The following is a 72089-nucleotide window of genomic DNA, read 5'->3' on the forward strand; positions in this document are numbered from 1 at the left end:
GATATCAAGAAGTATTTGTGGTAACTGTGAACCAAAGTATCAAGTTGTTAAGACACAGCTGTAATCACCTGCACATCTGGCTGCTGGGGAACAAACGCTGTTTATCTGTATAGACTGTTAACATTTTTTCTAATGAGGATGTAAAAGTAATGCAGAATTACCCTAAATAAATATTTATTGATAAAAAAAAACTACTTGTTTTTACATGAGATGAGCACATTAGGTGTAATGAAACAATAGAAATATAAGCCAAGATGTAGCAGAGCTGCTTTGTTTTTATGGACAAGTGTAAATGTGTGATTGGAGCTTTTTCAGATAAAAATTATACAACTTCATTGATGTGAGACAATAAAAACATCTCATACCACTATTTTGTCCACATAAACTGAACTGCACAGAATGGCACAGGCTGACTTGGATTCCATGGTTGCTACGGAGGTGCATCATTATTTAAAAACAAACAAAGTTTTCACTGATAAAACAGATTTTCTGAAAATTCCGTTTTTTCTCAACAAGTCCTTTATAAAGACAAGTTGGCAAGTTCATCTTGAGAGTCAAGAAGAAATTCAAATATGGAAAATGTAAGTTTTGAGCTTATTTAAATTCTGTAGGTCATAATTTAATACTTTTAACTTCCATTAATGAGGTATCAAAGTAGATTCAAGAGCGATTAAGTCTGGATTTAACTAATTGAGAGCAGAAAATGCGCATTTGAAAACTCTACTTTTAATATTTGGGCTGTAAGTATTAGAGTTTTGTACATTTCAAGAAAATAAATCATCTTAGAAGTGATTTGGTTTAAGAAACTGTAAGATAAGTTTAGGAAAATGTTAATGTTTTGCTTAAACCTCATATGTTTGATTAAAAACAGTTGTTGATGTATAAAACTCAGATTTTATTTGTTAGAATTTGTTTTAAAAAGTTATAAAATTATAGCTATGTCAAATCTATATAACAATCACAGCATCAAATTTGGAAAATGTAAAATCTGAGCTCATTTAAATTCTGTAGTTCATAATTTAAAACTTTTAACTCCACTAATAAGGTAACAAAGTAGATTCAAGAGTTTAAGTCTGGATTTAACTAATTTGGAGTGGAAAAATTTGCATTTGAAAACTGTAAACTCACTTAAAGTTTTATTATTTGGGCTGTTGGTATTAAACTTTTGTACATTTCAAGAAAAAACTGCTTATAAGTGATTTGTTTTAAGGGAACTGTAGGACAAGTTTAGGAAAATGTTGATGTATTCATTAAATACAAAAGCGTGGAGCTGTCACCCAAATAAAAAAAAAATCGGACCTTATCACGTTATAACGTGATACTTTATTGTAATAACGTGAAACGTATCACGTTATAACGTGATACTTTATTGTAATAACGTGAAACGTATCTCGTTATAACGTGATAAGTTTATTGTAATAACGTGAAACCTATCACATTATAACGTGATAAGTTTATTATAAGAACACAGCCTGTACTGTATGCAGATGTTGTTACGACCTATATTGGAGCAAAATACATTTTATGGAAAATATACTCATCAAGCAGAAACTTTTCAGTTCTTTTTGACAATGATTAATTGTTCTACTCTGGTTTATTGTTGTACAGAAATGTGGGACAGTTATGAGAAACACGTAGGTCACCTGCCTGCGCACAGTGAGACGGTGCGTGCCTGTGTGTCTGAATTGCCACAGAGCAGGCATCCCCAACTTGGGACCTCTTGAGCCAGTGTCCTGCAGGTTTTCAGTGTGGTTTATTATTTCCAGAGAAATTCCTAATTTACTACATGGGATTAAGTTTTACTTCATTGGAGATATTTGATGAAGCTCGGAGGACACTTGTTGACGTTGCATCCTTTAAGTAGACAGGACCACGTCTTTGTGTCGGCAACTTATTTCTCCCAGTCTCAGCGGTGCATATAGCCTTTATAAGTTTCATTTTTATTGTCAGGAGACAACATATTATTAACTGAAAGCAGCGCACACACTCTATTGCCACTCAGACACATGCACGCACCGTCTCACTGTGTACAGGCAGGTGACGCACCGTGTTGCTTATAACGGTCTTGTGTGCAATAATAAACCAGGTCTGCACCAGCCTCTTAACGACCCATTATTTGAGTCAGTTGTGCTGCAGTATGGACATACTGAAAACCTGCAGGACACTGGCTCAAGAGGTCCCAAGTTGGGGATGCCTGTTCTGTGGCAATTCAGACACACACGCACGCACCGTCTCACTGTGCGCAGGCAGGTGACCTACGTGTGTCTCATAACTGTCCCACATTTCTGTACAACAATAAATCAGAGTAGAACAATTAATCATTGTCAAAAAGAACTGAAATGTTTCTGCTTGATGAGTATATTTTCCATAAAATGTATTTTGCTCCAATATAGGTCGTAACAACATCTGCATACTACGGAAGCGTGGAGCTGTCACCCAAATAAAAAAAAAATCGGACCTTATCACGTTATAACGCAGGCCCGGACTGGCCATAGGGAGAACCGGGAGTATTCCCGGAGCGCCGGTCTAGGATTGGCCTGCTGGCCTGCGTCTCTTTTTTTTTTTTTCCTTTTCTTTCTCTTCCCGCCCAGGAGACAGGCCAGGCCAATCAGAGGCCACTCAGGCCAGTAGAATGTAAGGAGGGCAAGACGATTGGTTTATTACAATTAACACCCGCCCTAATAGTCCGTAGCAACCACACAGACAGCGCGTGTCGAGGGATGAGACGTGTGTCTGGTGCTACGGTGTGGGGGTGTAGCTACTGCTAGAAAACGACGGGATGGACTCCTCCCAACGAGGAAAAAGGAAAGGCGGCGCCGAGAGGGAGAGAGAGAGAAAAAGAAAGGCGCTGGAGGATGATGCGGCGAAATGCCTTAAAGTCACAGACTTATTCAGGCTCCCCATACCATTAAAAAAAAAGATGCGTCTACAAGTAAGTTATTTAAAAAAAACACACAAAACTTTGATACAAAATACTCTTTTAAACACAGTATGAGGTCCAAGGACCCAAGGGTCCTTGAGGCTGTACACTTTCAGGCTTCACAGTGTAAATATGTAGCCTGTGTAGCCCTTGCCTTGAAATGAAGATAAATAAGACATAGGTTAAACCAGGGGTTCTTAACCTTTCATGCACTGGGGCCCAACTTTTCCAGTACAAACTGGTCCGGGGCCCATTCGAACACCGTACTGGTTTAATTGGTCTCATTTTTGGTATAATTTATTTTGAATAACTAAACCAGATCTGCTTCCAGTTTAACAGCTAAAACCTTTTAAAGTATGACATGATGCAATGACACCACCACAATGATACATATATCATTGTATATATGTGTTATATATATGATTGTATGTGACACTTCACATAAAACAAGAGGCCTGATATGTTGATAATTCATAGAATGTAATCAAATCAACTCCTACAAGAACACATTTAAAGGCTCAAGTCAGGCTGACAGACACAATATATGTAGTAGATTTAACTACAGCAAAAAAAGGGACTTGGAAAAATATGCTAATTTGATCAATAAAATGGTGAAGTGATTAAATATATTCGAACAATACTAGGTTTCGAATTAAATACATAAAAGTAAATTAATTTATCAAATATTTAAATGCATATAAAATATTTAATGACACTGATTTATGTATTTCATAAACTTTTCTTACAATTTTAAGTTTTAAGAGACTTACAATTGAAAGTTGATAACCATGACAGATGTTTTTTGCTCTCTAATTTTGATTCTTCTCTTTTTTTTTTGTTTGTTTGTTAAAACTTTGGGGTCCAGACCTATAAGTGGGTCAGAGCAGGGGACAAAGTCATATATTTACAGCAGTTTATTTTTGTTATTATAATTTGTTAAGTTGTTGTTTCAATCTAAAAAAGAAATAAAGAGATTGTCTTGTCTACATTATTATTTTATTCGTTTTGAATCAACCAAAAACGTGTGTGTGTGTGTGTGTGTGTGTGTGTGTGTGTGTGCGCGCGCACATGCATGTGTTTTGTTTGTGCCCATGCATTTAGGTGTGGGTGTGTGAACATGCGTGTGTGGTCAAGACCAGGGTGGCCTGATGCATGAATGACTCTTGGCCTGAAAAAGTTTCCCAGTCCGGCCCTGTTATAACGTGATATGTTTCACGTTATTACAATAAAGTATCACGTTATAACGTGATACGTTTCACGTTATTACAATAAAGTATCACGTTTTAACGTGATACGTTTCACGTTATTACAATAAAGTATCACGTTATAACGTGATACGTTTCACGTTTTTACAATAAAGTATCACGTTATAACGTGATACGTTTCACGTTATTACAATAAAGTATCACGTTATAACGTGATACGTTTCACGTTATTACAATAAAGTATCACGTTATAACGTGATACGTTTCACGTTTTTACAATAAAGTATCACGTTATAACGTGATACGTTTCACGTTATTACAATAAAGTATCACGTTATAACGTGATACGTTTTACGTTTTTACAATAAACATATCACGTTATAACGTGATAAGGTCCGATTTCTTTTTTATTTGGGTGACAGCTCCACGCTTCCGTAATTAAACCTGTTCTGTTCTATTAAAAATGTGTTTTGGATGTCCAAAACTTTGATTTTTATCTCTAAATGTAAGAAAATTGTATGGACATGTCTAAAACAAAAGGTTATACTGCATTATTTTGCATTTTAAATAACTAAAAGTATGATAAACGAAATTATGTCGAAATTCTTCATCTGCTTCAACTACAATTGAAAAACCTGTTCACCCACCGGTGTCAAGACTGCAAAAGAAATGCGCATGCGCCAGCCGCTGGCTGGACGCACGCGTTCACCCCTTTGCGTCCAGACTGCAAATCAATTGCGCATGTGCAAAGTCTCCGCTAGCTTGTTTGCTGTTATTTAAAATCGAAATTATCAGAGTCAGAAAACTTTACTAATCCCCGAAGGCGATTTGAGTCATCATAGCAACAACGCGTTCAAAGTGCAACAAAAAAAGTACTTAGCAGCAACTTGTTCAAGGTGGTATTCTTAAAGAGCTGTAAGTATGAGAACATGAAATAAGTAATGAATGCCGATTTATGCGAAAGCCGATTTAAAGGCAACAAGTGATTAAGGTACATGTAGCCTACATGTAAACATATATGGAATTTGAATCTGGTCTCTCATGTTGTTCTACAATACACAAAAAGGATGTGCAGAACCAGGACAAAAACAGCTGAACAATAATAATAAAACATATTATACTGATTGATACTGATTATTAATTGAACAAGAAGATGTAGAAGTTATTAAAACAAACAATAAATATTGGATATGAAGTGATTATCGGGGAAGAGAAGGAAGTTTGGGCTTCTCTGCTTGACCCAACCTGGAGATGAATGGATAGATGGATATTTTAGTTCATCTTATATGTTTCTACATTTTTAATGGTTAAATTGTTAAGCCAGAGCTTTCACTTTAAACAGTGATACCAAAAAAAGAAGTTTTTTAGAATGGAAAAAAAAGTTTTTAGAAGAAGGCTGTGGTTTTTTTTATAAAGAAAATATTCTGATACTAAAATACAACTAAATACTAAATTAAGTACTAAATATATGTAATTAATAAAAGGAATATGCTTTTAGACTTTCTACAGATTACACAGAGTAATTTAGATCAGAGAGAAAGTAGAAGTGAGTTTACTGAACACTGACAGAAATCAGGTGGTACATTTATTATATGTGTGTGTACTCTGCACTGTAGCCATCAGTACACTCTAACTTGGTCTACAATGCAAAGCAGGCTCATTTTTATACATTTTTATGCATTATAAAGCAATAAAAGACACTAACAGCGGACATGATAAATGTCTTAGGCTAAATAGTTTTTAACTATATGAATTTTACGTTCTTGTTTGCAGCTGGACTCGCAATCTTATTTTAAAAGAGATTATTTTAAATGCTGCCTTCTCATAAACTTAGACCAATTAAATGATTTCAGTGGAAAAGAATAAAACAGGTAATATTACTGGAAGTAAAATCCAACAATGGCAGCAGAACTTTGTGGGTTAAAAAGGTTTACAGGCTTCCTAAATTCACTTAGAAGGTCACTAATTTGCTTCAGGACAACAGGTCTTGTAAGACTGTGTGAATTTCCCATGTGTCAGATTTACAGTTTGTCTCTTACGTGTGTGTTTATTTGCAGAACTTGTGGTGTCCCTGTTGCTGTGGCGGTGGGAGCATCTGTTCACCCTGCAGCAAAGTTTAGCAAGGGTCCAGGGAAAGTAGTCTATCTATATAAGTCTGTTTTAGGCAACAATTTAAGGAATTATAAGTTTAATTCAATCAATAAATAAATTCCAAAAACCAACAATATGGTCACATAAACAGATGATTTCTTTCGAAAGATGAATGGCATGAAACACTTTTGATGATAAAAGCTGATCAGATTGATGAACGCAAACAGGTGAACATGTCTCCGTTCCCCAACTCTTTCCTATGATGGAAGAATGTGTTTTTGTATGTGTGAGCTGGTGGGCAGATGTCACCACAGCAGCTTGTTGTTTCACATCTGTTCTGTGTGTGTTTGCCATGTTTTCAGCTCCTTAATGGCCAGTTCTTGGTCCCTTTTGGATCCCAGTAAGTAAAAGACAAATCCTGATCAATGTTTAGCATCAGCAGCTGAGCTTCTGTTTGTATGTCCACACTGTCTTCCTGCTGTAAAATGTGTGTGTGTGTTCCTGCAGGATGCCAGCCCGTCCTGCTGCAGCCACCCTGAACCCCTGCCACTCACAGTAAGTTTTCTCTGGATGCTTTCATTCCAGATCTTCTCCTCACTCCTGATCTGTGTCAGTGGATTAAGTTTATGCCTTTTTGTCTCAATAATTCTCTTTAAAATACTTCTTTTTTAACCTGAGTTGCCATGGAAACAGGTCAGCTCTGCTCTGATTGATTTTGTTCTGTTTTGTGGCTGCAGGAGGAGGAAGCGTGATGACAACGACGGGCTGCCATGTGTCAAAAAGCCACGCAACGCCTGAAGCTAACGACGTAAGCCCCACGCCCTGGTGGATCCTGTTGGGTCCTCCACTTGTGCACCACCTTCAGCCCAGACAGACTCCCATCTATTCAGAATTTTAGGGAACTTTTTTGGCCCTAAAATCCTTATATTTGGTTGTTCAGTTAGTTCCTGTTAATAGCAGGAAGCTTGGAGTCATTCTTGACCAGGATTTGTCTTTTAGTGCTCACATCAAACACATCTCTAGAGTAGCTTCATTTCCATCATATCACCAACATAAGGAGCATCCTGTCCTGAAGTGATGCTGAACATCTGGTCCACACATTTTATCCCATCTGTGCTGGACTACTGTAACACCATCTTAAGTGGATCCCCAAACTACTCCCTTAAAATTCTTCAGCTGATCCAAAATGTTGCTGCCAGATTACTGACAAGAAAGAGCACATTTCTCCTGAGTTAGCCTCTCTACATTGGCTCTCTGTAAAAATTTATCTCAAATATCTGATTGTTTCTTATTTCCCATCGTTCCCAAAACATCGGAAAACTTGCGGTACCGAAAATTTCTGAAACTAAAATGGGTGGCAGGACTTTTAGTTTTAGGCAGTAGGCCCGTTCTCTGTCTGTCAGGGGATGAAAAGCTGACACACTGTTAGAAAACTAAAAGTTGACCTAATTTGAAAAAACCTTCTGAGTAATTTATTTATTATCATGATGTCATTCATGTGTCTTTTGTCTCTTGTAGGTGTCTAAGTGGCCGTCTTGAAGTGTGGTTCCAGAGGGTTGACCAGAAGTTCTGGGATCCCGCCTGAGATCACCACTTCACTAAGTTTTACATTTCAATGAAATGTTTAACTTTTGTATATAGTTCACTTTTCTTCTTTGATTTTCTGTTTTTTTTATTCATTTTACATGTAAATAGTTCTGAAATTTAAAATTTCAAAATTTGTTTCCTGTATATACTGTCCCTCTGCAGTGTCCACCATCTGCCTGCAGATCATCCACCTGCAGCCACCACCATCGTGTTGCAAAAAACCAGCCTCACGTCTCCACCTACAGCCACCACCATCGGCTTGCAAAACACCAACCTCCCGTCTCCACCTGCAGCCACCACCATCGGCTTGCAAAACGCCAGCCTCCCTTCTCCACCTGCAGCCACCACAATCGGCTTGCAAAACGCCAGCCTCCCCTCTCCACCTGCAGCTACCAACATCGGCTTGCAGAAGGCCAGCCTCCCGTCTCCACCTGCAGCCACCACCATCGGCATGCAAAACGCCAGCCTCCCCTCTCCGCCTGCAGCCACCAACATCGGCTTGCAGAAGGCCAGCCTCCCCTCTCCACCTGCAGCCACCACCATCGGCTTGCTGAACAACAGCCTCCCGTCTCCATCTGCAGTCACCACCATCGTGTTGCAAAACATTAGCCTCCCGTCTCCGCCTACAGCCACCACCATCGGCTTGCAAAAACCAGCCTCCCGTCTCCACCTGCAGCCACCACCATCGGCTTACAAAACACCAACCTCCCGTCTCCACCTGCAGCCACCACCATCGGCTTGCAATAACCAGCATCCCCTCTCCACCTGCAGCCACCAACATCGGCTTGCAGAAGGCCAGCCTCTCGTCTCCACCTGCAGCCACCACCATCGGCTTGCATAACCCCAGCCTCCCCTCTCCACCTGCAGCCACCACTATCGGCTTGTTGAACACCAGCCTCCCACCTGCAGCCACCACCATCGGCTTACAAAAGGCCAGCCTCCCGTCTCCACCTGCAGCCACGACCATCGGCTTGCAAAACACCAGCCTCTCATCTCCACCTGCAGCCACCACCATCGGCTTGCGGAAGGCCAGCCTCCGCTCTCCACCTGCAGCCACCACCACCGGCTTCCAATTGACCAGCCTCCCATGTCCACCTGCAGCCACCACCATCGGCTTGCAAAACACCAGCCTCTCATCTCCACCTGCAGCCACCACCATGGGCTTGCAGAAGGCCAGCCTCCCGTCTCCACCTTCAGCCACCACCATCGGCTTGCAAAGGGCCAGCCTCCCCTCTCCACCTGCAGCCACCACCATCGGCTTGTTGAACACCAGCCTCCCACCTGCAGCCACCACCACCGGCTTGCAAAAGGCCAGCCTCCCCTCTCCACCTGCAGCCACCACCATCAGCTTTTTACACACCAGCCTCCCGCCTGCAGCCACCACCATCGGCTTGCAAAACACCAGCCTCCCGTCTCCACCTACAGCCACCACCACCGGCTTGCAAAAGGCCAGCCTCCCCTCTCCACCTGCAGCCACCACCATCGGCTTGCAAAACCCCAGCCTCCCCTCTCCACGTGCAGCCACCACCATCGGCTTGCAAAACACCATCATCCCGTCTCCACCTGCAGGAACCACCATTGCCTTTTAAAACATCTGGAAGAAGATCTAACATCGCCTGCAGCCACCACCATGGACTTGCAGAAGGCCAGCCTCCCGTCTCCACCTACAGCCACCACCACTGGCTTGCAACAGGCCAGCCTCCTCTCTCCACCTGCAGCCACCACCATCGGCTTGCAAAACACCAGCCTCCCGTCTCCAGCCTCCCCTCTCCACCTGCAGCCACCACCATCGGCTTGCAAAACACCAGCCTCTCGTCTCCACCTGCAGCCACCACCGTCGGCTTGTAGAAGGCCAGTCTCCCCTCTCCACCTGCAACCACCACCACCGACTTGCAATTGGCCAGCCTCCCGTGTCCACCTGCAGCCACCACCATCGGCTTGCACAACACCAGCCTCTCATCTCCACCTGCAGCTGCCGCCATCGGCTTGCAACAGGCCAGCCTCCCGTCTCCACCTGCAGCCACCACCACCGGCTTGCAACGGGCCAACCTCCCCTCTCCGCCTGCAGCAACCACCACCGGCTTGTAAAAGGCCAGCCTCCTGTCTCCACCTGCAGCCACCACCATCGGCTTGCAAAACACCAGCCTCCCCTCTCCACCTGCAGCCACCACCATCGGCTTGCTGAACACCAGCCTCCCACCTGCGGCCACTACCATCGGCTTTATGTCCACCATCATCCCGTCTCCACTTGCAGGAACCACCATTGGCTTTTAAAACATCTGGAAGAAGATCTAGCATCGCCTGCAGGAACCACCATCATCTTCTTTCGACACACTGAACTTTCCAGCTCGGACCGTTAGAGTCTCCATCCACTGGGACAACGCCTGAGATCACCATCGAAGCCACTTCACTAAGTTTTACATTTAGTTTAACTTTTTTATACAATTCACCATTTTTCTTTAATATTTTCTTGTTTTCATCTTATGTGTAACTAGTTCTGAAACACGATAAGTGAGTTTTTTTCTTTTCTATTTATATTATCCCTCTGCAGTGTCCACCATCCACCTCCGATCTCCACCTGCAGGCACCACCATCGGCTTTCAGAAGGCCAGCCTACCGTCTCCACCTGCAGCCACCACCATCGGCTTCCAAAACACCAGCCTCCCTTCTCCACCTGCAGCCACCGCCGTCAGCTTGCAAAACACCAGCCTCCCCTCTCCACCTGCAGCCACCAATATCGGCTTGCGGAATGCCAGCCTCTCGTCTCCACCTGCAGCCACCACCATCGGCTTGCAAAACACCAGCCTCCCCTCTCCACCTGCAGCCCCCACCATCGGCTTACTGAACACCAGCCTCCCCTCTCCACCTGCAGCCACCACCATCGGCATAAAAAAACCAGCCTCCCCTCTCCACCTGCAGCCACCACCATCGGCTTGCAGAAGGCCAGCCTCTCGTCTCCACCTGCAGCCACCACCATCGGCTTGCAAAAGGCCAGCCTCCCCTCTCCACCTGCAGCCACCACCATCGGCTGGCTAAACACCAGCCTCCCCTCTCCACCTGCAGCCACCACGATCGGCTTACTGAACACCAGCCTCCCACGTGCAGCCACCACCATCGCCTTGCAACAGGCCAGCCTCCCCTCTCCACCTGCAGCCACCACCATCGGCTTGCAAACACCAGCCTCTCGTCTCCACCTGCAGCCACCACCGTCGGCTTGTAGAAGGCCAGTCTCCCCTCTCCACCTACAGCCACCACCACCGGCTTGCAATTGGCCAGGCTCCCGTGTCCACCTGCAGCCACCACCACCGGCTTGCAAAACACCAGCCTCCCCTCTCCACCTGCAGCCACCACCATCGGCTTGCTGAACACCAGCCTCCCACCTGCGGCCCCTACCATCGACTTTATGTCCACCATCATCCCGTCTCCACTTGCAGGAACCACCATTGGCTTTTAAAACATCTGGAAGAAGATCTAGCATCGCCTGCAGGAACCACCGTCATCTTCTTTCGACACACTGAGTGCATCCACTTTCCAGCTCGGACCGTTAGAGTCTCCATCCACTGGGACAACGCCTGAGATCACCATCGAAGCCACTTCACTAAGTTTTACATTTAGTTTAACTTTTTTATACAATTCACCATTTTTCTTTAATGTTTTCTTGTTTTCATCTTATGTGTAACTAGTTCTGAAACACGATAAGTGAGTTTTTTTCTTTTCTATTTATATTATCCCTCTGCAGTGTCCACCATCCACCTCCGATCTCCACCTGCAGGCACCACCATCAGCTTCCAAAACACCAGCCTCCCTTCTCCACCTGCAGCCACCGCCGTCGGCTTGCAAAACGCCAGCCTCCCCTCTCCACCTGCAGCCACCAACATCGGCTTGCGGAATGCCAGCCTCTCGTCTCCACCTGCAGCCACCACCATCGGCTTGCAAAACACCAGCCTCCCCTCTCCACCTGCAGCCCCCACCATCGGCTTACTGAACACCAGCCTCCCCTCTCCACCTGCAGCCACCACCATCGGCATACAAAAACCAGCCTCCCCTCTCCACCTGCAGCCACCACCATCGGCTTGCAGAAGGCCAGCCTCTCGTCTCCACCTGCAGCCACCACCATCGACTTGCAAAAGGCCAGCCTCCCCTCTCCACCTGCAGCCACCACCATCGGCTTGCTAAACACCTGACTCCCCTCTCCACCTGCAGCCACCACGATCGGCTTAGTGAACACCAGCCTCCCACCTGCAGCCACCACCATCGCCTTGCAACAGGCCAGCCTCCCCTCTCCACCTGCAGCCACCATCCTCGGCTTGCAAAACACCAGCCTCTCGTCTCCACCTGCAGCCACCACCATCGGCTTGTAGAGGGCCAGTCTCCCCTCTCCACCTACAGCCACCACCACCGGCTTGCAATTGGCCAGGCTCCCGTGTCCACCTGCAGCCACCACCACCGGCTTGCAAAAGGCCAGCCTCCTCTCTCCACCTGCAGCCACCACCATCGGCTTGCAAAACACCAGCCTCCCCTCTCCACCTGCAGCCACCACCATCGGCTTGCTGAACACCAGCCTCCCACCTGCGGCCACTCCCATCGGCTTTATGACCACCATCATCCCGTCTCCACCTGCAGGAACCATCATTGCCTTTTATAACATCTGGAAGAAGATCTAACATCGCCTGCAGGAACCACCATCATCTTCTTTCGACACACTGACTGCATCCAGTTTCCAGCTCGGACCGTTAGAGTCTCCATCCACTAAGAACAGCGCCTGAGATCACCATCGAAGCCACTTCACTAAGTTTTACATTTAGTTTAACTTTTTTATGCAATTCACCATTTTTCTTTAATCTTTTCTTGTTTTCATCTTATGTGTAACTAGTTCTGAAACACGATAAGTGAGTTTTTTTCTTTTCTATTTATATTATCCCTCTGCAGTGTCCACCATCAACCTCCGATCTCCACCTGCAGGCACCACCATCGGCTTTCAGAAGGCCAGCCTACCGTCTCCACCTGCAGCCACCACCATCGGCTTCCAAAACACCAGCCTCCCTTTTCCAACTGCAGCCACCGCCATCGGCTTGCAAAACACCAGCCTCCCCTCTCCACCTGCAGCCATCAACATCGGCTTGCGGAATGCCAGCCTCTCGTCTCCACCTGCAGCCACCACCATCGGCTTGCAAAACACCAGTCTCCCCTCTCCTCCTGCAGCCACCACCATCGGCTTGCTGAACACCAGCCTCCCACCTGCGGCTACTACCATCGGATTGATGACCACCATAATCCCGTCTCCACTTGCAGGAACCACCATTGGCTTTTAAAACATCTGGAAGAAGTTCTAACATCGCCTGCATGAACCACCATCATCTTCTTTCGACACACTGAGTGCATCCAGTTTCCAGCTCGGACCGTTAGAGTCTCCATCCACTGGGACAGCTCCTGAGATCACCATCGAAGCCACTTCACTAAGTTTTACATTTAGTTTAACTTTTTTATACTATTCACCATTTTTCTTTAATCTTTTCTTGTTTTCATCTTCTGTGTAACTAGTTCTGAAACACGATAAGTGAGTTTTATCCCTCTGCAGTGTCCACCATCCACCTCCGATCTCCACCTGCAGCCACCACCATCGGCTTTCAGAAGGCCAGCCTACCGTCTCCACCTGCAGCCACGGCCATCGGCTTGCAACACACCAGCCTCCCCTCTCAACCTGCAGCCACCAACATCGGCTTGCAAAACACCAGCCTCCCCTCTCCACCTGCAGCCACCAACATCGGCTTGCGGAATGCCAGCCTCTCGTCTCCACCTGCAGCCACCACCATCGGCTTGCAAAACACCAGCCTCCCCTCTCCACCTGCAGCCACCACCATCGGCTTGCTAAACACCTGCGTCCCACCTGCGGCCACCACCATCGGCTTGATGACCACCAGCATCCCGTCTCCACCTGCAGGAACCAACATTGCCTTTTAAAACATCTGGAAGAAGATCTAACATCGCCTGCAGGAACCACCATCATCTTCTTTCGACACACTGAGTGCATCCAGTTTCCAGCTCAGACCGTTAGAGTCTCCATCCACTAAGAACAGCGCCTGAGATCACCATCGAAGCCACTTCACTAAGTTTTACATTAAGTTTAACTTTTTTATACAATTCACCATTTTTCTTTCATCTTTTCTTGTTTTCATCTTATGGGTAACTAGTTCTGAAACACGACAAGTGAGTTTTTTTCTTTTCTATTTATATTTTCCCTCTGCAGTGTCCACCATCCACCTCCGATCTCCACCTGCAGCCACCACCATCGGCTTGCTAAAATCCAGCCTCCGATCTCCACCTGCAGGCAACACCATCGGCTTTCAAAAAGCAGCCTCCCCTCTCCACCTGTAGCCAGCACCACCGTCTTGCAAAAGGCCAGCTTCCCGTCTCCACCTACAGCCACCACCACTGGCTTGCAACAGGCCTGCCTCCCGTCTCCACCTGCAGCCACCACCATCGGCTTGCAAAAGGCCAGCCTCCCCTCTCCACCTGCAGCCACCACCATCAGCTTTTTATACACCAGCCTCCCACCTGCAGCCACCACCATCGGCTTGCAAAACACCAGCCTCCCCTCTCCACCTGCAGCCACCACCATCGGCTTGCTGAACGCCAGCCTCCCACCTGCGGCCACTGCCATCGGCTTGATGACCACCATCATCCCGTCTCCACTTGCAGGAACCACCATTGGCTTTTAAAACATCTGGAAGAAGATCTAACATCGCCTGCAGGAACCACCATCATCTTCTTTCGACACACTGAGTGCATCCAGTTTCCAGCTCGGACCGTTAGAGTCTCCATCCACTAAGAACAGCGCCTGACATCACCATCGAAGCCACTTCACTAAGTTTTACATTTAGTTTAACTTTTTTATACAATTCACCATTTTTCTTTCATCTTTTCTTGTTTTCATCTTATGGGTAACTAGTTCTGAAACACGACAAGTGAGTTTTTTTCTTTTCTATTTATATTTTCCCTCTGCAGTGTCCACCATCCACCTCCGATCTCCACCTGCAGCCACCACCATCGGCTTGCTAAAATCAAGCCTCCGATCTCCACCTGCAGGCACCACCATCGGCTTTCAAAAAGCAGCCTCCCCTCTCTACCTGCAGCCACCACCACCGTCTTGCAAAAGGCCAGCCTCCCGTCTCCACCTACAGCCACCACCACTGGCATGCAACAGGCCTGCCTCCCGTCTCCACCTGCAGCCACCACCATCGGCTTGCAAAAGACCAGCCTCCCCTCTCCACCTGCAGCCACCACCATCATCTTTTTATACACCAGCCTCCCACCTGCTGCCACCACCATCGGCTTGCAAAACACCAGCCTCCCCTCTCCACCTGCAGCCACCACCATCGGCTTGCTGAACGCCAGCCTCCCACCTGCGGCCACTGCCATCGGCTTGATGACCACCATCATCCCGTCTCCACTTGCAGGTACCACCATTGGCTTTTAAAACATCTGGAAGAAGATCTAACATCATCTGCAGGAACCACCATCATCTTCTTTCGACACACTGAGTGCATCCAGTTTCCAGCTCGGACCGTTAGAGTCTCCATCCACTAAGAACAGCGCCTGACATCACCATCGAAGCCACTTCACTAAGTTTTACATTTAACTAGTTCTGAAACACGATGAGTTAGTTTTTTTCTGTTCTATTTATATTATCCCTCTGCAGTGTCCACCATCCACCTCCGATCTCCACCTGCAGCCACCACCATCGGCTTCCTAAAATCCAGCCTCCGGTCTCCACCTGCAGGCACCACCATCGGCTTGCAGAAGGCCAGCCTCCCCTCTCCACCTGCAGCCACCACCACCGGCATGCAAAAGGCCAGCCTCCCCTCTCCACCTTCAGCCACCACCATAAGCTTGTTGAACACCAGCCTCCCACCTGCAGCCACCACCATCGGCTAGCAACAGGCCTGCCTCCCGTCTCCACCTGCAGCCACCACCATCGGCTTGCAAAACACCAGGCTCTCATCTCCACCTGCAGCCACCACCATCGGCTTGCAACACACCAGCCTCCCCTCTCCACCTGCAGCCACCACCATCGGCTTGCTGAACACCAGCCTCCCCTCTCCACCTGCAGCCACCACCATCGGCTTGCACAACACCAGCCTCCCTTCTCCACCTGCAGCCACCACCACCGGCTTGCAAAAGGCCAGCCTCCCGTGTCCACCTACACCCACCACCATCGGCTTGCAACACATCAGCCTTTTGTATCCGCCTGCAGCCACCACCATGGGCTTGCAGAAGGCCATCCTCCCGTCTCCACCTGCAGCCACCACCACCGGCTTGCAAAAGGCCAGCCTCCCGTCTCCACCTGCAGCCACCACCATCGGCTTGCAAAAGGCCAGCCTCCCGTCTCCACCTGCAGCCACCACCATCGGCTTGCAAAAGGCCAGCCTCCCCTCTCCACCTGCAGCCACCACCATCAGCTTTTTAAACACCAGCCTCCCACCTGCAGCCACCACCATCGGCTTGCAAAACACCAGCCTCCCGTCTTCACCTGCAGCCACCACCACCGGCTTTCAACAGGCCAGCCTCCCTTCTCTACCTGCAGCTACCACCACTGGCTTGCTGAACACCAGCCTCCCCTCTCCACCTGCAGCCACCACCATCGGCTTGCTGAACACCAGCCTCCCCTCTCCACCTGCAGCCACTACCATCGGCTTGATGACCACCATCACCCTCTCTCCACTTGCAGGAACCACCATTGGCTTTTACAACATCTGGAAGAAGATATAGCATCGCCTGCAGGAACCATCATCATCTTCTTTCGACACACTGAGTGCATCCAGTTTCCAGCTCGGACCGTTAGAGTCTCCATCCACTAAGAACAGCGCCTGAGATCACCATCGAAGCCACTTCACTAAGTTTTACATTTTGTTTAACTTTTTTATACAATTCACCATTTTTCTTTAATGTTTTCTTGTTTTCATTTTGTGTGTAACTAGTTCTGAAACACGATAAGTGAGTTTTTTTCTTTTCTATTTTTATTATGCCTCTGCAGTGTCCACCATCCACCTCCGATCTCCACCTGCAGCCACCACCATCGGCTTGCAAAAATCCAGCCTCCGGTCTCCACCTGCAGCCACCACCATCGGCTTGCAAAAGGCCAGCCTCCCGTCTCCACCTGCAGCCACCACCATCGGCTTACAATACCAGCCTCCCCTCTCCACCTGCAGCCACCACCATGGGCTTTCAGAAGGCCAGCCTCCCGTCTCCACGTGCAGCCACCACCATAATCTTGTTGTACACCAACCTCTCACCTGCAGCCACCACCATCGGCTTGCAAAAGGCCAGCCTCGCGTCTCCACCTGCAGCCACCACCATCGGCTTGCAAAACACCAGCCTCCTCTCTCAACTGCAGCCACCACCACCGGCTTGGAAAAGCCCAGCCTCCCGTGTCGACCTGCACCCACCACCATCTGCTTGCAAAACACCAGCCTCCCGTCTCCACCTGCAGCCACCACCCTAAGCTTGTTGAACACCAGCCTCCCACCTGCAGCCACCACCAAGTTTTACATTTTGTTTAACTTTTTTATACAATTCACCATTTTTTATTAATGTTTTCTTGTTTTCATCTTATGTGTAACTAGTGCTGAAACACGATAAGTGAGTTTTTTTCTGTTCTATTTATATTTTCCCTCTGCAGTGTCCACCATCCACCTCCGATCTCCACCTGCAGCCACCACCATCGGCTTGCAAAAATCCAGCCTCCGGTCTCCACCTGCAGGCACCACCATCGGCTTGCAAAAACCAACCTCCCCTCTCCACCTGCAGCCACTTTCGGCTTGCAAAACACCAACCTCCCCTCTCCACCTGCAGCCACCAACATCGGCTTGCAAAACACCAGCCTCCCCTCTCCACCTGCAGCCACCACTATCGTCTTGCAAAACACCAGCCTCCCCTCTCCACCTGCAGCCACCACCATCGGCTTGCTGAACACCAGCCTCCCACCTGCAGCCACCACCATCGTCTTGCAAAACACCAGCCTCCCCTCTCCACCTGCAGCCACCACCATCGGCTTGCAAAACACCAGCCTCTCGTCTCCACCTGCAGCCACCACCATCGGCTTGCAGAAGGCCAGCCTCCCCTCTCCACCTGCAGCCACCACCACCGGCTTGCAATTGGCCAGCCTCCCGTCTCCACCTGCAGCCACCACCATGGGCTTGCAGCTGGCCAGCCTCCCGTCTCCACCTGCAGCCACCACCACCGGCATGCAAAAGGCCAGCCTCCCCTCTCCACCTGCAGCCACCACCATCAGCTTTTTAAACACCAGCCTCGCACCTGCAGCCACCACCATCGGCTTGCAAAACACCAGCCTCCCGTCTTCACCTGCAGCCACCACCATCGGCTTTCAGCAGGCCAGCCTCCCTTCTCTACCTGCAGCCACCACCACCGGCTTGCTGAACACCAGCCTCCCCTCTCCACCTGCAGCCACCACCATGAGCTTTTTAAACACCAGCCTCCCACCTGCAGCCACCATCCTCAGCTTGCAAAACACCAGCCTCCCGTCTCCACTTGCAGGAACCACCATTGGCTTTTAAAACATCTGGAAGAAGATCTAACATTGCCTGCAGGAACCACCATCATCTTCTTTCGACACACTGAGTGCATGCAGTTTCCAGCCCGGACCGTTAGAGTCTCCATCCACTGGGACAGCGCCTGAGATCACCATCGAAGCCACTTCACTAAGTTTTACATTTTGTTTAACTTTTTTATACAATTCACCATTTTTCTTTAATGTTTTCTTGTTTTCATCTTATGGGTAACTAGTGCTGAAACACGATAAGTGAGTTTTTTTCTGTTCTATTTATATTTTCCCTCTGCAGTGTCCACCATCCACCTCCGATCTCCACCTGCAGCCACCACCATCGGCTTACAAAAATCCAGCCTCCGGTCTCCACCTGCAGGCACCACCATCGGCTTGCAAAAACCAACCTCCCCCTCTCCACCTGCAACCACTTTCGGCTTGCAAAACACCAGCCTCCCCTCTCCACCTGCAGCCACCACCATCGGCTTGCAAAAACCAACCTCCCCTCTCACCTGCAGCCACCACCATCGGCTTGCAAAAGGCCAGCCTCGCGTCTCCACCTGCAGCCACCACCATCGGCTTGCAAAACACCAGCCTCCTCTCTCAACTGCAGCCACCACCACCGGCTTCCAAAGGACCAGCCTCCCGTGTCGACCTGCACCCACCACCATCTGCTTGCAAAACACCAGCCTTTCGTCTCCACCTGCAGCCACCACCATGGACTTGCAGGAGGCCAGCCTCCCGTCTCCCCCTGCAGCCACCACCACCGGCTTGCAAAAGCCCAGCCTCCCGTCTCCACCTGCAGCCACCACCATCAGCTTGCAAAACACCAGCCTCCCTTCTCCACCTGCAGCCACCACCCTAAGCTTGTTGAACACCAGCCTCCTACCTGCAGCCACCACCAAGTTTTACATTTAGTTTAACTTTTTTATACAATTCACCATTTTTCTTTAATGTTTTCTTGTTTTCATCTTATGTGTAACTAGTGCTGAAACACGATAAGTGAGTTTTTTTCTGTTCTATTTATATTTTCCCTCTGCAGTGTCCACCATCCACCTCCGATCTCCACCTGCAGCCACCACCATCGGCTTGCAAAAATCCAGCCTCCGGTCTCCACCTGCAGGCACCACCATCGGCTTGCAAAAACCAACCTCCCCTCTCCACCTGCAGCCACTTTCGGCTTGCAAAACACCAGCCTCCCCTCTCCACCTGCAGCCACCACCATCAGCTTGCAAAAACCAACCTACCCTCTCTACCTGCAGCCACCAACATTTGGCTTGCAGAAGGCCAGCCTCTCGTCTCCACCTGCAGCCACCACCGTCTGCTTGCAAAACACCAGTCTCCCCTCTCCACCTGCAGCCACCACGATCGGCTTGCTGAACACCAGCCTCCCCTCTCCACCTGTAGCCACCACCATCGTCTTGCAAAACACCAGCCTTCCCTCTCCACCTGCAGCCACCACGATCGGCTTGCTGAACACCAGCCTCCCACCTGCAGCCACCACCATCGGCTTGCAAAACACCAGCCTCTCGTCTCCACGTACACCCACCACCGTCGGCTTGCAGAAGGCCAGCCTCCCCTCTCCACCTGCAGCCACCACCACCGGCTTGCAATTGGCCAGCCTCCCGTCTCCACCTGCAGCCACCACCATGGGCTTGCAGCTGGCCAGCCTCCCGTCTCCACCTGCAGCCACCACCACCGGCATGCAAAAGGCCAGCCTCCCCTCTCCACCTTCAGCCACCACCATAAGCTTGTTGAACACCAGCCTCCCACCTGCAGCCACCACCATCGGCTAGCAACAGGCCTGCCTCCCGTCTCCACCTGCAGCCACCACCATCGGCTTGCAAAACACCATCCTCCCGGCTCCACCTGCAGCCACCACCACCGGCTTGCAAAAGGCCAGCCTCCCGTCTCCACCTGCAGTCACCACCACCGGCTTGCAAAAGCCCAGCCTCCCGTCTCCACCTGCAGCCACCACCAACTGCTTGCAAAACACCAGCCTCCCCTCTCCACCTACAGCCACCACCATAAGCTTGTTGAACACCAGCCTCCCACCTGCAGCCACCATCCTCAGCTTACAAAAGGCCAGCCTCCCCTCTCCACCTGCAGCCACTTTCGGCTTGCAAAACACCAGCCTCCCCTCTCCACCTGCAGCCACCACCATCGGCTTGCAAAAACCAACCTCCCCTCTCCACCTGCAGCCACCAACATCGGCTTGCAGAAGGCCAGCCTCTCGTCTCCACCTGCAGCCACCACCGTCGGCTTGCAACACACCAGCCTCCCCTCTCCAGCTGCAGCCACCACGATCGGCTTGCTGAACACCAGCCTCCCCTCTCCACCTGCAGCCACCACCATCGTCTTGCAAAACACCAGCCTCCCCTCTCCACCTGCAGCCACCACGATCGGCTTGCTGAACATCAGCCTCCCACCTGCAGCCACCACCATCGTCTTGCAAAACACCAGCCTCCCCTCTCCACCTGCAGCCACCACCATCGGCTTGCAAAACACCAGTCTCTCGTCTCCACGTGCAGCCACCACCGTCGGCTTGCAGAAGGCCAGCCTCCCGTCTCCACCTGCAGCCACCACCACCGGCTTGCAATTGGCCAGCCTCCCGTCTCCACCTGCAGCCACCACCATGGGCTTGCAGCTGGCCAGCCTCCCGTCTCCACCTGCAGCCACCACCACCGGCATGCAAAAGGCCAGCCTCCCCTCTCCACCTTCAGCCACCACCATAAGCTTGTTGAACACCAGCCACCCACCTGCAGCCACCACCATCGGCTTGCAAAACGCCAGCCTCCCATCTCCACCTGCAGCCACCACCATCGGCTTACAATACACCAGCCTCTCGTCTCCACCTGCAGCCACCACCACCGGCTTGCAGAAGGCCAGCCTCCCCTCTCCACCTGCAGCCACCACCACCGGCTTGCAATTGGCCAGCCTCCCGTCTCCACCTGCAGCCACCACCATGGGCTTGCAGCAGGCCAGCCTCCCGTCCCCACATGCAGCCACCGCCACCGGCTTGAAATAGGCCAGCCTCCCCTCTCCACCTGCAGCCACCACCATCGGCTTGCAGCTGGCCAGCCTCCCGTCTCCACCTGCAGCCACCACCATCGGCTTGCAAAACACCATCCTCCCGGCTCCACCTGCAGCCACCACCATCGGCTTGCAATAGGCCAGCCTCCCGTCTCCACCTGCAGCCACCACCATGGGCTTGCAAAAATCCAACCTCCCCTCTCCACCTGCAGCCACCACCATGGGCTTGCAGAAGGCCAGCCTACCGTCTCCACCTGCAGCCACCACCATGGGCTTGCAAAACACCAGCCTCCCGTCTCCACCTGCAGCCACCACCATCGGCTTGCAAAAACCAACCTCCCGTCTCCACCTGCAGCCACCAACATCGGCTTGCAGCAGGGCAGCCTCCCCTCTCCACCTGCAGCCACTTTCGGCTTGAAGGACACCAGCCTCCCCTCTCCACCTGCAGCCACCACCATCGGCTTGCATAAAACCAACCTCCCCTCTCCACCTGCAGCCACCAACATCGGCTTGCAGAAGGCCAGCCTCTCGTCTCCACCTGCAGCCACCACCGTCGGCTTGCAAAACACCAGCCTCCCCTCTCCACCTGCAGCCACCACGATCGGCTTGCTGAACACCAGCCTCCCCTCTCCACCTGCAGCCACCACCATCGGCTTGCAAAACACCAGCCTCCCCTCTCCACCTGCAGCCACCACCATCGGCTTGCTGAACACCAGCCTCCCACCTGCAGCCACCACCATAGGCTTGCAAAACACCAGCCTCCCCTCTCCACCTGCAGCCACCACCATCGGCTTGCAATACACCAACCTCTCGTCTCCACCTGCAGCCACCACCATCGGCTTGCAGATGGTCAGCCTCCCCTGTCCACCTGCAGCCATTACCACCGGCTTGCAATTGGCCAGCCTCCCGTCTCCACCTGCAGCCACCACCATGGGCTTGCAGCTGGCCAGCCTCCCGTCTCCACCTGCAGCCACCACCACCGGCATGCAAAAGGCCAGCCTCCCCTCTCCACCTTCAGCCACCACCATAAGCTTGTTGAACACCAGCCTCCCACCTGCAGCCACCACCATCGGCTAGCAACAGGCCTGCCTCCCGTCTCCACCTGCAGCCACCACCATCGGCTTGCAAAACACCAGGCTCTCATCTCCACCTGCAGCCACCACCATCTGCTGGCTAAAATCCAGCCTCCCCTCTCCACCTGCAGCCACCACCATCGGCTTGCTGAACACCAGCCTCCCCTCTCCACCTGCAGCCACCACCATCGGCTTGCACAACACCAGCCTCCCTTCTCCACCTGCAGCCACCACCACCGGCTTGCAAAAGGCCAGCCTCCCGTGTCCACCTGCACCCACCACCATTGGCTTGCAAAACATCAGCCTTTTGTATCCACCTGCAGCCACCACCATGGGCTTGCAAAAGGCCAGCCTCCCCTCTCCACCTACAGCCACCACCATCAGCTTTTTAAACACCAGCCTCCCACCTGCAGCCACCACCATCGGCTTGCTGAACACCAGCCTCCCCTCTCCACCTGCAGCCACTACCATCGGCTTGCAAAAGGCCAGCCTCCCCTCTCCACCTGCAGCCACCACCATCAGCTTCTTAAACACCAGCCTCCCACCTGCAGCCACCACCATCGGCTTGCTGAACACCAGCCTCCCCTCTCCACCTGCAGCCACTACCATCGGCTTGATGACCACCATCACCCTGTCTCCACTTGCAGGAACCACCATTGGCTTTTACAACATCTGGAAGAAGATATAACATCGCCTGCAGGAACCATCATCATCTTCTTTCGACACACTGAGTGCATCCAGTTTCCAGCTCGGACCGTTAGAGTCTCTATCCACTAAGAACAGCGCCTGACATCACCATCGAAGCCACTTCACTAAGTTTTACATTTAGTTTAACTTTTTTATACAATTCACCATTTTTCTTTAATGTTTTCTTGTTTTCATCTTGTGTATAACTAGTTCTGAAACACGATAAGTGAGTTTTTTTCTTTTCTATTTTTATTATCCCTCTGCAGTGTCCACCATCCACCTCCGATCTCCACCTGCAGCCACCACCATCTGCTGGCTAAAATCCAGCCTCCGGTCTCCACCTGCAGGCACCACCATCGGCTTGCAAAAACCAGCCTCCCGTCTCCACCTGCAGCCACCACCATCGGCTTGCAAAAACCAGCCTCCCCTCTCCACCTGCAGCCACCACCATCAGCTTTTTAAACACCAGCCTCCCACCTGCAGCCACCACCATCGGCTTGCAAAACACCAGCCTCCCGTCTTCACCTGCAGCCACCACCACCGGCTTTCAACAGGCCAGCCTCCCTTCTCCACCTGCAGGCACCACCACCGGCTTGCTGAACACCAGCCTCCCCTCTCCACCTGCAGCCACCACCATCGGCTTGCTGAACACCAGCCTCCCCTCTCCACCTGCAGCCACTACCATCGGCTTGATGACCACCATCACCCTGTCTCCACTTGCAGGAACCACCATTGGCTTTTACAACATCTGGAAGAAGATATAGCATCGCCTGCAGGAGCCATCATCATCTTCTTTCGACACACTGAGTGCATCCAGTTTCCAGCTCGGACCGTTAGAGTCTCCATCCACTAAGAACAGCGCCTGAGATCACCATCGAAGCCACTTCACTAAGTTTTACATTTAGTTTAACTTTTTTATACAATTCACCATTTTTCTTTAATGTTTTCTTCTTTTCATCTTGTGTGTAACTAGTTCTGAAACACGATAAGTGAGTTTTTTTCTTTTCTATTTTTATTATCCCTCTGCAGTGTCCACCATCCACCTCCGATCTCCACCTGCAGCCACCACCATCTGCTGGCTAAAATCCAGCCTCCGGTCTCCACGTGCAGGCACCACCATCGGCTTGCAAAAACCAGCCTCCCGTCTCCACCTGCAGCCACCACCATCGGCTTGCAAAAACCAGCCTCCCCTCTCCACCTGCAGCCACCACCATGGGCTTGCAGCAGGCCAGCCTCCCGTCCCCACATGCAGCCACCACCACCGGCTTGCAATAGGCCAGCCTCCCCTCTCCACCTGCAGCCACCACCACCGGCTTGCAAAAGGCCAGCCTGCTGTCTCCACCTGGAGCCACCATCATCAGCTTTTTAAACACCAGCCTCCCACCTGCAGCCACCACCATCGGCTTGCAAAACACCAGCCTCCCGTCTTCACCTGCAGCCACCACCACCGGCTTTCAACAGGCCAGCCTCCCTTCTCTACCTGCAGGCACCACCACCGGCTTGCTGAACACCAGCCTCCCCTCTCCACCTGCAGCCACCACCATCGGCTTGCTGAACACCAGCCTCCCCTCTCCACCTGCAGCCACTACCATCGGCTTGATGACCACCATCACCCTCTCTCCACTTGCAGGAACCACCATTGGCTTTTACAACATCTGGAAGAAGATATAACATCGCCTGCAGGAACCATCATCATCTTCTTTCGACACACTGAGTGCATCCAGTTTCCAGCTCGGACCGTTAGAGTCTCCATCCACTAAGAACAGCGCCTGAGATCACCATCGAAGCCACTTCACTAAGTTTTACATTTAGTTTAACTTTTTTATACAATTCACCATTTTTCTTTAATGTTTTCTTGTTTTCATCTTGTGTGTAACTAGTTCTGAAACACGATAAGTTAGTTTTTTTCTTTTCTATTTTTATTATCCCTCTGCAGTGTCCACCATCCACCTCCGATCTCCACCTGCAGCCACCACCATCTGCTGGCTAAAATCCAGCCTCCGGTCTCCACCTGCAGGCACCACCATCGGCTTGCAAAAACCAGCCTCCCCTCTCCACCTGCAGCCACCACCATCGGCTTGCAAAAACCAGCCTCCCCTCTCCACCTGCAGCCACCAACATCGGCTTGCAGAAGGCCAGCCTCTCGTCTCCACCTGCAGACACCACCATCGGCTTGCAAAACACCAGCCTCCCCTCTCCACCTGCAGCCACCACAATCGGCTTGCTGAACACCAGCCACCCACCTGCAGCCACCACCATCGGCTTGCAAAACGCCAGCCTCCCCTCTCCACCTGCAGCCACCACCATCGGCTTACAAAAGGCCAGCCTGCTGTCTCCACCTGCAGACACCACCATCGGCTTGAAAACACCAGCCTCCCCCCTCCACCTACAGCCACCACCATCGGCTTGCAAAAGGCCAGCCTGCTGTCTCCACCTGCAGCCACCACCACCGGCTTGCAGAAGGCCAGCCTCCCCTCTCCACCTACAGCCACCACCATCGGCTTGCAATAGGACAGCCTCCCGTCTCCACCTGCAGCCACCACCATGGGCTTGCAGCAGGCCAGCCTACCGTCTCCACCTGCATCCACGACCATAAGCTTGTTGTACACCAACCTCTCACCTGCAGCCACCACCATCGGCTTGCAAAACACCAGCCTCCCCTCTCCACCTACAGCCACCACCATAAGCTTGTTGAACACCAGCCTCCCACCTGCAGCCACCATCCTCAGCTTACAAAAGGCCAGCCTCCCGTCTCCACCTGCAGCCACCACCATTGGCTTGCAAAAGGCCAGCCTCCCCTCTCCACCTGCAGCCACTTTCGGCTTGCAAAACACCAGCCTCCCCTCTCCACCTGCAGCCACCACCATCGGCTTGCAAAAACCAACCTCCCCTCTCCACCTGCAGCCACCAACATCGGCTTGCAGAAGGCCAGCCTCTCGTCTCCACCTGCAGCCACCACCGTCGGCTTGCAACACACCAGCCTCCCCTCTCCAGCTGCAGCCACCACGATCGGCTTGCTGAACACCAGCCTCCCCTCTCCACCTGCAGCCACCACCATCGTCTTGCAAAACACCAGCCTCCCCTCTCCACCTGCAGCCACCACGATCGGCTTGCTGAACATCAGCCTCCCACCTGCAGCCACCACCATCGTCTTGCAAAACACCAGCCTCCCCTCTCCACCTGCAGCCACCACCATCGGCTTGCAAAACACCAGTCTCTCGTCTCCACGTGCAGCCACCACCGTCGGCTTGCAGAAGGCCAGCCTCCCGTCTCCACCTGCAGCCACCACCACCGGCTTGCAGAAGGCCAGCCTCCCCTCTCCACCTACAGCCACCACCATCGGCTTGCAATAGGACAGCCTCCCGTCTCCACCTGCAGCCACCACCATGGGCTTGCAGCAGGCCAGCCTACCGTCTCCACCTGCATCCACGACCATAAGCTTGTTGTACACCAACCTCTCACCTGCAGCCACCACCATCGGCTTGCAAAACACCAGCCTCCCCTCTCCACCTACAGCCACCACCATAAGCTTGTTGAACACCAGCCTCCCACCTGCAGCCACCATCCTCAGCTTACAAAAGGCCAGCCTCCCGTCTCCACCTGCAGCCACCACCATTGGCTTGCAAAAGGCCAGCCTCCCCTCTCCACCTGCAGCCACTTTCGGCTTGCAAAACACCAGCCTCCCCTCTCCACCTGCAGCCACCACCATCGGCTTGCAAAAACCAACCTCCCCTCTCCACCTGCAGCCACCAACATCGGCTTGCAGAAGGCCAGCCTCTCGTCTCCACCTGCAGCCACCACCGTCGGCTTGCAACACACCAGCCTCCCCTCTCCAGCTGCAGCCACCACGATCGGCTTGCTGAACACCAGCCTCCCCTCTCCACCTGCAGCCACCACCATCGTCTTGCAAAACACCAGCCTCCCCTCTCCACCTGCAGCCACCACGATCGGCTTGCTGAACATCAGCCTCCCACCTGCAGCCACCACCATCGTCTTGCAAAACACCAGCCTCCCCTCTCCACCTGCAGCCACCACCATCGGCTTGCAAAACACCAGTCTCTCGTCTCCACGTGCAGCCACCACCGTCGGCTTGCAGAAGGCCAGCCTCCCGTCTCCACCTGCAGCCACCACCACCGGCTTGCAATTGGCCAGCCTCCCGTCTCCACCTGCAGCCACCACCATGGGCTTGCAGCTGGCCAGCCTCCTGTCTCCACCTGCAGCCACCACCACCGGCATGCAAAAGGCCAGCCTCCCCTCTCCACCTTCAGCTACCACCATAAGCTTGTTGAACACCAGCCACCCACCTGCAGCCACCACCATCGGCTTGCAAAACGCCAGCCTCCCATCTCCACCTGCAGCCACCACCATCGGCTTACAATACACCAGCCTCTCGTCTCCACCTGCAGCCACCACCACCGGCTTGCAGAAGGCCAGCCTCCCCTCTCCACCTGCAGCCACCACCACCGGCTTGCAATTGGCCAGCCTCCCGTCTCCACCTGCAGCCACCACCATGGGCTTGCAGCAGGCCAGCCTCCCGTCCCCACATGCAGCCACCGCCACCGGCTTGAAATAGGCCAGCCTCCCCTCTCCACCTGCAGCCACCACCACCGGCTTGCAAAAGGCCAGCCTGCTGTCTCCACCTGCAGCCACTACCATCGGCTTGCAAAACACCAGCCTCCCCTCTCCACCTACAGCCACCACCATCGGCTTGCAATAGGCCAGCCTCCCGTCTCCACCTGCAGCCACCACCATCGGCTTGCAAAAATCCAACCTCCCCTCTCCACCTGCAGCCACCACCATGGGCTTGCAGAAGGCCAGCCTACCGTCTCCACCTGCAGCCACCACCATGGGCTTGCAAAACACCAGCCTCCCGTCTCCACCTGCAGCCACCACCATCGGCTTGCAAAAACCAACCTCCCGTCTCCACCTGCAGCCACCAACATCGGCTTGCAGCAGGGCAGCCTCCCCTCTCCACCTGCAGCCACTTTCGGCTTGAAAGACACCAGCCTCCCCTCTCCACCTGCAGCCACCACCATCGGCTTGCAAAAACCAACCTCCCCTCTCCACCTGCAGCCACCAACATCGGCTTGCAGAAGGCCAGCCTCTCGTCTCCACCTGCAGCCACCACCGTCGTCTTGCAAAACACCAGCCTCCCCTCTCCACCTGCAGCCACCACGATCGGCTTGCTGAACACCAGCCTCCCCTCTCCACCTGGAGCCACCACCGTCGTCTTGCAAAACACCAGCCTCCCCTCTCCACCTGCAGCCACCACCATCGGCTTGCTGAACACCAGCCTCCCACCTGCAGCCACCACCATCGTCTTGCAAAACACCAGCCTCCCCTCTCCACCTGCAGCCACCACCATCGGCTTGCAATACACCAACCTCTCGTCTCCACCTGCAGCCACCACCATCGGCTTGCAGAAGGTCAGCCTCCCCTGTCCACCTGCAGCCACCACCACCGGCTTGCAATTGGCCAGCCTCCCGTCTCCACCTGCAGCCACCACCATGGGCTTGCAGCTGGCCAGCCTCCCGTCTCCACCTGCAGCCACCACCACCGGCATGCAAAAGGCCAGCCTCCCCTCTCCACCTTCAGCCACCACCATAAGCTTGTTGAACACCAGCCTCCCACCTGCAGCCACCACCATCGGCTAGCAACAGGCCTGCCTCCCGTCTCCACCTGCAGCCACCACCATCGGCTTGCAAAACACCAGGCTCTCATCTCCACCTGCAGCCACCACCATCTGCTGGCTAAAATCCAGCCTCCCCTCTCCACCTGCAGCCACCACCATCGGCTTGCTGAACACCAGCCTCCCCTCTCCACCTGCAGCCACCACCATCGGCTTGCACAACACCAGCCTCCCTTCTCCACCTGCAGCCACCACCACCGGCTTGCAAAAGGCCAGCCTCCCGTGTCCACCTGCACCCACCACCATTGGCTTGCAAAACATCAGCCTTTTGTATCCACCTGCAGCCACCACCATGGGCTTGCAAAAGGCCAGCCTCCCCTCTCCACCTGCAGCCACCACCATCAGCTTTTTAAACACCAGCCTCCCACCTGCAGCCACCACCATCGGCTTGCTGAACACCAGCCTCCCCTCTCCACCTGCAGCCACTACCATCGGCTTGCAAAAGGCCAGCCTCCCCTCTCCACCTGCAGCCACCACCATCAGCTTTTTAAACACCAGCCTCCCACCTGCAGCCACCACCATCGGCTTGCTGAACACCAGCCTCCCCTCTCCACCTGCAGCCACTACCATCGGCTTGATGACCACCATCACCCTGTCTCCACTTGCAGGAACCACCATTGGCTTTTACAACATCTGGAAGAAGATATAACATCGCCTGCAGGAACCATCATCATCTTCTTTCGACACACTGAGTGCATCCAGTTTCCAGCTCGGACCGTTAGAGTCTCTATCCACTAAGAACAGCGCCTGACATCACCATCGAAGCCACTTCACTAAGTTTTACATTTAGTTTAACTTTTTTATACAATTCACCATTTTTCTTTAATGTTTTCTTGTTTTCATCTTGTGTATAACTAGTTCTGAAACACGATAAGTGAGTTTTTTTCTTTTCTATTTTTATTATCCCTCTGCAGTGTCCACCATCCACCTCCGATCTCCACCTGCAGCCACCACCATCTGCTGGCTAAAATCCAGCCTCCGGTCTCCACCTGCAGGCACCACCATCGGCTTGCAAAAACCAGCCTCCCGTCTCCACCTGCAGCCACCACCATCGGCTTGCAAAAACCAGCCTCCCCTCTCCACCTGCAGCCACCACCATCAGCTTTTTAAACACCAGCCTCCCACCTGCAGCCACCACCATCGGCTTGCAAAACACCAGCCTCCCGTCTTCACCTGCAGCCACCACCACCGGCTTTCAACAGGCCAGCCTACCTTCTCCACCTGCAGGCACCACCACCGGCTTGCTGAACACCAGCCTCCCCTCTCCACCTGCAGCCACCACCATCGGCTTGCTGAACACCAGCCTCCCCTCTCCACCTGCAGCCACTACCATCGGCTTGATGACCACCATCACCCTGTCTCCACTTGCAGGAACCACCATTGGCTTTTACAACATCTGGAAGAAGATATAGCATCGCCTGCAGGAGCCATCATCATCTTCTTTCGACACACTGAGTGCATCCAGTTTCCAGCTCGGACCGTTAGAGTCTCCATCCACTAAGAACAGCGCCTGAGATCACCATCGAAGCCACTTCACTAAGTTTTACATTTAGTTTAACTTTTTTATACAATTCACCATTTTTCTTTAATGTTTTCTTCTTTTCATCTTGTGTGTAACTAGTTCTGAAACACGATAAGTGAGTTTTTTTCTTTTCTATTTTTATTATCCCTCTGCAGTGTCCACCATCCACCTCCGATCTCCACCTGCAGCCACCACCATCTGCTGGCTAAAATCCAGCCTCCGGTCTCCACGTGCAGGCACCACCATCGGCTTGCAAAAACCAGCCTCCCGTCTCCACCTGCAGCCACCACCATCGGCTTGCAAAAACCAGCCTCCCCTCTCCACCTGCAGCCACCACCATGGGCTTGCAGCAGGCCAGCCACCCGTCCCCACATGCAGCCACCACCACCGGCTTGCAATAGGCCAGCCTCCCCTCTCCACCTGCAGCCACCACCACCGGCTTGCAAAAGGCCAGCCTGCTGTCTCCACCTGGAGCCACCATCATCAGCTTTTTAAACACCAGCCTCCCACCTGCAGCCACCACCATCGGCTTGCAAAACACCAGCCTCCCGTCTTCACCTGCAGCCACCACCACCGGCTTTCAACAGGCCAGCCTCCCTTCTCTACCTGCAGGCACCACCACCGGCTTGCTGAACACCAGCCTCCCCTCTCCACCTGCAGCCACCACCATCGGCTTGCTGAACACCAGCCTCCCCTCTCCACCTGCAGCCACTACCATCGGCTTGATGACCACCATCACCCTCTCTCCACTTGCAGGAACCACCATTGGCTTTTACAACATCTGGAAGAAGATATAACATCGCCTGCAGGAACCATCATCATCTTCTTTCGACACACTGAGTGCATCCAGTTTCCAGCTCGGACCGTTAGAGTCTCCATCCACTAAGAACAGCGCCTGAGATCACCATCGAAGCCACTTCACTAAGTTTTACATTTAGTTTAACTTTTTTATACAATTCACCATTTTTCTTTAATGTTTTCTTGTTTTCATCTTTTGTGTAACTAGTTCTGAAACACGATAAGTTAGTTTTTTTCTTTTCTATTTTTATTATCCCTCTGCAGTGTCCACCATCCACCTCCGATCTCCACCTGCAGCCACCACCATCTGCTGGCTAAAATCCAGCCTCCGGTCTCCACCTGCAGGCACCACCATCGGCTTGCAAAAACCAGCCTCCCCTCTCCACCTGCAGCCACCACCATCGGCTTGCAAAAACCAGCCTCCCCTCTCCACCTGCAGCCACCAACATCGGCTTGCAGAAGGCCAGCCTCTCGTCTCCACCTGCAGACACCACCATCGGCTTGCAAAACACCAGCCTCCCCTCTCCACCTGCAGCCACCACAATCGGCTTGCTGAACACCAGCCACCCACCTGCAGCCACCACCATCGGCTTGCAAAACGCCAGCCTCCCCTCTCCACCTGCAGCCACCACCATCGGCTTACAAAAGGCCAGCCTGCTGTCTCCACCTGCAGCCACCACCATCGGCTTGAAAACACCAGCCTCCCCCCTCCACCTACAGCCACCACCATCAGCTTGCAAAAGGCCAGCCTGCTGTCTCCACCTGCAGCCACCACCATCGGCTTGAAAACACCAGCCTCCCCCCTCCACCTACAGCCACCACCATCGGCTTGCAATAGGACAGCCTCCCGTCTCCACCTGCAGCCACCACCATGGGCTTGCAGCAGGCCAGCCTACCGTCTCCACCTGCATCCACGACCATAAGCTTGTTGTACACCAACCTCTCACCTGCAGCCACCACCATCGGCTTGAAAAACACCAGCCTCCCGTCTCCACCTGCAGCCACCACCACTGGCTTGCAGCAGGCCAGCCTCCCCTCTCCACCTGCAGCCACCACCACCGGCTTGTAAATGCCCAGCCTCCCGTCTCCACCTGCAGCCACCACCATCGGCTTGCAAAACACCAGCCTCCCCTCTCCACCTACAGCCACCACCATAAGCTTGTTGAACAACAGCCTCCCACCTGCAGCCACCACGATCGGCTTGCAAAACGCCTGCCTCCCGTCTCCACCTGCAGCCACCACCATCGGCTTGCAAAAGACCAGCTTCCCCTCTCCACCTGCAGCTACCACCATCTGCTTTTTAAACACGAGCCTCCCACCTGCAGCCACCTCCATCGGCTTGCAAAACACCTGCCTCCCGTCTCCACCTGCAGCCACCACCATCGGCTTACAAAAGACCAGCTTCCCCTCTCCACCTGCAGCTACCACCATCTGCTTTTTAAACACGAGCCTCCCACCTGCAGCCACCTCCATCGGCTTGCAAAACACCAGCCTCCCTTCTCCACCTGCAGCCACCACCATCGGCTTGCAGAAGGCCAGCCTCCCCTCTCCACCTACAGCCACCACCATCGGCTTATGGAACACCAGTCTCCCGTCTACACCTGCAGCCACCACCATCGGCTTGCTGAACACCAGCCTCCTTCCTGCGGCCACTATCATCGGCTTGATGACCACCATCATCCCGTCTCCACTTGCAGGAACCACCATTGGCTTTTAAAACATCTGGAAGAAGATCTAACATCGCCTGCAGGAACCACCATCATCTTCTTTCGACACACTGAGTGCATCCAGTTTCCAGCTCGGACCGTTAGAGTCTCCATCCACTAAGAATAGCGCCTGAGATCACCATCGAAGCCACTTCACTAAGTTTTACATTTAGTTTAACTTTTTAATAAATTCACCATTTTTCTTTAATGTTTTCTTCTTTTCATCTTATGTGTAACTAGTTCTGAAACATGATAAGTTAGTTTTTTTCTTTTCTATTTATATTATCCCTCTGCAGTGTCCACCATCCACTTTCGATCTCCACCTGCAGCCACCACCATCGGCTTGCTAAAATCCAGCCTCCGGGCTCCACATGCAGGCACCACCATCGGCTTGCAAAAACCAGCCTCCCTTCTCCACCTGCAGCCTCCACCATCGGCTTGCAAAACACCAGCCTCCCCTCTCCACCTACAGCCACCACCATAAGCTTGTTGAACACCAGCCTCCCACCTGCAGCCACCACGATCGGCTTACTGAACACCAGCCTCCCACGTGCAGCCACCACCATCGCCTTGCAGACGGCCAGCCTCCCCTCTCCACCACAGCCACCAGCATCGGCTTGCAAAAGACCAGCCTCCCCTCTCCACCTGCAGCCACCAACACCTGCTTGCAAAAGGCCAGCCTCCCTTCTCCACCTGCAGCCACCACCATCAGCTTGCAAAAGGCCAGCCTCCCCTCTCCACCTGCATCCACCACCACCGGCTTGCAACAGGCCAGCCTCCCGTCTCCACCTGCAGCCACCACCATCGGCTTGGAAAAGGCCAGCCTCCCCTCCCCAGCTGCAGCCACCACCATCGGCTTGCAGAAGGCCAGCCTCTTGTCTCCACCTGCAGCCACCACCATCTGCTTGCAAAACACCAGCCTCCCCTCTCCACCTGCAGCAACCACCATAAGCTTGTTGAACACCAACCTCCCACCTGCAGCCACCACCATCGGCTTGCAACAGGCCATCCTCCCCTCTCCACCTGCAGCCACCACCACCGGCTTGCAACAGGCCAGCCTCCCCTCCCCACCTGCATCCACCACCACCGGCTTGCAACAGGCCAGCCTCTTGTCTCCACCTGCAGCCACCACCATCTGCTTGCAAAACACCAGCCTCCCCTCTCCACCTGCAGCCACCACCATCGGCTTACTGAACACCAGCCTCCCCTCTCCACCTACAGCCACCACCATCGGCTTGCAAAAGGTCAGCTTCCCCTCTCCACCTGCAGCCTCCACCATCGGCTTGCAAAACACCAGCCTCCCCTCTCCACCTGCAGCCACCACAATCGGCTTGCTGAACACCAGCCACCCACCTGCAGCCACCACCATCGGCTTACTGAACACCAGCCTCCCCTCTCCACCTACAGCCACCACCATCGGCTTGCAGCAGGCCAGCCTCCCCTCTCCACCTGCAGCCACCACCACCGGCTTGTAAATGCCCAGCCTCCCCTCTCCACCTGCAGCCACCACCATCGGCTTGCAAAACACCAGCCTCCCCTCTCCACCTACAGCCACCACCATAAGCTTGTTGAACAACAGCCTCCCACCTGCAGCCACCACGATCGGCTTGCAAAAGGCCTGCCTCCCGTCTCCACCTGCAGCCACCACCATCGGCTTGCAAAACACCAGCCTCCTCTCTCAACTGCAGCCACCACCACCGGCTTGGAAAAGCCCAGCCTCCCGTGTCGACCTGCACCCACCACCATCTGCTTGCAAAACACCAGCCTCCCGTCTCCACCTGCAGCCACCACCCTAAGCTTGTTGAACACCAGCCTCCCACCTGCAGCCACCACCAAGTTTTACATTTTGTTTAACTTTTTTATACAATTCACCATTTTTTATTAATGTTTTCTTGTTTTCATCTTATGTGTAACTAGTGCTGAAACACGATAAGTGAGTTTTTTTCTGTTCTATTTATATTTTCCCTCTGCAGTGTCCACCATCCACCTCCGATCTCCACCTGCAGCCACCACCATCGGCTTGCAAAAATCCAGCCTCCGGTCTCCACCTGCAGGCACCACCATCGGCTTGCAAAAACCAACCTCCCCTCTCCACCTGCAGCCACTTTCGGCTTGCAAAACACCAACCTCCCCTCTCCACCTGCAGCCACCAACATCGGCTTGCAAAACACCAGCCTCCCCTCTCCACCTGCAGCCACCACTATCGTCTTGCAAAACACCAGCCTCCCCTCTCCAACTGCAGCCACCACGATCGGCTTGCTGAACACCAGCCTCCCACCTGCAGCCACCACCATCGTCTTGCAAAACACCAGCCTCCCCTCTCCACCTGCAGCCACCACCATCGGCTTGCAAAACACCAGCCTCTCGTCTCCACATGCAGCCACCACCATCGGCTTGCAGAAGGCCAGCCTCCCCTCTCCACCTGCAGCCACCACCACCGGCTTGCAATTGGCCAGCCTCCCGTCTCCACCTGCAGCCACCACCATGGGCTTGCAGCTGGCCAGCCTCCCGTCTCCACCTGCAGCCACCACCACCGGCATGCAAAAGGCCAGCCTCCCCTCTCCACCTGCAGCCACCACCATCAGCTTTTTAAACACCAGCCTCGCACCTGCAGCCACCACCATCGGCTTGCAAAACACCAGCCTCCCGTCTTCACCTGCAGCCACCACCATCGGCTTTCAGCAGGCCAGCCTCCCTTCTCTACCTGCAGCCACCACCACCGGCTTGCTGAACACCAGCCTCCCCTCTCCACCTGCAGCCACCACCATGAGCTTTTTAAACACCAGCCTCCCACCTGCAGCCACCATCCTCAGCTTGCAAAACACCAGCCTCCCGTCTCCACTTGCAGGAACCACCATTGGCTTTTAAAACATCTGGAAGAAGATCTAACATTGCCTGCAGGAACCACCATCATCTTCTTTCGACACACTGAGTGCATGCAGTTTCCAGCCCGGACCGTTAGAGTCTCCATCCACTGGGACAGCGCCTGAGATCACCATCGAAGCCACTTCACTAAGTTTTACATTTTGTTTAACTTTTTTATACAATTCACCATTTTTCTTTAATGTTTTCTTGTTTTCATCTTATGGGTAACTAGTGCTGAAACACGATAAGTGAGTTTTTTTCTGTTCTATTTATATTTTCCCTCTGCAGTGTCCACCATCCACCTCCGATCTCCACCTGCAGCCACCACCATCGGCTTACAAAAATCCAGCCTCCGGTCTCCACCTGCAGGCACCACCATCGGCTTGCAAAAACCAACCTCCCCCTCTCCACCTGCAACCACTTTCGGCTTGCAAAACACCAGCCTCCCCTCTCCACCTGCAGCCACCACCATCGGCTTGCAAAAACCAACCTCCCCTCTCACCTGCAGCCACCACCATCGGCTTGCAAAAGGCCAGCCTCGCGTCTCCACCTGCAGCCACCACCATCGGCTTGCAAAACACCAGCCTCCTCTCTCAACTGCAGCCACCACCACCGGCTTCCAAAGGACCAGCCTCCCGTGTCGACCTGCACCCACCACCATCTGCTTGCAAAACACCAGCCTTTCGTCTCCACCTGCAGCCACCACCATGGACTTGCAGGAGGCCAGCCTCCCGTCTCCCCCTGCAGCCACCACCACCGGCTTGCAAAAGCCCAGCCTCCCGTCTCCACCTGCAGCCACCACCATCAGCTTGCAAAACACCAGCCTCCCTTCTCCACCTGCAGCCACCACCCTAAGCTTGTTGAACACCAGCCTCCCACCTGCAGCCACCACCAAGTTTTACATTTAGTTTAACTTTTTTATACAATTCACCATTTTTCTTTAATGTTTTCTTGTTTTCATCTTATGTGTAACTAGTGCTGAAACACGATAAGTGAGTTTTTTTCTGTTCTATTTATATTTTCCCTCTGCAGTGTCCACCATCCACCTCCGATCTCCACCTGCAGCCACCACCATCGGCTTGCAAAAATCCAGCCTCCGGTCTCCACCTGCAGGCACCACCATCGGCTTGCAAAAACCAACCTCCCCTCTCCACCTGCAGCCACTTTCGGCTTGCAAAACACCAGCCTCCCCTCTCCACCTGCAGCCACCACCATCAGCTTGCAAAAACCAACCTACCCTCTCTACCTGCAGCCACCAACATTTGGCTTGCAGAAGGCCAGCCTCTCGTCTCCACCTGCAGCCACCACCGTCTGCTTGCAAAACACCAGTCTCCCCTCTCCACCTGCAGCCACCACGATCGGCTTGCTGAACACCAGCCTCCCCTCTCCACCTGTAGCCACCACCATCGTCTTGCAAAACACCAGCCTTCCCTCTCCACCTGCAGCCACCACGATCGGCTTGCTGAACACCAGCCTCCCACCTGCAGCCACCACCATCGGCTTGCAAAACACCAGCCTCTCGTCTCCACGTACACCCACCACCGTCGGCTTGCAGAAGGCCAGCCTCCCCTCTCCACCTGCAGCCACCACCACCGGCTTGCAATTGGCCAGCCTCCCGTCTCCACCTGCAGCCACCACCATGGGCTTGCAGCTGGCCAGCCTCCCGTCTCCACCTGCAGCCACCACCACCGGCATGCAAAAGGCCAGCCTCCCCTCTCCACCTTCAGCCACCACCATAAGCTTGTTGAACACCAGCCTCCCACCTGCAGCCACCACCATCGGCTAGCAACAGGCCTGCCTCCCGTCTCCACCTGCAGCCACCACCATCGGCTTGCAAAACACCATCCTCCCGGCTCCACCTGCAGCCACCACCACCGGCTTGCAAAAGGCCAGCCCCCCGTCTCCACCTGCAGCCACCACCACCGGCTTGCAAAAGCCCAGCCTCCCGTCTCCACCTACAGCCACCACCAACTGCTTGCAAAACACCAGCCTCCCCTCTCCACCTACAGCCACCACCATAAGCTTGTTGAACACCAGCCTCCCACCTGCAGCCACCATCCTCAGCTTACAAAAGGCCAGCCTCCCCTCTCCACCTGCAGCCACCACCATTGGCTTGCAAAAGGCCAGCCTCCCCTCTCCACCTGCAGCCACTTTCGGCTTGCAAAACACCAGCCTCCCCTCTCCACCTGCAGCCACCACCATCGGCTTGCAAAAACCAACCTCCCCTCTCCACCTGCAGCCACCAACATCGGCTTGCAGAAGGCCAGCCTCTCGTCTCCACCTGCAGCCACCACCGTCGGCTTGCAACACACCAGCCTCCCCTCTCCAGCTGCAGCCACCACGATCGGCTTGCTGAACACCAGCCTCCCCTCTCCACCTGCAGCCACCACCATCGTCTTGCAAAACACCAGCCTCCCCTCTCCACCTGCAGCCACCACGATCGGCTTGCTGAACATCAGCCTCCCACCTGCAGCCACCACCATCGTCTTGCAAAACACCAGCCTCCCCTCTCCACCTGCAGCCACCACCATCGGCTTGCAAAACACCAGTCTCTCGTCTCCACGTGCAGCCACCACCGTCGGCTTGCAGAAGGCCAGCCTCCCGTCTCCACCTGCAGCCACCACCACCGGCTTGCAATTGGCCAGCCTCCCGTCTCCACCTGCAGCCACCACCATGGGCTTGCAGCTGGCCAGCCTCCTGTCTCCACCTGCAGCCACCACCACCGGCATGCAAAAGGCCAGCCTCCCCTCTCCACCTTCAGCCACCACCATAAGCTTGTTGAACACCAGCCACCCACCTGCAGCCACCACCATCGGCTTGCAAAACGCCAGCCTCCCATCTCCACCTGCAGCCACCACCATCGGCTTACAATACACCAGCCTCTCGTCTCCACCTGCAGCCACCACCACCGGCTTGCAGAAGGCCAGCCTCCCCTCTCCACCTGCAGCCACCACCACCGGCTTGCAATTGGCCAGCCTCCCGTCTCCACCTGCAGCCACCACCATGGGCTTGCAGCAGGCCAGCCTCCCGTCCCCACATGCAGCCACCGCCACCGGCTTGAAATAGGCCAGCCTCCCCTCTCCACCTGCAGCCACCACCACCGGCTTGCAAAAGGCCAGCCTGCTGTCTCCACCTGCAGCCACTACCATCGGCTTGCAAAACACCAGCCTCCCCTCTCCACCTACAGCCACCACCATCGGCTTGCAATAGGCCAGCCTCCCGTCTCCACCTGCAGCCACCACCATCGGCTTGCAAAAATCCAACCTCCCCTCTCCACCTGCAGCCACCACCATGGGCTTGCAGAAGGCCAGCCTACCGTCTCCACCTGCAGCCACCACCATGGGCTTGCAAAACACCAGCCTCCCGTCTCCACCTGCAGCCACCACCATCGGCTTGCAAAAACCAACCTCCCGTCTCCACCTGCAGCCACCAACATCGGCTTGCAGCAGGGCAGCCTCCCCTCTCCACCTGCAGCCACTTTCGGCTTGAAGGACACCAGCCTCCCCTCTCCACCTGCAGCCACCACCATCGGCTTGCATAAAACCAACCTCCCCTCTCCACCTGCAGCCACCAACATCGGCTTGCAGAAGGCCAGCCTCTCGTCTCCACCTGCAGCCACCACCGTCGGCTTGCAAAACACCAGCCTCCCCTCTCCACCTGCAGCCACCACCATCGGCTTGCTGAACACCAGCCTCCCCTCTCCACCTGCAGCCACCACCATCGGCTTGCAAAACACCAGCCTCCCCTCTCCACCTGCAGCCACCACCATCGGCTTGCTGAACACCAGCCTCCCACCTGCAGCCACCACCATAGGCTTGCAAAACACCAGCCTCCCCTCTCCACCTGCAGCCACCACCATCGGCTTGCAATACACCAACCTCTCGTCTCCACCTGCAGCCACCACCATCGGCTTGCAGATGGTCAGCCTCCCCTGTCCACCTGCAGCCACCACCACCGGCTTGCAATTGGCCAGCCTCCCGTCTCCACCTGCAGCCACCACCATGGGCTTGCAGCTGGCCAGCCTCCCGTCTCCACCTGCAGCCACCACCACCGGCATGCAAAAGGCCAGCCTCCCCTCTCCACCTTCAGCCACCACCATAAGCTTGTTGAACACCAGCCTCCCACCTGCAGCCACCACCATCGGCTAGCAACAGGCCTGCCTCCCGTCTCCACCTGCAGCCACCACCATCGGCTTGCAAAACACCAGGCTCTCATCTCCACCTGCAGCCACCACCATCTGCTGGCTAAAATCCAGCCTCCCCTCTCCACCTGCAGCCACCACCATCGGCTTGCTGAACACCAGCCTCCCCTCTCCACCTGCAGCCACCACCATCGGCTTGCAAAACACCACCCTCCCTTCTCCACCTGCAGCCACCACCACCGGCTTGCAAAAGGCCAGCCTCCCGTGTCCACCTGCACCCACCACCATTGGCTTGCAAAACATCAGCCTTTTGTATCCACCTGCAGCCACCACCATCGGCTTGCAAAAGGCCAGCCTCCCCTCTCCACCTGCAGCCACCACCATCAGCTTTTTAAACACCAGCCTCCCACCTGCAGCCACCACCATCGGCTTGCTGAACACCAGCCTCCCCTCTCCACCTGCAGCCACTACCATCGGCTTGCAAAAGGCCAGCCTCCCCTCTCCACCTGCAGCCACCACCATCAGCTTCTTAAACACCAGCCTCCCACCTGCAGCCACCACCATCGGCTTGCTGAACACCAGCCTCCCCTCTCCACCTGCAGCCACTACCATCGGCTTGATGACCACCATCACCCTGTCTCCACTTGCAGGAACCACCATTGGCTTTTACAACATCTGGAAGAAGATATAACATCGCCTGCAGGAACCATCATCATCTTCTTTCGACACACTGAGTGCATCCAGTTTCCAGCTCGGACCGTTAGAGTCTCTATCCACTAAGAACAGCGCCTGACATCACCATCGAAGCCACTTCACTAAGTTTTACATTTAGTTTAACTTTTTTATACAATTCACCATTTTTCTTTAATGTTTTCTTGTTTTCATCTTGTGTATAACTAGTTCTGAAACACGATAAGTGAGTTTTTTTCTTTTCTATTTTTATTATCCCTCTGCAGTGTCCACCATCCACCTCCGATCTCCACCTGCAGCCACCACCATCTGCTGGCTAAAATCCAGCCTCCGGTCTCCACCTGCAGGCACCACCATCGGCTTGCAAAAACCAGCCTTCCGTCTCCACCTGCAGCCACCACCATCGGCTTGCAAAAACCAGCCTCCCCTCTCCACCTGCAGCCACCACCATCAGCTTTTTAAACACCAGCCTCCCACCTGCAGCCACCACCATCGGCTTGCAAAACACCAGCCTCCCGTCTTCACCTGCAGCCACCACCACCGGCTTTCAACAGGCCAGCCTACCTTCTCCACCTGCAGGCACCACCACCGGCTTGCTGAACACCAGCCTCCCCTCTCCACCTGCAGCCACCACCATCGGCTTGCTGAACACCAGCCTCCCCTCTCCACCTGCAGCCACTACCATCGGCTTGATGACCACCATCACCCTGTCTCCACTTGCAGGAACCACCATTGGCTTTTACAACATCTGGAAGAAGATATAGCATCGCCTGCAGGAGCCATCATCATCTTCTTTCGACACACTGAGTGCATCCAGTTTCCAGCTCGGACCGTTAGAGTCTCCATCCACTAAGAACAGCGCCTGAGATCACCATCGAAGCCACTTCACTAAGTTTTACATTTAGTTTAACTTTTTTATACAATTCACCATTTTTCTTTAATGTTTTCTTCTTTTCATCTTGTGTGTAACTAGTTCTGAAACACGATAAGTGAGTTTTTTTCTTTTCTATTTTTATTATCCCTCTGCAGTGTCCACCATCCACCTCCGATCTCCACCTGCAGCCACCACCATCTGCTGGCTAAAATCCAGCCTCCGGTCTCCACGTGCAGGCACCACCATCGGCTTGCAAAAACCAGCCTCCCGTCTCCACCTGCAGCCACCACCATCGGCTTGCAAAAACCAGCCTCCCCTCTCCACCTGCAGCCACCACCATGGGCTTGCAGCAGGCCAGCCTCCCGTCCCCACATGCAGCCACCACCACCGGCTTGCAATAGGCCAGCCTCCCCTCTCCACCTGCAGCCACCACCACCGGCTTGCAAAAGGCCAGCCTGCTGTCTCCACCTGGAGCCACCATCATCAGCTTTTTAAACACCAGCCTCCCACCTGCAGCCACCACCATCGGCTTGCAAAACACCAGCCTCCCGTCTTCACCTGCAGCCACCACCACCGGCTTTCAACAGGCCAGCCTCCCTTCTCCACCTGCAGGCACCACCACCGGCTTGCTGAACACCAGCCTCCCCTCTCCACCTGCAGCCACCACCATCGGCTTGCTGAACACCAGCCTCCCCTCTCCACCTGCAGCCACTACCATCGGCTTGATGACCACCATCACCCTCTCTCCACTTGCAGGAACCACCATTGGCTTTTACAACATCTGGAAGAAGATATAACATCGCCTGCAGGAACCATCATCATCTTCTTTCGACACACTGAGTGCATCCAGTTTCCAGCTCGGACCGTTAGAGTCTCCATCCACTAAGAACAGCGCCTGAGATCACCATCGAAGCCACTTCACTAAGTTTTACATTTAGTTTAACTTTTTTATACAATTCACCATTTTTCTTTAATGTTTTCTTGTTTTCATCTTGTGTGTAACTAGTTCTGAAACACGATAAGTTAGTTTTTTTCTTTTCTATTTTTATTATCCCTCTGCAGTGTCCACCATCCACCTCCGATCTCCACCTGCAGCCACCACCATCTGCTGGCTAAAATCCAGCCTTCGGTCTCCACCTGCAGGCACCACCATCGGCTTGCAAAAACCAGCCTCCCCTCTCCACCTGCAGCCACCACCATCGGCTTGCAAAAACCAGCCTCCCCTCTCCACCTGCAGCCACCAACATCGGCTTGCAGAAGGCCAGCCTCTCGTCTCCACCTGCAGACACCACCATCGGCTTGCAAAACACCAGCCTCCCCTCTCCACCTGCAGCCACCACAATCGGCTTGCTGAACACCAGCCACCCACCTGCAGCCACCACCATCGGCTTGCAAAACGCCAGCCTCCCCTCTCCACCTGCAGCCACCACCATCGGCTTACAAAAGGCCAGCCTGCTGTCTCCACCTGCAGCCACCACCATCGGCTTGAAAACACCAGCCTCCCCCCTCCACCTACAGCCACCACCATCAGCTTGCAAAAGGCCAGCCTGCTGTCTCCACCTGCAGCCACCACCATCGGCTTGAAAACACCAGCCTCCCCCCTCCACCTACAGCCACCACCATCGGCTTGCAATAGGACAGCCTCCCGTCTCCACCTGCAGCCACCACCATGGGCTTGCAGCAGGCCAGCCTACCGTCTCCACCTGCATCCACGACCATAAGCTTGTTGTACACCAACCTCTCACCTGCAGCCACCACCATCGGCTTGAAAAACACCAGCCTCCCGTCTCCACCTGCAGCCACCACCACTGGCTTGCAGCAGGCCAGCCTCCCCTCTCCACCTGCAGCCACCACCACCGGCTTGTAAATGCCCAGCCTCCCGTCTCCACCTGCAGCCACCACCATCGGCTTGCAAAACACCAGCCTCCCCTCTCCACCTACAGCCACCACCATAAGCTTGTTGAACAACAGCCTCCCACCTGCAGCCACCACGATCGGCTTGCAAAAGGCCTGCCTCCCGTCTCCACCTGCAGCCACCACCATCGGCTTGCAAAAGACCAGCTTCCCCTCTCCACCTGCAGCTACCACCATCTGCTTTTTAAACACGAGCCTCCCACCTGCAGCCACCTCCATCGGCTTGCAAAACACCTGCCTCCCGTCTCCACCTGCAGCCACCACCATCGGCTTACAAAAGACCAGCTTCCCCTCTCCACCTGCAGCTACCACCATCTGCTTTTTAAACACGAGCCTCCCACCTGCAGCCACCTCCATCGGCTTGCAAAACACCAGCCTCCCTTCTCCACCTGCAGCCACCACCATCGGCTTGCAGAAGGCCAGCCTCCCCTCTCCACCTACAGCCACCACCATCGGCTTACGGAACACCAGTCTCCCGTCTACACCTGCAGCCACCACCATCGGCTTGCTGAACACCAGCCTCCTTCCTGCGGCCACTATCATCGGCTTGATGACCACCATCATCCCGTCTCCACTTGCAGGAACCACCATTGGCTTTTAAAACATCTGGAAGAAGATCTAACATCGCCTGCAGGAACCACCATCATCTTCTTTCGACACACTGAGTGCATCCAGTTTCCAGCTCGGACCGTTAGAGTCTCCATCCTCTAAGAATAGCGCCTGAGATCACCATCGAAGCCACTTCACTAAGTTTTACATTTAGTTTAACTTTTTAATAAATTCACCATTTTTCTTTAATGTTTTCTTCTTTTCATCTTATGTGTAACTAGTTCTGAAACATGATAAGTTAGTTTTTTTCTTTTCTATTTATATTATCCCTCTGCAGTGTCCACCATCCACTTTCGATCTCCACCTGCAGCCACCACCATCGGCTTGCTAAAATCCAGCCTCCGGGCTCCACATGCAGGCACCACCATCGGCTTGCAAAAACCAGCCTCCCTTCTCCACCTGCAGCCTCCACCATCTCCTTGCAAAACACCAGCCTCCCCTCTCCACCTACAGCCACCACCATAAGCTTGTTGAACACCAGCCTCCCACCTGCAGCCACCACGATCGGCTTACTGAACACCAGCCTCCCACGTGCAGCCACCACCATCGCCTTGCAGACGGCCAGCCTCCCCTCTCCACCACAGCCACCAGCATCGGCTTGCAAAAGACCAGCCTCCCCTCTCCACCTGCAGCCACCAACACCTGCTTGCAAAAGGCCAGCCTCCCTTCTCCACCTGCAGCCACCACCATCAGCTTGCAAAAGGCCAGCCTCCCCTCTCCACCTGCATCCACCACCACCGGCTTGCAACAGGCCAGCCTCCCGTCTCCACCTGCAGCCACCACCATCGGCTTGGAAAAGGCCAGCCTCCCCTCCCCAGCTGCAGCCACCACCATCGGCTTGCAGAAGGCCAGCCTCTTGTCTCCACCTGCAGCCACCACCATCTGCTTGCAAAACACCAGCCTCCCCTCTCCACCTGCAGCAACCACCATAAGCTTGTTGAACACCAACCTCCCACCTGCAGCCACCACCATCGGCTTGCAACAGGCCATCCTCCCCTCTCCACCTGCAGCCACCACCACCGGCTTGCAACAGGCCAGCCTCCCCTCCCCACCTGCATCCACCACCACCGGCTTGCAACAGGCCAGCCTCTTGTCTCCACCTGCAGCCACCACCATCTGCTTGCAAAACACCAGCCTCCCCTCTCCACCTGCAGCCACCACCATCGGCTTACTGAACACCAGCCTCCCCTCTCCACCTACAGCCACCACCATCGGCTTGCAAAAGGTCAGCTTCCCCTCTCCACCTGCAGCCTCCACCATCGGCTTGCAAAACACCAGCCTCCCCTCTCCACCTGCAGCCACCACAATCGGCTTGCTGAACACCAGCCACCCACCTGCAGCCACCACCATCGGCTTACTGAACACCAGCCTCCCCTCTCCACCTACAGCCACCACCATCGGCTTGCAGCAGGCCAGCCTCCCCTCTCCACCTGCAGCCACCACCACCGGCTTGTAAATGCCCAGCCTCCCCTCTCCACCTGCAGCCACCACCATCGGCTTGCAAAACACCAGCCTCCCCTCTCCACCTACAGCCACCACCATAAGCTTGTTGAACAACAGCCTCCCACCTGCAGCCACCACGATCGGCTTGCAAAAGGCCTGCCTCCCGTCTCCACCTGCAGCCACCACCATCGGCTTGCAAAACACCAGCCTCCTCTCTCAACTGCAGCCACCACCACCGGCTTGGAAAAGCCCAGCCTCCCGTGTCGACCTGCACCCACCACCATCTGCTTGCAAAACACCAGCCTCCCGTCTCCACCTGCAGCCACCACCCTAAGCTTGTTGAACACCAGCCTCCCACCTGCAGCCACCACCAAGTTTTACATTTTGTTTAACTTTTTTATACAATTCACCATTTTTTATTAATGTTTTCTTGTTTTCATCTTATGTGTAACTAGTGCTGAAACACGATAAGTGAGTCTTTTTCTTTTCTATTTATATTATCCCTCTGCAGTGTCCACCATCCACCTTCGATCTCCACCTGCAGCCACCACCATTGGCTTGCAAAATCCAGCCTTCGGTCTCCACCTGCAGGCACCACCATCGGCTTGCAAAAACCAGCCGCCCCTCTCCACCTGCAGCCACTTTCGGCTTGCAAAACACCAACCTCCCCTCTCCACCTGCAGCCACCAACATCGGCTTGCAAAACACCAGCCTCCCCTCTCCACCTGCAGCCACCACTATCGTCTTGCAAAACACCAGCCTCCCCTCTCCACCTGCAGCCACCACGATCGGCTTGCTGAACACCAGCCTCCCACCTGCAGCCACCACCATCGTCTTGCAAAACACCAGCCTCCCCTCTCCACCTGCAGCCACCACCATCGGCTTGCAAAACACCAGCCTCTCGTCTCCACATGCAGCCACCACCATCGGCTTGCAGAAGGCCAGCCTCCCCTCTCCACCTGCAGCCACCACCACCGGCTTGCAATTGGCCAGCCTCCCGTCTCCACCTGCAGCCACCACCATGGGCTTGCAGCTGGCCAGCCTCCCGTCTCCACCTGCAGCCACCACCACCGGCATGCAAAAGGCCAGCCTCCCCTCTCCACCTGCAGCCACCACCATCAGCTTTTTAAACACCAGCCTCGCACCTGCAGCCACCACCATCGGCTTGCAAAACACCAGCCTCCCGTCTTCACCTGCAGCCACCACCATCGGCTTTCAGCAGGCCAGCCTCCCTTCTCTACCTGCAGCCACCACCACCGGCTTGCTGAACACCAGCCTCCCCTCTCCACCTGCAGCCACCACCATGAGCTTTTTAAACACCAGCTTCCCACCTGCAGCCACCATCCTCAGCTTGCAAAACACCAGCCTCCCGTCTCCACTTGCAGGAACCACCATTGGCTTTTAAAACATCTGGAAGAAGATCTAACATTGCCTGCAGGAACCACCATCATCTTCTTTCGACACACTGAGTGCATGCAGTTTCCAGCCCGGACCGTTAGAGTCTCCATCCACTGGGACAGCGCCTGAGATCACCATCGAAGCCACTTCACTAAGTTTTACATTTTGTTTAACTTTTTTATACAATTCACCATTTTTCTTTAATGTTTTCTTGTTTTCATCTTATGGGTAACTAGTGCTGAAACACGATAAGTGAGTTTTTTTCTGTTCTATTTATATTTTCCCTCTGCAGTGTCCACCATCCACCTCCGATCTCCACCTGCAGCCACCACCATCGGCTTACAAAAATCCAGCCTCCGGTCTCCACCTGCAGGCACCACCATCGGCTTGCAAAAACCAACCTCCCCCTCTCCACCTGCAACCACTTTCGGCTTGCAAAACACCAGCCTCCCCTCTCCACCTGCAGCCACCACCATCGGCTTGCAAAAACCAACCTCCCCTCTCACCTGCAGCCACCACCATCGGCTTGCAAAAGGCCAGCCTCGCGTCTCCACCTGCAGCCACCACCATCGGCTTGCAAAACACCAGCCTCCTCTCTCAACTGCAGCCACCACCACCGGCTTCCAAAGGACCAGCCTCCCGTGTCGACCTGCACCCACCACCATCTGCTTGCAAAACACCAGCCTTTCGTCTCCACCTGCAGCCACCACCATGGACTTGCAGGAGGCCAGCCTCCCGTCTCCCCCTGCAGCCACCACCACCGGCTTGCAAAAGCCCAGCCTCCCGTCTCCACCTGCAGCCACCACCATCAGCTTGCAAAACACCAGCCTCCCTTCTCCACCTGCAGCCACCACCCTAAGCTTGTTGAACACCAGCCTCCCACCTGCAGCCACCACCAAGTTTTACATTTAGTTTAACTTTTTTATACAATTCACCATTTTTCTTTAATGTTTTCTTGTTTTCATCTTATGTGTAACTAGTTCTGAAACACGATAAGTGAGTTTTTTTCTGTTCTATTTATATTTTCCCTCTGCAGTGTCCACCATCCACCTCCGATCTCCACCTGCAGCCACCACCATCGGCTTGCTGAAATCCAGCCTCCGGTCTCCACCTGCAGGCACCACCATCGGCTTGCAAAAACCAACCTCCCCTCTCCACCTGCAGCCACTTTCGGCTTGCAAAACACCAGCCTCCCCTCTCCACCTGCAGCCACCACCATCAGCTTGCAAAAACCAACCTACCCTCTCTACCTGCAGCCACCAACATTTGGCTTGCAGAAGGCCAGCCTCTCGTCTCCACCTGCAGCCACCACCGTCTGCTTGCAAAACACCAGTCTCCCCTCTCCACCTGCAGCCACCACGATCGGCTTGCTGAACACCAGCCTCCCCTCTCCACCTGTAGCCACCACCATCGTCTTGCAAAACACCAGCCTTCCCTCTCCACCTGCAGCCACCACGATCGGCTTGCTGAACACCAGCCTCCCACCTGCAGCCACCACCATCGGCTTGCAAAACACCAGCCTCTCGTCTCCACGTACACCCACCACCGTCGGCTTGCAGAAGGCCAGCCTCCCCTCTCCACCTGCAGCCACCACCACCGGCTTGCAATTGGCCAGCCTCCCGTCTCCACCTGCAGCCACCACCATGGGCTTGCAGCTGGCCAGCCTCCCGTCTCCACCTGCAACCACCACCACCGGCATGCAAAAGGACAGCCTCCCCTCTCCACCTTCAGCCACCACCATAAGCTTGTTGAACACCAGCCTCCCACCTGCAGCCACCACCATCGGCTAGCAACAGGCCTGCCTCCCGTCTCCACCTGCAGCCACCACCATCGGCTTGCAAAACACCATCCTCCCGGCTCCACCTGCAGCCACCACCACCGGCTTGCAAAAGGCCAGCCTCCCGTCTCCACCTGCAGCCACCACCACCGGCTTGCAAAAGCCCAGCCTCCCGTCTCCACCTGCAGCCACCACCAACTGCTTGCAAAACACCAGCCTCCCCTCTCCACCTACAGCCACCACCATAAGCTTGTTGAACACCAGCCTCCCACCTGCAGCCACCATCCTCAGCTTACAAAAGGCCAGCCTCCCCTCTCCACCTGCAGCCACCACCATTGGCTTGCAAAAGGCCAGCCTCCCCTCTCCACCTGCAGCCACTTTCGGCTTGCAAAACACCAGCCTCCCCTCTCCACCTGCAGCCACCACCATCGGCTTGCAAAAACCAACCTCCCCTCTCCACCTGCAGCCACCAACATCGGCTTGCAGAAGGCCAGCCTCTCGTCTCCACCTGCAGCCACCACCGTCGGCTTGCAACACACCAGCCTCCCCTCTCCAGCTACAGCCACCACGATCGGCTTGCTGAACACCAGCCTCCCCTCTCCACCTGCAGCCACCACCATCGTCTTGCAAAACACCAGCCTCCCCTCTCCACCTGCAGCCACCACGATCGGCTTGCTGAACATCAGCCTCCCACCTGCAGCCACCACCATCGTCTTGCAAAACACCAGCCTCCCCTCTCCACCTGCAGCCACCTCCATCGGCTTGCAAAACACCAGTCTCTCGTCTCCACGTGCAGCCACCACCGTCGGCTTGCAGAAGGCCAGCCTCCCGTCTCCACCTGCAGCCACCACCACCGGCTTGCAATTGGCCAGCCTCCCGTCTCCACCTGCAGCCACCACCATGGGCTTGCAGCTGGCCAGCCTCCTGTCTCCACCTGCAGCCACCACCACCGGCATGCAAAAGGCCAGCCTCCCCTCTCCACCTTCAGCCACCACCATAAGCTTGTTGAACACCAGCCACCCACCTGCAGCCACCACCATCGGCTTGCAAAACGCCAGCCTCCCATCTCCACCTGCAGCCACCACCATCGGCTTACAATACACCAGCCTCTCGTCTCCACCTGCAGCCACCACCACCGGCTTGCAGAAGGCCAGCCTCCCCTCTCCACCTGCAGCCACCACCACCGGCTTGCAATTGGCCAGCCTCCCGTCTCCACCTGCAGCCACCACCATGGGCTTGCAGCAGGCCAGCCTCCCGTCCCCACATGCAGCCACCGCCACCGGCTTGAAATAGGCCAGCCTCCCCTCTCCACCTGCAGCCACCACCACCGGCTTGCAAAAGGCCAGCCTGCTGTCTCCACCTGCAGCCACTACCATCGGCTTGCAAAACACCAGCCTCCCCTCTCCACCTACAGCCACCACCATCGGCTTGCAATAGGCCAGCCTCCCGTCTCCACCTGCAGCCACCACCATCGGCTTGCAAAAATCCAACCTCCCCTCTCCACCTGCAGCCACCACCATGGGCTTGCAGAAGGCCAGCCTACCGTCTCCACCTGCAGCCACCACCATGGGCTTGCAAAACACCAGCCTCCCGTCTCCACCTGCAGCCACCACCATCGGCTTGCAAAAACCAACCTCCCGTCTCCACCTGCAGCCACCAACATCGGCTTGCAGCAGGGCAGCCTCCCCTCTCCACCTGCAGCCACTTTCGGCTTGAAGGACACCAGCCTCCCCTCTCCACCTGCAGCCACCACCATCGGCTTGCATAAAACCAACCTCCCCTCTCCACCTGCAGCCACCAACATCGGTTTGCAGAAGGCCAGCCTCTCGTCTCCACCTGCAGCCACCACCGTCGGCTTGCAAAACACCAGCCTCCCCTCTCCACCTGCAGCCACCACGATCGGCTTGCTGAACACCAGCCTCCCCTCTCCACCTGCAGCCACCACCATCGTCTTGCAAAACACCAGCCTCCCCTCTCCACCTGCAGCCACCACCATCGGCTTGCTGAACACCAGCCTCCCACCTGCAGCCACCACCATCGTCTTGCAAAACACCAGCCTCCCCTCTCCACCTGCAGCCACCACCATCGGCTTGCAATACACCAACCTCTCGTCTCCACCTGCAGCCACCACCATCGGCTTGCAGATGGTCAGCCTCCCCTGTCCACCTGCAGCCACCACCACCGGCTTGCAATTGGCCAGCCTCCCGTCTCCACCTGCAGCCACCACCATGGGCTTGCAGCTGGCCAGCCTCCCGTCTCCACCTGCAGCCACCACCACCGGCATGCAAAAGGCCAGCCTCCCCTCTCCACCTTCAGCCACCACCATAAGCTTGTTGAACACCAGCCTCCCACCTGCAGCCACCACCATCGGCTAGCAACAGGCCTGCCTCCCGTCTCCACCTGCAGCCACCACCATCGGCTTGCAAAACACCAGGCTCTCATCTCCACCTGCAGCCACCACCATCTGCTGGCTAAAATCCAGCCTCCCCTCTCCACCTGCAGCCACCACCATCGGCTTGCTGAACACCAGCCTCCCCTCTCCACCTGCAGCCACCACCATCGGCTTGCACAACACCAGCCTCCCCTCTCCACCTGCAGCCACCACCACCGGCTTGCAAAAGGCCAGCCTCCCGTGTCCACCTGCACCCACCACCATTGGCTTGCAAAACATCAGCCTTTTGTATCCACCTGCAGCCACCACCATGGGCTTGCAAAAGGCCAGCCTCCCCTCTCCACCTGCAGCCACCACCATCAGCTTTTTAAACACCAGCCTCCCACCTGCAGCCACCACCATCGGCTTGCTGAACACCAGCCTCCCCTCTCCACCTGCAGCCACTACCATCGGCTTGCAAAAGGCCAGCCTCCCCTCTCCACCTGCAGCCACCACCATCAGCTTCTTAAACACCAGCCTCCCACCTGCAGCCACCACCATCGGCTTGCTGAACACCAGCCTCCCCTCTCCACCTGCAGCCACTACCATCGGCTTGATGACCACCATCACCCTGTCTCCACTTGCAGGAACCACCATTGGCTTTTACAACATCTGGAAGAAGATATAACATCGCCTGCAGGAACCATCATCATCTTCTTTCGACACACTGAGTGCATCCAGTTTCCAGCTCGGACCGTTAGAGTCTCTATCCACTAAGAACAGCGCCTGACATCACCATCGAAGCCACTTCACTAAGTTTTACATTTAGTTTAACTTTTTTATACAATTCACCATTTTTCTTTAATGTTTTCTTGTTTTCATCTTGTGTATAACTAGTTCTGAAACACGATAAGTGAGTTTTTTTCTTTTCTATTTTTATTATCCCTCTGCAGTGTCCACCATCCACCTCCGATCTCCACCTGCAGCCACCACCATCTGCTGGCTAAAATCCAGCCTCCGGTCTCCACCTGCAGGCACCACCATCGGCTTGCAAAAACCAGCCTCCCGTCTCCACCTGCAGCCACCACCATCGGCTTGCAAAAACCAGCCTCCCCTCTCCACCTGCAGCCACCACCATCAGCTTTTTAAACACCAGCCTCCCACCTGCAGCCACCACCATCGGCTTGCAAAACACCAGCCTCCCGTCTTCACCTGCAGCCACCACCACCGGCTTTCAACAGGCCAGCCTACCTTCTCCACCTGCAGGCACCACCACCGGCTTGCTGAACACCAGCCTCCCCTCTCCACCTGCAGCCACCACCATCGGCTTGCTGAACACCAGCCTCCCCTCTCCACCTGCAGCCACTACCATCGGCTTGATGACCACCATCACCCTCTCTCCACTTGCAGGAACCACCATTGGCTTTTACAACATCTGGAAGAAGATATAGCATCGCCTGCAGGAGCCATCATCATCTTCTTTCGACACACTGAGTGCATCCAGTTTCCAGCTCGGACCGTTAGAGTCTCCATCCACTAAGAACAGCGCCTGAGATCACCATCGAAGCCACTTCACTAAGTTTTACATTTAGTTTAACTTTTTTATACAATTCACCATTTTTCTTTAATGTTTTCTTCTTTTCATCTTGTGTGTAACTAGTTCTGAAACACGATAAGTGAGTTTTTTTCTTTTCTATTTTTATTATCCCTCTGCAGTGTCCACCATCCACCTCCGATCTCCACCTGCAGCCACCACCATCTGCTGGCTAAAATCCAGCCTCCGGTCTCCACGTGCAGGCACCACCATCGGCTTGCAAAAACCAGCCTCCCGTCTCCACCTGCAGCCACCACCATCGGCTTGCAAAAACCAGCCTCCCCTCTCCACCTGCAGCCACCACCATGGGCTTGCAGCAGGCCAGCCTCCCGTCCCCACATGCAGCCACCACCACCGGCTTGCAATAGGCCAGCCTCCCCTCTCCACCTGCAGCCACCACCACCGGCTTGCAAAAGGCCAGCCTGCTGTCTCCACCTGGAGCCACCATCATCAGCTTTTTAAACACCAGCCTCCCACCTGCAGCCACCACCATCGGCTTGCAAAACACCAGCCTCCCGTCTTCACCTGCAGCCACCACCACCGGCTTTCAACAGGCCAGCCTCCCTTCTCTACCTGCAGGCACCACCACCGGCTTGCTGAACACCAGCCTCCCCTCTCCACCTGCAGCCACCACCATCGGCTTGCTGAACACCAGCCTCCCCTCTCCACCTGCAGCCACTACCATCGGCTTGATGACCACCATCACCCTGTCTCCACTTGCAGGAACCACCATTGGCTTTTACAACATCTGGAAGAAGATATAACATCGCCTGCAGGAACCATCATCATCTTCTTTCGACACACTGAGTGCATCCAGTTTCCAGCTCGGACCGTTAGAGTCTCCATCCACTAAGAACAGCGCCTGAGATCACCATCGAAGCCACTTCACTAAGTTTTACATTTAGTTTAACTTTTTTATACAATTCACCATTTTTCTTTAATGTTTTCTTGTTTTCATCTTGTGTGTAACTAGTTCTGAAACACGATAAGTTAGTTTTTTTCTTTTCTATTTTTATTATCCCTCTGCAGTGTCCACCATCCACCTCCGATCTCCACCTGCAGCCACCACCATCTGCTGGCTAAAATCCAGCCTCCGGTCTCCACCTGCAGGCACCACCATCGGCTTGCAAAAACCAGCCTCCCCTCTCCACCTGCAGCCACCACCATCGGCTTGCAAAAACCAGCCTCCCCTCTCCACCTGCAGCCACCAACATCGGCTTGCAGAAGGCCAGCCTCTCGTCTCCACCTGCAGACACCACCATCGGCTTGCAAAACACCAGCCTCCCCTCTCCACCTGCAGCCACCACAATCGGCTTGCTGAACACCAGCCACCCACCTGCAGCCACCACCATCGGCTTGCAAAACGCCAGCCTCCCCTCTCCACCTGCAGCCACCACCATCGGCTTACAAAAGGCCAGCCTGCTGTCTCCACCTGCAGCCACCACCATCGGCTTGAAAACACCAGCCTCCCCCCTCCACCTACAGCCACCACCATCGGCTTGCAAAAGGCCAGCCTGCTGTCTCCACCTGCAGCCACCACCATCGGCTTGAAAACACCAGCCTCCCCCCTCCACCTACAGCCACCACCATCGGCTTGCAATAGGACAGCCTCCCGTCTCCACCTGCAGCCACCACCATGGGCTTGCAGCAGGCCAGCCTACCGTCTCCACCTGCATCCACGACCATAAGCTTGTTGTACACCAACCTCTCACCTGCAGCCACCACCATCGGCTTGCAAAACACCAGCCTCCCCTCTCCACCTACAGCCACCACCATAAGCTTGTTGAACACCAGCCTCCCACCTGCAGCCACCATCCTCAGCTTACAAAAGGCCAGCCTCCCGTCTCCACCTGCAGCCACCACCATTGGCTTGCAAAAGGCCAGCCTCCCCTCTCCACCTGCAGCCACTTTCGGCTTGCAAAACACCAGCCTCCCCTCTCCACCTGCAGCCACCACCATCGGCTTGCAAAAACCAACCTCCCCTCTCCACCTGCAGCCACCAACATCGGCTTGCAGAAGGCCAGCCTCTCGTCTCCACCTGCAGCCACCACCGTCGGCTTGCAACACACCAGCCTCCCCTCTCCACCTGCAGCCACCACGATCGGCTTGCTGAACACCAGCCTCCCCTCTCCACCTGCAGCCACCACCATCGTCTTGCAAAACACCAGCCTCCCCTCTCCACCTGCAGCCACCACGATCGGCTTGCTGAACATCAGCCTCCCACCTGCAGCCACCACCATCGGCTTGCAAAACGCCAGCCTCCCCTCTCCACCTGCAGCCACCACCATCGGCTTGCAAAACACCAGCCTCTCGTCTCCACGTGCAGCCACCACCGTCGGCTTGCAGAAGGCCAGCCTCCCGTCTCCACCTGCAGCCACCACCACCGGCTTGCAATTGGCCAGCCTCCCGTCTCCACCTGCAGCCACCACCATGGGCTTGCAGCTGGCCAGCCTCCTGTCTCCACCTGCAGCCACCACCACCGGCATGCAAAAGGCCAGCCTCCCCTCTCCACCTTCAGCCACCACCATAAGCTTGTTGAACACCAGCCACCCACCTGCAGCCACCACCATCGGCTTGCAAAACGCCAGCCTCCCATCTCCACCTGCAGCCACCACCATCGGCTTACAATACACCAGCCTCTCGTCTCCACCTGCAGCCACCACCACCGGCTTGCAGAAGGCCAGCCTCCCCTCTCCACCTGCAGCCACCACCACCGGCTTGCAATTGGCCAGCCTCCCGTCTCCACCTGCAGCCACCACCATGGGCTTGCAGCAGGCCAGCCTCCCGTCCCCACATGCAGCCACCGCCACCGGCTTGAAATAGGCCAGCCTCCCCTCTCCACCTGCAGCCACCACCACCGGCTTGCAAAAGGCCAGCCTGCTGTCTCCACCTGCAGCCACCACCATCGGCTTGCAAAACACCAGCCTCCCCTCTCCACCTACAGCCACCACCATCGGCTTGCAATAGGCCAGCCTCCCGTCTCCACCTGCAGCCACCACCATCGGCTTGCAAAAATCCAACCTCCCCTCTCCACCTGCAGCCACCACCATGGGCTTGCAGAAGGCCAGCCTACCGTCTCCACCTGCAGCCACCACCATGGGCTTGCAAAACACCAGCCTCCCGTCTCCACCTGCAGCCACCACCATCGGCTTGCAAAAACCAACCTCCCGTCTCCACCTGCAGCCACCAACATCGGCTTGCAGCAGGGCAGCCTCCCCTCTCCACCTGCAGCCACTTTCGGCTTGAAAGACACCAGCCTCCCCTCTCCACCTGCAGCCACCACCATCGGCTTGCAAAAACCAACCTCCCCTCTCCACCTGCAGCCACCAACATCGGCTTGCAGAAGGCCAGCCTCTCGTCTCCACCTGCAGCCACCACCGTCGGCTTGCAAAACACCAGCCTCCCCTCTCCACCTGCAGCCACCACGATCGGCTTGCTGAACACCAGCCTCCCCTCTCCACCTGGAGCCACCACCGTCGTCTTGCAAAACACCAGCCTCCCCTCTCCACCTGCAGCCACCACCATCGGCTTGCTGAACACCAGCCTCCCACCTGCAGCCACCACCATCGTCTTGCAAAACACCAGCCTCCCCTCTCCACCTGCAGCCACCACCATCGGCTTGCAATACACCAACCTCTCGTCTCCACCTGCAGCCACCACCATCGGCTTGCAGAAGGTCAGCCTCCCCTGTCCACTTGCAGCCACCACCACCGGCTTGCAATTGGCCAGCCTCCCGTCTCCACCTGCAGCCACCACCATGGGCTTGCAGCTGGCCAGCCTCCCGTCTCCACCTGCAGCCACCACCACCGGCATGCAAAAGGCCAGCCTCCCCTCTCCACCTTCAGCCACCACCATAAGCTTGTTGAACACCAGCCTCCCACCTGCAGCCAACACCATCGGCTAGCAACAGGCCTGCCTCCCGTCTCCACCTGCAGCCACCACCATCGGCTTGCAAAACACCAGGCTCTCATCTCCACCTGCAGCCACCACCATCTGCTGGCTAAAATCCAGCCTCCCCTCTCCACCTGCAGCCACCACCATCGGCTTGCTGAACACCAGCCTCCCCTCTCCACCTGCAGCCACCACCATCGGCTTGCACAACACCAGCCTCCCTTCTCCACCTGCAGCCACCACCACCGGCTTGCAAAAGGCCAGCCTCCCGTGTCCACCTGCACCCACCACCATTGGCTTGCAAAACATCAGCCTTTTGTATCCACCTGCAGCCACCACCATGGGCTTGCAAAAGGCCAGCCTCCCCTCTCCACCTGCAGCCACCACCATCAGCTTTTTAAACACCAGCCTCCCACCTGCAGCCACCACCATCGGCTTGCTGAACACCAGCCTCCCCTCTCCACCTGCAGCCACTACCATCGGCTTGCAAAAGGCCAGCCTCCCCTCTCCACCTGCAGCCACCACCATCAGCTTTTTAAACACCAGCCTCCCACCTGCAGCCACCACCATCGGCTTGCTGAACACCAGCCTCCCCTCTCCACCTGCAGCCACTACCATCGGCTTGATGACCACCATCACCCTGTCTCCACTTGCAGGAACCACCATTGGCTTTTACAACATCTGGAAGAAGATATAACATCGCCTGCAGGAACCATCATCATCTTCTTTCGACACACTGAGTGCATCCAGTTTCCAGCTCGGACCGTTAGAGTCTCTATCCACTAAGAACAGCGCCTGACATCACCATCGAAGCCACTTCACTAAGTTTTACATTTAGTTTAACTTTTTTATACAATTCACCATTTTTCTTTAATGTTTTCTTGTTTTCATCTTGTGTATAACTAGTTCTGAAACACGATAAGTGAGTTTTTTTCTTTTCTATTTTTATTATCCCTCTGCAGTGTCCACCATCCACCTCCGATCTCCACCTGCAGCCACCACCATCTGCTGGCTAAAATCCAGCCTCCGGTCTCCACCTGCAGGCACCACCATCGGCTTGCAAAAACCAGCCTCCCGTCTCCACCTGCAGCCACCACCATCGGCTTGCAAAAACCAGCCTCCCCTCTCCACCTGCAGCCACCACCATCAGCTTTTTAAACACCAGCCTCCCACCTGCAGCCACCACCATCGGCTTGCAAAACACCAGCCTCCCGTCTTCACCTGCAGCCACCACCACCGGCTTTCAACAGGCCAGCCTACCTTCTCCACCTGCAGGCACCACCACCGGCTTGCTGAACACCAGCCTCCCCTCTCCACCTGCAGCCACCACCATCGGCTTGCTGAACACCAGCCTCCCCTCTCCACCTGCAGCCACTACCATCGGCTTGATGACCACCATCACCCTGTCTCCACTTGCAGGAACCACCATTGGCTTTTACAACATCTGGAAGAAGATATAGCATCGCCTGCAGGAGCCATCATCATCTTCTTTCGACACACTGAGTGCATCCAGTTTCCAGCTCGGACCGTTAGAGTCTCCATCCACTAAGAACAGCGCCTGAGATCACCATCGAAGCCACTTCACTAAGTTTTACATTTAGTTTAACTTTTTTATACAATTCACCATTTTTCTTTAATGTTTTCTTCTTTTCATCTTGTGTGTAACTAGTTCTGAAACACGATAAGTGAGTTTTTTTCTTTTCTATTTTTATTATCCCTCTGCAGTGTCCACCATCCACCTCCGATCTCCACCTGCAGCCACCACCATCTGCTGGCTAAAATCCAGCCTCCGGTCTCCACGTGCAGGCACCACCATCGGCTTGCAAAAACCAGCCTCCCGTCTCCACCTGCAGCCACCACCATCGGCTTGCAAAAACCAGCCTCCCCTCTCCACCTGCAGCCACCACCATGGGCTTGCAGCAGGCCAGCCTCCCGTCCCCACATGCAGCCACCACCACCGGCTTGCAATAGGCCAGCCTCCCCTCTCCACCTGCAGCCACCACCACCGGCTTGCAAAAGGCCAGCCTGCTGTCTCCACCTGGAGCCACCATCATCAGCTTTTTAAACACCAGCCTCCCACCTGCAGCCACCACCATCGGCTTGCAAAACACCAGCCTCCCGTCTTCACCTGCAGCCACCACCACCGGCTTTCAACAGGCCAGCCTCCCTTCTCTACCTGCAGGCACCACCACCGGCTTGCTGAACACCAGCCTCCCCTCTCCACCTGCAGCCACCACGATCGGCTTGCAAAAGGCCTGCCTCCCGTCTCCACCTGCAGCCACCACCATCGGCTTGCAAAAGACCAGCTTCCCCTCTCCACCTGCAGCTACCACCATCTGCTTTTTAAACACGAGCCTCCCACCTGCAGCCACCTCCATCGGCTTGCAAAACACCTGCCTCCCGTCTCCACCTGCAGCCACCACCATCGGCTTACAAAAGACCAGCTTCCCCTCTCCACCTGCAGCTACCACCATCTGCTTTTTAAACACGAGCCTCCCACCTGCAGCCACCTCCATCGGCTTGCAAAACACCAGCCTCCCTTCTCCACCTGCAGCCACCACCATCGGCTTGCAGAAGGCCAGCCTCCCCTCTCCACCTACAGCCACCACCATCGGCTTACGGAACACCAGTCTCCCGTCTACACCTGCAGCCACCACCATCGGCTTGCTGAACACCAGCCTCCTTCCTGCGGCCACTATCATCGGCTTGATGACCACCATCATCCCGTCTCCACTTGCAGGAACCACCATTGGCTTTTAAAACATCTGGAAGAAGATCTAACATCGCCTGCAGGAACCACCATCATCTTCTTTCGACACACTGAGTGCATCCAGTTTCCAGCTCGGACCGTTAGAGTCTCCATCCACTAAGAATAGCGCCTGAGATCACCATCGAAGCCACTTCACTAAGTTTTACATTTAGTTTAACTTTTTAATAAATTCACCATTTTTCTTTAATCTTTTCTTGTTTTCATCTTATGTGTAACTAGTTCTGAAACACGATAAGTGAGTTTTTTTTCTTTTCTATTTATATTATCCCTCTGCAGTGTCCACCATCCACCTTCGATCTCCACCTGCAGCCACCACCATTGTCTTGCTAAAATCCAGCCTTCGGTCTCCACCTGCAGGCACCACCATCGGCTTGCAAAAACCAGCCTCCCCTCTCCACCTGCAGCCACCACCATCGGCTTGCAAAACACCAGCCTCCCCTCTCCACCTACAGCCACCACCATAAGCTTGTTGAACACCAGCCTCCCACCTGCAGCCACCACGATCGGCTTACTGAACACCAGCCTCCCACGTGCAGCCACCACCATCGCCTTGCAGACGGCCAGCCTCCCCTCTCCACCACAGCCACCAGCATCGGCTTGCAAAAGACCAGCCTCCCCTCTCCACCTGCAGCCACCAACACCTGCTTGCAAAAGGCCAGCCTCCCTTCTCCACCTGCAGCCACCACCATCAGCTTGCAAAAGGCCAGCCTCCCCTCTCCACCTGCATCCACCACCACCGGCTTGCAACAGGCCAGCCTCCCGTCTCCACCTGCAGCCACCACCATCGGCTTGGAAAAGGCCAGCCTCCCCTCCCCAGCTGCAGCCACCACCATCGGCTTGCAGAAGGCCAGCCTCTTGTCTCCACCTGCAGCCACCACCATCTGCCAACAAAACACCAGCCTCCCCTCTCCACCTGCAGCAACCACCATAAGCTTGTTGAACACCAACCTCCCACCTGCAGCCACCACCATCGGCTTGCAACAGGCCATCCTCCCCTCTCCACCTGCAGCCACCACCACCGGCTTGCAACAGGCCAGCCTCCCCTCCCCACCTGCATCCACCACCACCGGCTTGCAACAGGCCAGCCTCTTGTCTCCACCTGCAGCCACCACCATCTGCTTGCAAAACACCAGCCTCCCCTCTCCACCTGCAGCCACCACCATCGGCTTACTGAACACCAGCCTCCCCTCTCCACCTACAGCCACCACCATCGGCTTGCAAAAGGTCAGCTTCCCCTCTCCACCTGCAGCCTCCACCATCGGCTTGCAAAACACCAGCCTCCCCTCTCCACCTGCAGCCACCACAATCGGCTTGCTGAACACCAGCCACCCACCTGCAGCCACCACCATCGGCTTACTGAACACCAGCCTCCCCTCTCCACCTACAGCCACCACCATCGGCTTGCAGCAGGCCAGCCTCCCCTCTCCACCTGCAGCCACCACCACCGGCTTGTAAATGCCCAGCCTCCCCTCTCCACCTGCAGCCACCACCATCGGCTTGCAAAACACCAGCCTCCCCTCTCCACCTACAGCCACCACCATAAGCTTGTTGAACAACAGCCTCCCACCTGCAGCCACCACGATCGGCTTGCAAAAGGCCTGCCTCCCGTCTCCACCTGCAGCCACCACCATCGGCTTGCAAAACACCAGCCTCCCGTCTCCACCTGCAGCCACCACCACTGGCTTGCAGCAGGCCAGCCTCCCCTCTCCACCTGCAGCCACCACCACCGGCTTGTAAATGCCCACCCTCCCGTCTCCACCTGCAGCCACCACCATCGGCTTGCAAAACACCAGCCTCCCCTCTCCACCTACAGCCACCACCATAAGCTTGTTGAACAACAGCCTCCCACCTGCAGCCACCACGATCGGCTTGCAAAAGGCCTGCCTCCCGTCTCCACCTGCAGCCACCACCATCGGCTTGCAAAACACCAGCCTCCCGTCTCCACCTGCATCCACCACCACTGGCTTGCAGCAGGCCAGCCTCCCCTCTCCACCTGCAGCCACCACCACCGGCTTGTAAATGCCCACCCTCCCTTCTCCACCTGCAGCCACCACCATCGGCTTGCAAATCACCAGCCTCCCCTCTCCACCTACAGCCACCACCATAAGCTTGTTGAACAACAGCCTCCCACCTGCAGCCACCACGATCGGCTTGCAAAAGGCCTGCCTCCCGTCTCCACCTGCAGCCACCACCATCGGCTTGCGAAAGACCAGCTTCCCCTCTCCACCTGCAGCCACCACCATCTGCTTTTTAAACACGAGCCTCCCACCTGCAGCCACCTCCATCGGCTTGCAAAGCACCAGCCTCCCTTCTCCACCTGCAGCCACCACCATCGGCTTGCTGAGCACCAGTCTCCCGTCTACACCTGCAGCCACCACCATCGGCTTGCTGAACACCAGCCTCCTTCCTGCGGCCACTACCATCGGCTTGATGACCACCATCATCCCGTCTCCACTTGCAGGAACCACCATTGGCTTTTAAAACATCTGAAAGAAGATCTAACATCGCCTGCAGGAACCACCATCATCTTCTTTCGACACACTGAGTGCATCCAGTTTCCAGCTCGGACCGTTAGAGTCTCCATCCACTAAGAATAGCGCCTGAGATCACCATCGAAGCCACTTCACTAAGTTTTACATTTAGTTTAACTTTTTAATAAATTCACCATTTTTCTTTAATGTTTTCTTCTTTTCATCTTATGTGTAACTAGTTCTGAAACATGATAAGTTAGTTTTTTTCTTTTCTATTTATATTATCCCTCTGCAGTGTCCACCATCCACTTTCGATCTCCACCTGCAGCCACCACTATCGGCTTGCAAAAGGCCAGCCTCCCCTCTCCACCTGCATCCACCACCACCGGCTTGCAACAGGCCAGCCTCCCGTCTCCACCTGCAGCCACCACCATCGGCTTGCAAAAGGCCAGCCTCCCCTCCCCACCTGCAGCCACCACCATCGGCTTGCAGAAGGCCAGCCTCTTGTCTCCACCTGCAGCCACCACCATCTGCTTGCAAAACACCAGCCTCCCCTCTTCACCTGCAGCCACCACCATAAGCTTGTTGAACACCAACCTCCCACCTGCAGCCACCACCATCGGATTGCAGCAGGCCAGCCTCCCCTCTCCACCTGCACCCACCACCACCGGCTTGTAAATGCCCAGCCTCCCGTCTCCACCTGCAGCCACCACCATCGGCTTGCAAAACACCAGCCTCCCCTCTCCACCTACAGCCACCACCATAAGCTTGTTGAACAACAGCCTCCCACCTGCAGCCACCACGATCGGCTTGCAAAAGGCCTGCCTCCCGTCTCCACCTGCAGCCACCACCATCGGCTTGCAAAAGGCCAGCCTCCCCTCTCCACCTGCATCCACCACCACCGGCTTGCAACAGGCCAGCCTCCCGTCTCTACCTGCAGCCACCACCATCGGCTTGCAAAAGGCCAGCCTCCCCTCCCCACCTGCAGCCACCACCATCGGCTTGCAGAAGGCCAGCCTCTTGTCTCCACCTGCAGCCACCTCCATCGGCTTGCAAAACACCAGCCTCCCTTCTCCACCTGCAGCCACCACCATCGGCTTGCTGAGCACCAGTCTCCCGTCTACACCTGCAGCCACCACCATCGGCTTGCTGAACACCAGCCTCCTTCCTGCGGCCACTACCATCGGCTTGATGACCACCATCATCCCGTCTCCACTTGCAGGAACCACCATTGGCTTTTAAAACATCTGAAAGAAGATCTAACATCGCCTGCAGGAACCACCATCATCTTCTTTCGACACACTGAGTGCATCCAGTTTCCAGCTCGGACCGTTAGAGTCTCCATCCACTAAGAATAGCGCCTGAGATCACCATCGAAGCCACTTCACTAAGTTTTACATTTAGTTTAACTTTTTAATAAATTCACCATTTTTCTTTAATGTTTTCTTCTTTTCATCTTATGTGTAACTAGTTCTGAAACATGATAAGTTAGTTTTTTTCTTTTCTATTTATATTATCCCTCTGCAGTGTCCACCATCCACTTTCGATCTCCACCTGCAGCCACCACCATCGGCTTGCAAAAGGCCAGCCTCCCCTCTCCACCTGCATCCACCACCACCGGCTTGCAACAGGCCAGCCTCCCGTCTCCACCTGCAGCCACCACCATCGGCTTGCAAAAGGCCAGCCTCCCCTCCCCACCTGCAGCCACCACCATCGGCTTGCAGAAGGCCAGCCTCTTGTCTCCACCTGCAGCCACCACCATCTGCTTGCAAAACACCAGCCTCCCCTCTTCACCTGCAGCCACCACCATAAGCTTGTTGAACACCAACCTCCCACCTGCAGCCACCACCATCGGATTGCAGCAGGCCAGCCTCCCCTCTCCACCTGCACCCACCACCACCGGCTTGTAAATGCCCAGCCTCCCGTCTCCACCTGCAGCCACCACCATCGGCTTGCAAAACACCAGCCTCCCCTCTCCACCTACAGCCACCACCATAAGCTTGTTGAACAACAGCCTCCCACCTGCAGCCACCACGATCGGTTTGCAAAAGGCCTGCCTCCCGTCTCCACCTGCAGCCACCACCATCGGCTTGCAAAAGGCCAGCCTCCCCTCTCCACCTGCATCCACCACCACCGGCTTGCAACAGGCCAGCCTCCCGTCTCTACCTGCAGCCACCACCATCGGCTTGCAAAAGGCCAGCCTCCCCTCCCCACCTGCAGCCACCACCATCGGCTTGCAGAAGGCCAGCCTCTTGTCTCCACCTGCAGCCACCACCATCTGCTTGCAAAACACCAGCCTCCCCTCTCCACCTGCAGCCACCACCATAAGCTTGTTGAACACCAACCTCCCACCTGCAGCCACCACCATCGGCTTGCAAAAGGCCAGCCTCCCCTCCCCACCTGCATCCACCACCACCGGCTTCCAAAAGGCCAGCCTCTTGTCTCCACCTGCAGCCACCACCATCTGCTTGCAAAACACCAGCCTCCCCTCTCCACCTGCAGCCACCACCATCGGCTTACTGAACACCAGCCTCCCCTCTCCACCTACAGCCACCACCATCGGCTTGCAAAAGGTCAGCTTCCCCTCTCCACCTGCAGCCTCCACCATCGGCTTGCAAAACACCAGCCTCCCCTCTCCACCTGCAGCCACCACCATCGGCTTGCTGAACACCAGCCACCCACCTGCAGCCACCACCATCGGCTTGCAACAGGCCAGCCTCCCCTCTCCAACTGCAGCCACCACCACTGGCTTGCAAAAGGCCTGCCTACCGTCTCCACCTGCAGCCACCACCATCGGCTTGAAACAAGCCAGCCTCCCCTCTCCACCTACAGCCACCACCATAAGCTTGTTGAACACCAGCCTCCCACCTGCAGCCACCACCATCGGCTTGCAAAAGGCCAGCCTCCTGTCTCCACCTGCAGCCACCACCATCGGCTTCCAAACATACAACCTCCCCTTTCCACCTGCAGCCACGACCCTGGGCTTGCAGACGGCCAGCCTCCCCTCTCCACCACAGCCACCACCATCGGCTTGAAAAAGACCAGCCTCCCCTCTCCACCTGCAGCCACCACCACCGGCTTGCAAAAGGCCAGCCTCCCGTCTCCACCTGCAGCCACCAACATTGGCTTGCAAAAGGCCAGCCTCCCTTCTCCACCTGCTGCCACCACCATCGGCTTGCAAAAGGCCAGCCTCCCCTCCCCACCTGCAGCCACCACCATCGGCTTGCAGAAGGCCAGCCTCTTGTCTCCACCTGCAGCCACTACCATCTGCTTGCAAAACACCAGCCTCCCCTCTCCACCTGCAGCCACCACCATAAGCTTGTTGAACACCAACCTCCCACCTGCAGCCACCACCATCGGCTTGCAACAGGCCATCCTCCCCTCTCCACCTGCAGCCACCACCATCGGCTTGTTGAACACCAGCCTTCCCTCTCCACCTACAGCCACCACCATAAGCTTGTTGAACACCAGCCACCCACCTGCAGCCACCACCATCGGCTTGCAAAACGCCAGCCTCCCCTCTCCACCTGCAGCCACCACCATCGGCTTACAATACACCAGCCTCTCGTCTCCACCTGCAGCCACCACCGTCGGCTTGCAGAAGGCCAGCCTCCCCTCTCCACCTGCAGCCACCACCAGAGGCTTGCAATTGGCCAGCCTCCTGTCTCCACCTGCAGCCACCACCATGGGCTTGCAGCAGGCCAGCCTCCCGTCCCCACATGCAGCCACCACCGTCGGCTTGCAAAAGACCAGCTTCCCCTTCTCCACCTGCAGCCACCACCATCTGCTTTTTAAACACGAGCCTCCCACCTGCAGCCACCTCCATCGGCTTGCAAAACACCAGCCTCCCCTCTCCACCTGCAGCAACCACCATCGGCTTGCTGAACACCCGCCTTCCACCTGCAGCCACCACCATCGGCTTGCAAAACACCAGCCTCCCCTCTCCACCTACAGCCACCACCATAAGCTTGTTGAACACCAGCCTCCCACCTGCAGCCACCACCATCGGCTTGCAATAGGCCAGCCTCCCGTCTCCACCTGCAGCCACCACCATCGGCTTACAAAAATCCAACCTCCCCTCTCCACCTGCGGCCACCACCACCGGCTTGCAAAAGGCCAGCCCCCCTCTCCACCTGCAGCCACCACCATCAGCTTTTTAAGCACCAGCCCCCCACCTGCAGCCACCATCATCAGTTTGCAAAACACCAGCCTCCCGTCTCCACCTGCAGCCACCACCACTGGCTTGCAGCAGGCCAGCCTCCCCTCTCCACCTGCAGCCACCACCACCGGCTTGTAAATGCCCACCCTCCCGTCTCCACCTGCAGCCACCACCATCGGCTTGCAAAACACCAGCCTCCCCTCTCCACCTACAGCCACCACCATAAGCTTGTTGAACAACAGCCTCCCACCTGCAGCCACCACGATCGGCTTGCAAAAGGCCTGCCTCCCGTCTCCACCTGCAGCCACCACCATCGGCTTGCGAAAGACCAGCTTCCCCTCTCCACCTGCAGCCACCACCATCTGCTTTTTAAACACGAGCCTCCCACCTGCAGCCACCTCCATCGGCTTGCAAAACACCAGCCTCCCTTCTCCACCTGCAGCCACCACCATCGGCTTGCTGAGCACCAGTCTCCTGTCTACACCTGCAGCCACCACCATCGGCTTGCTGAACACCAGCCTCCTTCCTGCGGCCACTACCATCGGCTTGATGACCACCATCATTCCTTCTCCACTTGCAGGAACCACCATTGGCTTTTAAAACATCTGGAAGAAGATCTAACATCGCCTGCAGGAACCACCATCATCTTCTTTCGACACACTGAGTGCATCCAGTTTCCAGCTCGGACCGTTAGAGTCTCCATCCACTAAGAATAGCGCCTGAGATCACCATCGAAGCCACTTCACTAAGTTTTACATTTAGTTTAACTTTTTAATAAATTCACCATTTTTCTTTAATGTTTTCTTCTTTTCATCTTATGTGTAACTAGTTCTGAAACATGATAAGTTAGTTTTTTTCTTTTCTATTTATATTATCCCTCTGCAGTGTCCACCATCCACTTTCGATCTCCACCTGCAGCCACCACTATCGGCTTGCAAAAGGCCAGCCTCCCCTCTCCACCTGCATCCACCACCACCGGCTTGCAACAGGCCAGCCTCCCGTCTCCACCTGCAGCCACCACCATCGGCTTGCAAAAGGCCAGCCTCCCCTCCCCACCTGCAGCCACCACCATCGGCTTGCAGAAGGCCAGCCTCTTGTCTCCACCTGCAGCCACCACCATCTGCTTGCAAAACACCAGCCTCCCCTCTTCACCTGCAACCACCACCATAAGCTTGTTGAACACCAACCTCCCACCTGCAGCCACCACCATCGGATTGCAGCAGGCCAGCCTCCCCTCTCCACCTGCACCCTCCACCACCGGCTTGTAAATGCCCAGCCTCCCGTCTCCACCTGCAGCCACCACCATCGGCTTGCAAAACACCAGCCTCCCCTCTCCACCTACAGCCACCACCATAAGCTTGTTGAACAACAGCCTCCCACCTGCAGCCACCACGATCGGCTTGCAAAAGGCCTGCCTCCCGTCTCCACCTGCAGCCACCACCATCGGCTTGCAAAAGGCCAGCCTCCCCTCTCCACCTGCATCCACCACCACCGGCTTGCAACAGGCCAGCCTCCCGTCTCTACCTGCAGCCACCACCATCGGCTTGCAAAAGGCCAGCCTCCCCTCCCCACCTGCAGCCACCACCATCGGCTTGCAGAAGGCCAGCCTCTTTTCTCCACCTGCAGCCACCACCATCTGCTTGCAAAACACCAGCCTCCCCTCTCCACCTGCAGCCACCACCATAAGCTTGTTGAACACCAACCTCCCACCTGCAGCCACCACCATCGGCTTGCAACAGGCCATCCTCCCCTCTCCACCTGCAGCCACCACCATCGGCTTGCAAAAGGCCAGCCTCCCCTCCCCACCTGCATCCACCACCACCGTCTTCCAAAAGGCCAGCCTCTTGTCTCCACCTGCAGCCACCACCATCTGCTTGCAAAACACCAGCCTCCCCTCTCCACCTGCAGCCACCACCATCGGCTTACTGAACACCAGCCTCCCCTCTCCACCTACAGCCACCACCATCGGCTTGCAAAAGGTCAGCTTCCCCTCTCCACCTGCAGCCTCCACCATCGGCTTGCAAAACACCAGCCTCCCCTCTCCACCTGCAGCCACCAACATCGGCTTGCTGAACACCAGCCACCCACCACAGCCACCAACATCGGCTTGCAACAGGCCAGCCTCCCCTCTCCAACTGCAGCCACCACCACTGGCTTGCAAAAGGCCTGCCTACCGTCTCCACCTTCAGCCACCACCATAAGCTTGTTGAACACCAGCCTCCCACCTGCAGCCACCACCATCGGCTAGCAACAGGCCTGCCTCCCGTCTCCACCTGCAGCCACCACCATCGGCTTGCAAAACACCAGGCTCTCATCTCCACCTGCAGCCACCACCATCGGCTTGCAACACACCAGCCTCCCCTCTCCACCTGCAGCCACCACCATCGGCTTGCTGAACACCAGCCTCCCCTCTCCACCTGCAGCCACCACCATCGGCTTGCACAACACCAGCCTCCCTTCTCCACCTGCAGCCACCACCACCGGCTTGCAAAAGGCCAGCCTCCCGTGTCCACCTACACCCACCACCATCGGCTTGCAACACATCAGCCTTTTGTATCCGCCTGCAGCCACCACCATGGGCTTGCAGAAGGCCATCCTCCCGTCTCCACCTGCAGCCACCACCACCGGCTTGCAAAAGGCCAGCCTCCCGTCTCCACCTGCAGCCACCACCACCGGCTTGCAAAAGCCCAGCCTCCCGTCTCCACCTGCAGCCACCACCAACTGGTTGCAAAACACCAGCCTCCCCTTTCCACCTACAGCCACCACCATAAGCTTGTTGAACACCAGCCTCCCACCTGCATCCACCACCATCGGCTTGCAAAAGGCCAGCCTCCCGTCTCCACCTGCAGCCACCACCATCGGCTTGCAAAAGGCCAGCCTCCCCTCTCCACCTGCAGCCACCACCATCAGCTTTTTAAACACCAGCCTCGCACCTGCAGCCACCACCATCGGCTTGCAAAACACCAGCCTCCCGTCTTCACCTGCAGCCACCACCACCGGCTTTCAACAGGCCAGCCTCCCTTCTCTACCTGCAGCTACCACCACTGGCTTGCTGAACACCAGCCTCCCCTCTCCACCTGCAGCCACCACCATCGGCTTGCTGAACACCAGCCTCCCCTCTCCACCTGCAGCCACTACCATCGGCTTGATGACCACCATCACCCTCTCTCCACTTGCAGGAACCACCATTGGCTTTTACAACATCTGGAAGAAGATATAACATCGCCTGCAGGAACCATCATCATCTTCTTTCGACACACTGAGTGCATCCAGTTTCCAGCTCGGACCGTTAGAGTCTCCATCCACTAAGAACAGCGCCTGAGATCACCATCGAAGCCACTTCACTAAGTTTTACATTTTGTTTAACTTTTTTATACAATTCACCATTTTTCTTTAATGTTTTCTTGTTTTCATTTTGTGTGTAACTAGTTCTGAAACACGATAAGTGAGTTTTTTTCTTTTCTATTTTTATTATGCCTCTGCAGTGTCCACCATCCACCTCCGATCTCCACCTGCAGCCACCACCATCGGCTTGCAAAAATCCAGCCTCCGGTCTCCACCTGCAGCCACCACCATCGGCTTGCAAAAGGCCAGCCTCCCGTCTCCACCTGCAGCCACCACCATCGGCTTACAATACCAGCCTCCCCTCTCCACCTGCAGCCACCACCATGGGCTTTCAGAAGGCCAGCCTCCCGTCTCCACGTGCAGCCACCACCATAATCTTGTTGTACACCAACCTCTCACCTGCAGCCACCACCATCGGCTTGCAAAAGGCCAGCCTCGCGTCTCCACCTGCAGCCACCACCATCGGCTTGCAAAACACCAGCCTCCTCTCTCAACTGCAGCCACCACCACCGGCTTGCAAAAGCCCAGCCTCCCGTGTCGACCTGCACCCACCACCATCTGCTTGCAAAACACCAGCCTCCCGTCTCCACCTGCAGCCACCACCCTAAGCTTGTTGAACACCAGCCTCCCACCTGCAGCCACCACCAAGTTTTACATTTTGTTTAACTTTTTTATACAATTCACCATTTTTTATTAATGTTTTCTTGTTTTCATCTTATGTGTAACTAGTTCTGAAACACGATAAGTGAGTTTTTTTCTGTTCTATTTATATTTTCCCTCTGCAGTGTCCACCATCCACCTCCGATCTCCACCTGCAGCCACCACCATCGGCTTGCAAAAATCCAGCCTCCGGTCTCCACCTGCAGGCACCACCATCGGCTTGCAAAAACCAGCCGCCCCTCTCCACCTGCAGGCACCACCATCGGCTTGCAAAACACCAACCTCCCCTCTCCACCTGCAGCCACCACCATCGGCTTGCAAAAGACCAGCCTCCCCTCTCCACCTGCAGCCACCACCACCGGCTTGCAAAACACCAGCCTCCCCTCTCCAACTGCAGCCACCACGATCGGCTTGCTGAACACCAGCCTCCCACCTGCAGCCACCACCATCGTCTTGCAAAACACCAGCCTCCCCTCTCCACCTGCAGCCACCACCATCGGCTTGCAAAACACCAGCCTCTCGTCTCCACATGCAGCCACCACCATCGGCTTGCAGAAGGCCAGCCTCCCCTCTCCACCTGCAGCCACCACCACCGGCTTGCAATTGGCCAGCCTCCCGTCTCCACCTGCAGCCACCACCATGGGCTTGCAGCTGGCCAGCCTCCCGTCTCCACCTGCAGCCACCACCACCGGCTTGCAAAAGGCCAGCCTCCCCTCTCCACCTGCAGCCACCACCATCAGCTTTTTAAACACCAGCCTCGCACCTGCAGCCACCACCATCGGCTTGCAAAACACCAGCCTCCCGTCTTCACCTGCAGCCACCACCATCGGCTTTCAGCAGGCCAGCCTCCCTTCTCTACCTGCAGCCACCACCACCGGCTTGCTGAACACCAGCCTCCCCTCTCCACCTGCAGCCACCACCATGAGCTTTTTAAACACCAGCCTCCCACCTGCAGCCACCATCCTCAGCTTGCAAAACACCAGCCTCCCGTCTCCACTTGCAGGAACCACCATTGGCTTTTAAAACATCTGGAAGAAGATCTAACATTGCCTGCAGGAACCACCATCATCTTCTTTCGACACACTGAGTGCATGCAGTTTCCAGCCCGGACCGTTAGAGTCTCCATCCACTGGGACAGCGCCTGAGATCACCATCGAAGCCACTTCACTAAGTTTTACATTTTGTTTAACTTTTTTATACAATTCACCATTTTTCTTTAATGTTTTCTTGTTTTCATCTTATGGGTAACTAGTGCTGAAACACGATAAGTGAGTTTTTTTCTGTTCTATTTATATTTTCCCTCTGCAGTGTCCACCATCCACCTCCGATCTCCACCTGCAGCCACCACCATCGGCTTACAAAAATCCAGCCTCCGGTCTCCACCTGCAGGCACCACCATCGGCTTGCAAAAACCAACCTCCCCTCTCCACCTGCAACCACTTTCGGCTTGCAAAACACCAGCCTCCCCTCTCCACCTGCAGCCACCACCATCGGCTTGCAAAAACCAACCTCCCCTCTCACCTGCAGCCACCACCATCGGCTTGCAAAAGGCCAGCCTCGCGTCTCCACCTGCAGCCACCACCATCGGCTTGCAAAACACCAGCCTCCTCTCTCAACTGCAGCCACCACCACCGGCTTCCAAAGGACCAGCCTCCCGTGTCGACCTGCACCCACCACCATCTGCTTGCAAAACACCAGCCTTTCGTCTCCACCTGCAGCCACCACCATGGACTTGCAGGAGGCCAGCCTCCCGTCTCCCCCTGCAGCCACCACCACCGGCTTGCAAAAGCCCAGCCTCCCGTCTCCACCTGCAGCCACCACCATCAGCTTGCAAAACACCAGCCTCCCTTCTCCACCTGCAGCCACCACCCTAAGCTTGTTGAACACCAGCCTCCCACCTGCAGCCACCACCAAGTTTTACATTTTGTTTAACTTTTTTATACAATTCACCATTTTTCTTTAATGTTTTCTTGTTTTCATCTTATGTGTAACTAGTGCTGAAACACGATAAGTGAGTTTTTTTCTGTTCTATTTATATTTTCCCTCTGCAGTGTCCACCATCCACCTCCGATCTCCACCTGCAGCCACCACCATCGGCTTGCAAAAATCCAGCCTCCGGTCTCCACCTGCAGGCACCACCATCGGCTTGCAAAAACCAACCTCCCCTCTCCACCTGCAGCCACTTTCGGCTTGCAAAACACCAGCCTCCCCTCTCCACCTGCAGCCACCACCATCAGCTTGCAAA

General features: G+C 55.2%; 2 protein-coding genes and 1 long non-coding RNA gene across 3 annotated transcripts; all 3 read left to right on the forward strand.

Annotated features, from left to right (window-relative positions):
• Positions 1 to 6584: 6584 nt before the first annotated feature.
• LOC121656860 lies at positions 6585 to 7883 on the forward strand. Its single transcript, XR_006013483.1, has 4 exons — positions 6585 to 6616; positions 6724 to 6775; positions 6954 to 7024; positions 7735 to 7883. It is a non-coding gene; the product is annotated as an uncharacterized LOC121656860 (long non-coding RNA).
• A 17057-nt stretch (positions 7884 to 24940) lies between these two features.
• On the forward strand, positions 24941 to 31165 carry LOC121628046 (mucin-2-like). The gene is made up of 3 exons (XM_041966946.1): positions 24941 to 24964; positions 30524 to 30604; positions 30981 to 31165. Coding segments are annotated over exons 1-3 (267 nt in total). The 5' UTR covers positions 24941 to 24963.
• An 11186-nt stretch (positions 31166 to 42351) lies between these two features.
• LOC121628047 (mucin-2-like) lies at positions 42352 to 53312 on the forward strand. Its single transcript, XM_041966947.1, has 3 exons — positions 42352 to 42375; positions 52671 to 52751; positions 53128 to 53312. Coding segments are annotated over exons 1-3 (267 nt in total). The 5' UTR covers positions 42352 to 42374.
• The last annotated feature ends 18777 nt before the right edge of the window (positions 53313 to 72089 follow it).

The sequence above is a fragment of the Melanotaenia boesemani genome, chromosome 17 (assembly GCF_017639745.1).
Source record: "Melanotaenia boesemani isolate fMelBoe1 chromosome 17, fMelBoe1.pri, whole genome shotgun sequence".
Taxonomy (NCBI): domain Eukaryota; kingdom Metazoa; phylum Chordata; class Actinopteri; order Atheriniformes; family Melanotaeniidae; genus Melanotaenia; species Melanotaenia boesemani.

Coding starts and splice junctions, on each gene's coding strand:
- LOC121628046 (XM_041966946.1), top strand. Junction 30,605..30,980: donor CCTCCGGTCTCCACGTGCAG/GCACCACCATCG, acceptor CTCTACCTGCAG/GCACCACCACCGGCTTGCTG.
- LOC121628047 (XM_041966947.1), top strand. Junction 52,752..53,127: donor CCTCCGGTCTCCACGTGCAG/GCACCACCATCG, acceptor CTCTACCTGCAG/GCACCACCACCGGCTTGCTG.